The sequence below is a fragment of the Nomascus leucogenys genome, chromosome 3 (genome assembly GCF_006542625.1).
Source record: "Nomascus leucogenys isolate Asia chromosome 3, Asia_NLE_v1, whole genome shotgun sequence".
Classification (NCBI taxonomy): Eukaryota; Metazoa; Chordata; class Mammalia; order Primates; family Hylobatidae; genus Nomascus; species Nomascus leucogenys.
Window position 1 is genome coordinate 74233338 of NC_044383.1, and position 72089 is coordinate 74305426.

The following is a 72089-nucleotide window of genomic DNA, read 5'->3' on the forward strand; positions in this document are numbered from 1 at the left end:
TGATATATTACAGAGACTCTGGATTCTCTTATATTACTCTAAAGAGTATTGATTTTGTGTTTTAGCAGGCAATTAACCTAGTTGATTTCAATTTCTAAATTCTTTTCCTCTGTGGTGTGTGGCAACTGAAATCTGTTTAGTTCTTTTAGCTCGAGCTAGATTTATTGGTATCTATCCAACATATGTATATTTTAGAGGCTGGCCAGAGATTTGGGCAGAGTTTTTATGTAGAATTTGAGTCTCCCTTCTGTGGCTCTTTCCTTTCCACTATTTCTCCTTTCACTTTTCTGCTGTTATTGCTTTGAATTTTGTCTTCTGATTTCTTAGCTAGTAAGGTTTCTGTGCAAGTTTTAGCCACCTTTTTGTGGGACCAATTGGGAGTACTCTCAGACAAAGGAATAGAAAAAATTGGCATCTATCCAGTGGGTTTTTTTTTTTTTTTTTTTTGAGACAAGAGTCTCACTCTGTTGCCCAGGCTGGAAGCACAGTGGCATGATCATAGCTCTCTGTAATCTTCAACTCCTGGGCTCAAGTGATCCTCCTGCCTCAGCCTCCCAAGTAGCTAGGACAACAGGTACATGCCACCACACTTGGATAATATTTTTATTTTTATATATTTTTTGGAGAGATGGGGTGTTTCTACGTTTCCCAGGCTGGTCTCAAAATTCTGACCTCAAGCCATCCTCGTGACTTGGCCTTCCAACACACTGAGGTTATAAGCACATTGAGCCTGGCCATCCTCCTCTAAATATTGACCACCTGTAGTTTTGCCTGCTTTTAGACACTCTCAAATGGCTTCAGATTTGTGTGTGTTTGTGTGTTTTCCAGGGTTTATAATTGTTACTTTGGGAGGATTGGTGTAATATGAGCTACTCTGCCATTTCTAGAAATGGAAACTTATCATCTAATCTTGTCCAGTGATCTTATGGCTTGCTTTTTAAATTTGTTTTGTTAAAATAATATGGTAAAGCCACTGATAAGAAATACATCAGGAGTACTTCCAGTGTTCAAAAAATAGTTCATAGTAATAATAACATAATTATATTAAAATCATGATTGTAAGAAATGTGTTCTAGTTACAAGGATCTATGGATAATGTTTCTTTGAAAATTGGATAGTTTCTACAGACAAGAAGCTTAAAAATAACTAAAATATTTTAATAAACGTTTTCTAGTTATTTTTTCTATTTCCACAGAAAAATGACAACTCTTCTTATTTTGCCCATTTCTAAACTTCATCCTCCAGAATCCTCCTTATATTAATTTGTTCAAAGTGTGGGTGCTGAAGTAGATTATAAAGTTTGTAGAAACTGTGGCAAAAGAGTAGAGTTGAGTGGAAAAAATAGAGAATTTTCATTACTTTATGACATGATCTTGGAAGGATTCTCCTTGTCTTTATTTTTGGTGCAGACCAGAAATAAAATGTTTAAGAATTTTTTAAAAATCCCATTCTTGCTTTCTCCACATTATACAACACTATCCTGTAGAAACTGTAATGTTTCTTTTGGTTAATTTATCAGTCCATTTGATTGATTAGTATTTAGGTCCTCATGGAACACTAGGGTTAGTGCTATCGTTGGGAAGCAGGGAAAGAAGATGCTGAAATACTTCAAGGCTCTGCTCAGTAATGAATCCTGATGTGCTAAGGGTCCCCAACTTTTTCTGTATTTTAAAATATACAAAATGAGCAGAGTCCTGGTATTTTAACTGTGGCTAAACTTGCTTGGGTGACAAAGATTTGTGGCCAACTCTAGACCTATATCCTGCCAAATCACTGACCCAGGAGAAGCTACAAGTTGTGGACTTCCGATTATGAAAATCATATAACAAAAAATGTGAATCTTTTGCCTTTATGAAAAAGATAAAAATCATAAATAAACATTTTATTATTTGAGCTACACATGAACGTTTTAATTGGCTTATCAGTGTGTACTTTGTTAGGCTGCTGATTACAATTTTTTTCAAAATGTTGTTCTGATTTATATAATTTTGGATTGATGTTTTGTTGCATTCTCTCAGTAAAGTTAAGCAAAGGTACTGGATTTTAGTTGTTTATTTTAAATATTTTAGAGTCGTGAGGAATTTAAATATTTCCTATGAAGCTTATGGGAAAGAGCTTTAGAGTGAGAAATAACTGAAGAAAAAAATAGTCTTCAAATTGAGTGATCACAACTTGCCAAACACCTGGGTTATTTCCTGGCTCTTTATCATGGCTTGTTAGGACTCAGACCCTTGATCAAGCTTTGGCAGGATATAGAGGCAGTAGGATCTCTGTAAAACTTACTGTGGCCACATAAAATGATGTCTTCTCTTTCCGCCTTCTCACTTATGCAAACATATTGCCTCTCATAAAAGACTTGTTATATGTGGCCATCCAGCATGTGCTTTAAGGAAATGCTTTTTGGTTTCATTTTATAAGAAAATACTGGCATTGGATAAAGAAAATTAAATAGCTTATGTATTTTGTATTCTCAGCAAAATATATGAAATGAGGGTAAAGATAGTCATAGGTAAGCCAGAGAGCAGTGGTCAGGGTTCCATTTTCTCGAATACTTCTTATTTTATGTGAGAATTGAAGGGACCTCCAGGGCTACACAAGGAATTTTAATCCATGTCTTGATGATTTTCTCATTTTCTGTCAATTTGGAACAGACAAAGATGAAATTTAATAGCATAGAACTGGATTTATTAATAACCAGTTAGAAAGCTTTTTTTTTTTTTTTTTTTTTTTTTTTTAACCAAAAGGGAAATTTCACTTAAGGCTTCAAGAAACAAATTTTTATGTTAAGGAACAAAATAAAAGTTTGGGAATGGGCCGGGTGTGATGGCTCATGCCTGTAATCCCAGCACTTTGGGAGGCCAAGACGGGTGGATCACCTGAGGTCAGGAGTTCGAGGCCAGCCTGGCCAACATATAGTGAAACCCCATCTCTACTAAAAAATACAAAAACAGCTGGGCATGGTGGCTCACACCTGTAGTCCCAGCTACTTGGGAAACTGAGGCAGGAGAATCACCTGAACCTGGGAGGTGGAGGTTGCAGTGAGCTGAGATCGCGCCAGACTCTAGTCTGAGTGACAGAGCAAGACTCCGTCTCTCAAAAAAAAAAAAAAAGTTTGGGAATAGATCTAATATTATTATAATTAGGTCCGAATATATTTTAATTTTTCCAGCCAGACACATTTAAAGGCATTCTCCATAACCTCTCAGTGAGACCAATCACTTTCTAAACCACCACATGGACTGAGGGTAACCTGAGATTTCCTTCTCAAGCTGCACCCAGAACACTTGTGTGCCCAGTAACTGTCTTAGTGGGATAGTTACTTAGCACATTTTCCTGTGGGGTAGGGACACCTAGGATACAAAACATAAGTCATTACTTGTAGGACTAATTCTTCAAGCCTAAGAAAAGATTCATCTTTAGTGGCTGTGAGCACAGATACGCTAAGTAACAAAAAATAATAAAAACAGCTAACATTTTGAACACTCACTGTATCAGGCATTATGCTAAACATTTTATTATAGTGTTCCATGAAACCCTCATACCCCGTGAGTAAGTATCATTATTATGCCTATTTAAAAATGGGGACACTGACACTGATGCTTAAAGGACTTGCCTGAGGTCATGTAGCTAATTTGTGGAGGAGCCAAGTATTCATTTCAGATCTATCCTTCTGCAAAGCTTTTCAATAACTACAATATACTATTTATCAATCCAATTTATCAAATTCAATTGATTCATAGATTAATCAAAATAATATGATTAATGTAGCAAGCTAAACTGGTTGAGTTAGTTAATATGGAGGCAGAAAGAAGCTCCTCCTATAAAATCAAGATGCTTTGTTTAAGTATCTTCTTACATGCTGATGGTAGGTAATCTTTAATGTAACAGTTCTCAAAATGTGGTCTGGAGACCCTTGGAGGAAAACTCTTCTAGTTTCATTTGTAGGTTCATGTGTGGACAAACCTATTTTCTTCTTCTTCTTTTTTTTTTTTTATTTTTTGTATTTTTTATTAATTTTTTTTTGCACACAAAACAATAAACATTTTCTAAAAATACATACAAACAAAAAGATGCGTATCAAACATATTAGGAAGGTTGCACATGGGAAGACGGGGAATAGAAATGGGGAGTGGGAATTAAAGAGAATGAATGAGAGGGACTTTGTATAGATCAATCATAATAACTCAATCCTCTATTTGACAAAGAAGAAGGAGAAGGAAGAGGAAGAAAAAGAAAGTGGGATAAAGGATCAGAAAGGGAGGAAAATAGAAAAAATTAGAGTCTGACTCCAGGGTAGACCTGTTTCGTTGTCGCTGGGTTGGTTGGTTGGTTTGTCAGTTGTATTTTTCATATGTTTTGCCATGTTGGCCAGGCTGGTCTCGAACTCCTAGCCTGAAGTGATCAACCCGCCTCGGCCTCCCAGAGCGCCGGGACTACAGGCATGAGCCACCACGTCCAGTCCCCACATTGCTTCTGGCCTCTGTGGTAGACCTCCCAGACGGGGCGGTCGGGCAGGGGCGCTCCGCTCCCCACATCCCAGACGGGGCAGCCGGGCAGAGGCGCTCCTCACTTCCCAGAGGGGGCGGCCGGGCAGAGGCGCTCCTCACTTCTTCCCAGACAGGGTGGCTGGGCAGAGGCACTCCTCACTTCCCACACGGGGCGGCCGGGCAGAGGCGCTCCTCACTTCCCAGACGATGAGTGGCCGGGCAGAGGCGCTCCTCACTTCTTCCCAGACGGGGCGGCCGGGCAGAGGCGCTCCTCACTTCTTCCCAGACGGGGCGGCCGGGCAGAGGCGCTCCTCACTTCTTCCCAGACGGGGCGGCCGGGCAGAGGCGCTCCTCACTTCCCAGACGATGGGCGGCCGGGCAGAGGTGCTTCTCACTTCCCAGACGGGGAGGCCTGGCAGAGGCACTCCTCACTTCCCAGACGGGGCGGCCGGGCAGAGGCGCTCCTCACTTCCCAGACGGGGCGGCCGGGCAGAGGCGCTCCTCACTTCCCAGACGATGAGTGGCCGGGCAGAGGCGCTCCTCACTTCCCAGACGATGGGAAGACAGAGTCTCGCTCTGCTGCCCAGGCTGGAGTGCAGTGGTGCGATCTCAGCTCACTGCAATCTTCGCCTCCTGGGTTCAAGTGATTCTCCTGCCTCAGCCTCCCTGGGATCACAGGCATGCGCCACCACACCTGACTAATTTTTGTATTTTTAGTAGAGATGGGGTTTCACCATGTTGCTCAGGCTGGTCTCGAACTCCTGACCTCAGGTGATCTGCCTGCCTTGAACTCCCAAAGTGCTGGAATTACAGGTGTGAGCTACTGCTTGGCCTATAACTTCATTTTGAAAGATACATTTCTCAGGGGGAGGTAGCTGTGGAATCTCTGTACACATTTTCCTGGTATGGGAGACACATTTTGGATGACAGTGCTTCTCATAGTGACAGACCTTGGTGGACATGTTTGGCCCTGTCAGCGTTGGTTGGAGCAGAGTAAACCCAAAGTGAGCCAATTAGATTCTCACGCCCAGGAATTTGATGCTAGGATTCAGTGATGGCTAGTAGCTCTTTACAGCTGGAACTGAAATGGTGAAAACCCAAGCAGTGGGAGAGCATTCACAGAAAGACGGTGTGAAAAGAGAAGAAAGAAGCAGATGCACTGAGAGAAACAAGGAAGAACAGAGAGGGAACACTGTCTGGGTTCCCAGGGGCTTTCCAGGTCATTTTCTCAAGCTTGGCTGCCTTCATGGGTTTTGTGAATTACCACTGTGATCTTAGAATAAGTTCCTCCTTCCAAATAAGCTAGCTCAAGTTGATTTTTATTGTCAACCAAACAGATATTAACTGAGACACTCAGTTTCTGAAAAGCTGAAATTCTTGTGGAGGCTGGGCATGTTTCTCTTGTTCAAAGGTGCAATTGAAAATATCTTAGAAAAAAATTGAAAATAATTTGTTAAAAGAGAAGGAACAGGGACATTAATAAAGAGATAGATCAAGTCATCCCTATTTGAAATTTTAACATTGCTTAGAGATATCACTGGGTTCAGAAGGATAAGCAAAACCTGGTAGGTGGGCAATCTGCCAATGGAACATAGGAGAGTCTGTCTTTTATTGCCTTATCTAATTCGTAGAGTCACTGCTTTGTTGCATTGGAGTGTGGGTGTGTGAATGCACATCATGTGCAGATCTTCTGGCCTAACCACTTCATTTTAGTATCACAATTTTAGTTTTTACTGAACTCTACACGGCCGTCCACATCCATCATGTTCACAGCTGTATCCCCAAGGACTTCGAGCAATGCCTGGAACAGTGTGAACACTCAGTAAATATTTGCTGAACAAATAAATGATTGTTTTAAATAATCGTGGAAGAGGTTCACTAGATCAAATATTGTGTGAGTTAAAATCTTATTAAAGTTTTATTTTGATTTGTATTTATAAAGTTCAAATTTGAAATACAATTTTCACTGAGATAAAACAATTTTTTTCTCTCATCGGCAGCTCTTTCCTAGCAAGTTTGCCTCTCTCCTCCTCTCTCTTACCCACCATCTGAAGTCTTGTTGCTGGAAGCAGTATCACCTCCTTCCTTGTCTCAGACTAATTCTTACAGAGTTTTCTTCTTTTTTTAATTCCCGGGTTCCATGTAGTTTCCTAGTGATAAGATGCCATCATTGCTTACATGTGGAGTAGCAGAAAATTAAGACAGAAAGGACGATTGAAACCAGATCACGGAGAAATTTCAGGTCCTCGTTGAACAGTTTGGGCTTTATCTGGTGAACATTAGAATGCCCAGAAGAGTATTATAAGTTCTTCCTCTCTATGAGCTCTTCTTATCTGGAGAAATGCAGCTTTCGGGAAGATTAATAAGGTTTCAGTGTGCAGAATGGATTGGAAACCAAGAACCAGTGGCCAAGGAGGTGGAGCGATACAGACACTGAATAGTTTCTTCTGACTATGACTGTTGTAAAAGGTTGCTGGCGATTCTTCATGTATCTTTAGAGTACAGAAAAAGAGGAAGTATTATGCTTCTCTCAAGACCCCGTGGGCTGAGCATAGTGTAGGCAAGATACGTAAGTGGGACTTAGGAGCTGATGTAATCATAGAGTTTCTGTGTTGGTGAGGGCTTCATGCCTCCATGCTGTCATTGCTGTTATTCCATCAAGCTGGAATGCCTTCATCCTCATTCTCCCCCACCTGAAATCCTCCTTATTCTTCAGGTTCTTTTCCTCATAGTCACCTTCCCTAATATGCTAATTCAAATTAAGGTCCTCATCCTCTGGCCTGCCACAGAAATCGTTTCTCCAATAGGCCCTTACTCGGCTATGCCTTACATTATGTCTATCTCCCACTAGAAAGTGGGTTCCAAAAGAAAAGGAACCGTGGTGGACCCAACTTTGTGTGCCCCACAGTGCCCCACAGATCCATGGCTTTGCCCTTAGATGAGAATGAATTTTGTATAGCATGTGCTATGAGACATGTTTCTGAAATGAAGGCAGAGTTTTGCCTGTGTTCTTGGTAGCTGAGAAACCATTAGATGAGGTATTTCATTTATGCACAGTGGTCACAACATTGCAAAAATGTAAATTATTGCAGTTAAAGGTGTGAAAATCATATACTCTGTGTTCAACACCTACCAGTTTCCAACCTACTGGGCAGCCTTCAATGACTTGCATGGCTATTCTCTTTTCTGAATGTTAACTAAACACCAAGATTATAGGGTAAACGTTTAAGTGAGTGCTTCGGAGCCGTATCCCACCTATTCAAGCTCCCTGCTTCTTGGGAGATAAAATGACATGTAATTTCATTGTGTGGGACTAGCATGGTTTACAGTAAATGGTGTGCATGATTTGGAAAGGTTCGTTAGTCAGACCTAACGACTTGACTACACCCTTCAAAGCATGACTGATTAAGACTCATTCAGGGAAGTGAATTGGTACACAGGAGTGGGTTCATGACTCAGATGGTATAAATGCCTTTTACAGGTTTTTAGCAGAGGAAAGGGAGCAACAGAGGTAATGACTCTGGACTTGGGTTTACATAGTCTTTCATGTAAGTATTGTGCCTTAAAGCGCTTTGCTTCTCCAACACAATCACCTGCCACTTAAATACACCTGCCCCTTCTGGGTGGCGTGGAAATGAATGTAGACTCTAATATGAGGTTGGCTACACAGCAGAAGCCTGTTACTATACTCATTTTCCTCTTGGATTCAGAGATCCCAACTCTTTTTTTTTTTGATGGAGTTTCACTCTTGTTGCCTAGGCTGGAGTGCAATGGCATGATCTCGGCTCACCACAACCTCCGCTTCCCGGGTTCAAGCGATTCTCCTGCATCAGCCTTCTAAGTAGCTGAGATTACAGGTACACACCACCATGCCCGGCTGATTTTTGTATTTTGTATTTTTAGTAGAGACGGGTTTCACCATGTTGGCCAGGCTGGTCTGGAACTCCTGACCTCAGGTGATTCACCCTCCTCAGCCTCCAAAAGTGCTGGGATTGCAAGCGTGAGCTACCACACCCAGCCTGATCCTAACTCTTTTATATAAGGTGAGGAAAATGGCATTGTGCAACACTATACAACTGTTTTTGAACTTGTTTCCCGGGGCTTGACAAATCTAAAACAGAAAAGACTCTTGAATTGCAAGGCTAAGACTGTGGAACACCCTGATGATTGGAGGCAGAGACTAGAGTTCAAAATTTCCTCCTATCTCAAGGGAAGGGAGAGGAGGGGGCAGTCTACTTTCTGTTTCTCCTGCCTGTTGTGGGAGGACTGGGCCTCTTCCTTTGTTCTCAAATCTGGGTTGTTTGGGGAAGCAGGCTATATATGAGCCCAGAAAATCCCACTGTGGACTGTTTTTTGGAAGCAGTTAATGTCTGGTGCTCTCAACTATCTCACTATCATAAACACGATGGTTGTGGGCAGTTAGGTCATCTGTGGGAACAGAATAGGAGGTTGAGGGAACAGGTGTTGACCCTATGTCTGCAACTTGGCAAAGGTGGTGGTGCCTTACAGTGAGAAGACCCTCGACATTCACTTCGTTCATTTCAGCCTAAACACCATTTTGTCCTCAGTTTAACAGAACAAATGGAACAACTGCTACTGCTTTTAGAGAGCCATTACTGCCGGGATCCTGATTTAAAGTATATGCAAATGATTTTTCCCCTCCAGCTTTGTTAAGGTAAAATTTACAAATAAAAATTGTATGTTTAAGGTGTACAGTGTGATGATTTGATATACACATACATCGTGAAACGATCACCACAATCAAGCTAATTAACAACACCTCACACAATTGCTGTTTTGTTGTGTGTGAAGAGAATACTTAAGGTCTACTCTCAGAAAATTTTAAGTATACCATACAGTATTATTAACTCTAGTCATCATGTCTTACATTAAATCTACATAACTTATTCATCTTATAAATGAAAGTTTGTAGTCTTTGGTATGTTCAAATTATTTATTCCAGAGTGCTGTAAATAATTTATGGAAGATATGAACAAATATGGTTATTATCATATTCTAAGCATTATTAGTTCATCTATTCATGGATGTATTCATTCAAGAAGTATTTTTTAAGGACCTACTGTGTGCCCAACACTCTTCCAGGTGCTGGGGATACAGTAGAGAACACATAAGGACTTAGCCCATATGAACCTTGAAGTGTACAGATTAGAAATTAAAGGCAGATGAATGGTAGTCTAGTCTGACTTCTTATTTTACAAATGGGGAATCTGAGCTCTCTCTTCCTTTGGGAACTGTAATCATGGATAAGAAACAGTAAGGTGGGCAGCACGTAGGTGGCTTGGGGAACCCAGTCAGTAACAAAGTACAAGAAGGAGTCAAACTGAAGAATCTTTTCCTTTAGACTGAGTCAAGTTTAGAGTAAATAGGAAGCATCTCCTCTTACCTGTATTGCCACCAAGTCCTTTTTCACAGCAGAAAGTCCTTTTTCACAGCAGAAAGGAGAAAATTGTATGTTGATGTTAATACTAATGCTCAAATTATATATGTGTGTATATATATACACACACACATATATATATGGTTTGTTTGTTTTTGAGCCCAGGCTGTAGTGCAGTGGTGTGATCTTGGCTCACTGCAACCTCTGCCTCCCAGGTTCAAGCGATTGTCCTGCCTCAGCCTCCCAAGTAGCTGGGATTACAGGCACATGCCCCCATGCCCAGCTAATTTTTGTATTTTTAGTAGAGATGGGGTTTCACCATGTTGGCTAGGCTGGTCTAGAACTCCTGACCTCAGGTGATCTGCCCACCTTGGCCTTCAAAAGTGCTTGGATTACAGGCTTGGGCCACCATGCCTGGCCTCAAATGATATTTGAGTAGTGTCTATTAAGTTGTTATTAGAAATATAGCTAAGTGCTTTTATCTATACTATTTTATTTAATCTTCAACCATCCTTTGGAATTATAATCCTCATTTTACAGATGGGGCACTGAGTCTGAGACTTTAAATAATCTGGCAAATAAAATTATGAAGTCATGCCTTGGAGGCAGGGTTTCCAATGCCAAGCCCTGTGCTGTTGGCATCCTGTGGTACAGTACTCCTACCACCCAGGCATTGATCAATTCATTGTCTTGACAGTTTTTCAGGGCATGGCACTTTGATAGGTGCTATAACAACACAGATCTCAAAAAACAGAACTTGCCTTCCAATAACCTAAGAATTGCAATAGAGTGTGATAAATGCCATGGCGTAGGTATGCCCAGGGTGTACGGGGCTCAGAGGAGGCTCATTACCTTGATTCGGAGGTAGTCAGGGAAAACTTCCTGGAGGAAGTGATGCCTGAAGCAGTTGAGACAGAACAGGGACCCCTCTTAGGGGCCTGTGGGCCTGTAAGCATGGAAATAGGGGAAAATCTTGAGTTCCTTCAAGGAAAATTTCAGGCACCTAGCTAGTCCTAAGAAGTAAATGAACAACTTCATAACCAGGAAGGTAATGGTAGCTTAAAACAACAGACAAGAAAGTTAGAATAACAGTTGTTTCGTTCCTTACAGAAACTGAAGATAACATCTTAACATATGTCCCTGAGTTGTTTTTCAGAAACCCAGATCCCCACCCAAAGGATCCACTGGCATGGAGACCTCAGATAAGAGAGGACTGAGGACTCAACCCTGACTGCTGTTAGTTCTTTGTTCTAAATTTCTTCTTGAGGTACCTGGAGGAGATCATGCCTCCCAGCCAGAACTAATATTCCTTCCTACTGATCCCAGATTTTCTGACAAACCTTCATCTCCTGAACCAACTGCAAAAGTGAAAACCTTTGAATCCACATTATGACCTGTGCGCTGCCCCACTTCAAGGTAACCTGCCGTTTTAGGTCAAACCAAAGTATAGCCTCCATATATTGATTTATGACTTTGCTTGTCACTTCTACCTCTCTGCCTTTAAAAATCCTTACTTGTATGCCATCGGGGAATTGAGGTCTTAAAGCATTAGCTGCCTGATTCTCCTTGCTTGATGCCCTGCAGTAAATGCCTCATTTTCTCTCATTGCAACCCTGATGTCAGTATCTGGCTTTGCCGCACTGGGCAAGTGGACCCCAGTTTGGTTCCATAACACAGTTGCCAAGTAAGCAGTAGCCAGGTAAAGAAAGGGGGGTGCAGGATGACACAGGCAGAGAGACTAGTGTGGGCAAAGGCATAGGGTTTTCAGTAAGTACAGTGCAGTTAGGGAACTGTGAGTAGCACAGAGAGTGGGAAGCCCAGGGCATGAAGAAGATTGATGCAGAATCGATTTTCAGTGAGTGGACTGTTGGAAACCATGCTTTCAAATTAGTTTGATGACCAAAAAGATTTTCTTCTACAGAAAGATTTTTTTTCATGGCAACACAGCTGCCCTCAAGTCAGAGTTTAGGATTGCTCATTTTTTGGCTCCTCTGAAGAATGCATCTGAGAGTGTATGGTTATAAGATTCCCCAGTAGGATCAGATTCATCAACAATCAATGGTTGCCAGAGCCTCAATATCTTTTGGGGGCTTTTCTGATCTTCTTTTGGAAAGTTTTGCTTTGGAGTTGCAAGAAAGAAAACTGAACCCTCTGTGAAGTGGCAGCAAGCTGATTTCTAACAGAAAGTTTATGATCAATGACTTGTTGACACGTATGTCTTGAAAGCAACAATTGTTTGTTTGATGTTTTCTATTATTCATCATGGCCTATTCCTTTAGGACTCACGATGTCCAAAATGTATTCTAAAATATGCTTGATTGAGCTTTTCAAACCTTCTAAAGCAGTGGGGGATGCTGAATCTTTGCATCCACCCAGGTGAATAAACCAGACTGTAGAAGCTGACTTTGCTGCATCTGAAAAATGCATTCATACTTAACTCTAGCAGTGGAAGCTCACTGTAACCTCAAATTCCTGGGCTCGAGCAATCCTCCTGCCACCCGAGTAGCACTTCCAGAGCTTCTCAGGAAGGTGGAAGGAAGACTAAAATGACTTCAGGGTCATCCACTCATTTCCTTTTATGACCATAGAGCCACTTGCCTGATAAGTCTTCATAGAAAATAGCCTATTGAACAGGTGCCAGGAGGTAAATCATCTTAACTGGTCCTAGTCATATAGGAGGGGAGTAGCTGTTTTTGTTATGGCTTTCTTCTTATATTTTTGATACTTGCATTGGGTGACTATGGGGACTACATATATAGGCAAATGTACTCTGCATTTTGGTTATGTTTCTGCCACATAGTTGCATAATTCTAGAAGTATTCCTTTAAACACTTATTGCCTGGATTATCTCAACTGAAAGATGAGGATAATATAATGGAATCATTTTACAGGATTAATTTTAAAAGGTCAAACAAAAGTCATTCTTTAGGTGAGGACATTCTTGGGTTGGAGCAGCTTTGCTGTTAGTTCTGCACTCTTTTATTACTAAGATGCTGTTTCCTTTATCTTCTTGTCCTTAAAACATTTATTCAATATATCAGCGAGGATTAAGTGAGCCTGCATATGACATAAAACCTCCAAATGACAGAAGATTAAATAAGACAGGATTTAATTTATCTGTCATGTAAGTGAAGTGTCAAAGTAGGCATTGAGGCTCCACAGGCATCTGGAACACAGGCGTCTTCTATCTTTCTATCCCACTCTTCTAGTCCATGATTTTCATTCTCAAGATCACCTTAGAATCTAAAATGGCTGCTGGGGGACCGGGCATCACATCTGTGATGCAGGCCAGAAACAAGAGGAAAGACAGAAGGGCAAAAAAGGATTCTACCCTACTGAGACAATTCCCACAAAGCAGGATTCCCAGAAGTCCCAAACGATTCTTCCACTTTGTTTCATTGGGAAGAACTTAGACATGTGACCATGCTCAGCAGCTGGAGGTCCTGGGAATGTGGCTTTTAGCTGTCTATTTTGCCATCCCCAAAATAATACTAAGGAGGGAGGGGAAAAAATGTATGCAGGGATAGGGAACTAGCATTCTTTACTGTAGTCTATTCCTTTGATACCCAGACACTCATGTACACCATTTTTCCTACATACCCATTCTAGACAAACCTACAAGGAAATGGGAAATTTAGAATTGAATACCTACTGGATTAGATTCTGAGGGCAATAACAATTATTATTACTATTATTATTATTTTTTGAGACAGAATTTTGCTCTTTTTCCCCAGGCTGGAGTGCAGTGGCACGATCTTGGCTCACTGCAACCTCTGCCTCCCAGGTTCAAGTGATTTTCCTGCCTCAGCTTCCTGAGTAGCTGGGATTACAGGTGCCTGCCACCACACCTGGCTAATTTTTGCATTTTGAGTAGAGATGGGGTTTCACCATGTGGGTCAGGCTGGTCTTGAACTCCTGACCTCAGGTGATCTGCCTGCCTTGTCAGTTATTATTAAAATATGAGATATTGATAGTTCTTGTTATCTGTGGTAAAAGAGTTACTTAAATTATCACCTATGTAAATCTTTGTGAGTAAGTGGCTATTTATTTCAAGAAATAATTATGGAGGGAACATGATGAATGTAAGACCTGTGGGTTTGGCTTACTTCTTCAAAGTGCCCTGGAGAATGTAAGGAAAGAAAGTAACAGGCCAGGTGCAGTGGCTCACGCCTGTAATCCCAGCACTTTAGGTGGAGGCCGAGGCAGGTGGATCACGAGGTCAGGAGATCGAGACCATCCTGGCTAACATGGTGAAACCCCATCTCTACTAAAAATACAAAAGATTTGTCAGGTGTGGTGGCAAGCGCCTGTAGTCCCAGCTACTCGGGAGGCTGAGGCAGGAGAATGGCGTGAACCCGGGAGGCAGAGCTTGCAGTGAGCTGAGATCGTGCCGCTGCACTCCAGCCTGGGCAACAAAGCGAGACTCCATCTCAAAAAAAAGAAAAAAAAAAAAGAAAGTAACAGGCTCAAGCTTTAAATTCTCAGCTCAGTAGATGACAACAATACCAAGAAATTTCTAATATTATCCTAGAAGAATTTTAAAAATCTTTTACAGTAAAGGATTTATGTAGCTGAAAATCATATCCAGAGTCTAATCCTGTGAGTTGCTGAATTATGATATAGGTTGAATTCAGTCTTGCCAGGTCTCTCAAGTAAAGATAAGGGCACTGATAGGGAAGAGTAGGACCCTTAGGATTGGAATGTGGACAATTGGGATGAGCTGATGACTGAGAACCCCAAACTCATAAACTTTACTTTTAGTACCAATTACTGTATTGTTCAAAATTCTTAGTTGTAGGCAACAGAATACACACTGGCTAACAGAGCATGACCTGGAAGTTGCACTACTTATGCTCACATCCCATTTGCCATAACCTAGTCATATGATCACACCTAGTTGCTAGGGATTGTGGGAAACGTGGTCTTTAACTAGATAGCTGTGTACACAGATAAAACTTTTATTACTGTAGAAAGAGTGAATGAACACTGGGGAGACAATCAATGGTGTTTCTGTTAACTAAGACGAGGAATGCAAGAAGAGGAATGAGTTAAGTTGGGAGGCTGTGAGGAGGAAGAAAATAAGTTTGGCTTGGGAAGTGTTAAGTTAAAATGCTTATGGGACATCTAGTATGAGATGTTCAGTAAGATGGTTAGGGAAAAGGAATCTTGCCTAGAGAGAGTTTAGAATAAGCAAAGAAGGCCAATGTTTGAGACTGAAGTGGAGGAAGAGGAGTCTCTGGAAGAAACCAGGAAAGAGCAGGCAGAGAAGTTGGAGGAGACTTAGGAGAAGGCAGTGTCTCAGAAGTCTCTTGACTTTTTAGTGAAGCTTAACTAAGTAGACTGTTATTAATTACTTAATTAGTTTATTTTTTTGAGATGGAGTTTCACTCTTGTTGACCAGGCTGGAGTACAATGGTGCAATCTTGGCTCACTGCAACCCCTGCCTCCTGGGTTCAAGTGATTCTCCTGCCTCAGCCTCCTGAGTAGCTGGGGTTACAGGCATGTGCTACAATGCCTGGCTAATTTTGTATTTTTAATAGAGACGGGGTTTCACCACGTTGGTCAGGCTGGTCTCGAACTCCCGACCTCAGGTGATCTGCCCACTTTGGCCTCCCAAAGTGCTGGGATTATAAGCGTGAGCCACCACGCCAGCCCGATACTGTTATAAAGAATGACATGCTGCTAAGAGGACAAGTGGGAGACTGAGAAAAGGTCATTTGATTTGTCCATTTTTTATTCAGTGGAGTGGTGGGGAGCTAAAGACAAATTATACTGTGCTTAGTTGTGGATAGGAGGGGAAGTGGGGGTGTGAAGGGTAGAGAGCCAGCCAAAATAGGGCAGCAGGTCAGTTGAAAGAAAGCTTATTTTGGGTACAGAAACTCTTGATCATGTCTGCAGGCAGATGGCATAGATCTAAGGTAGGAGAGATTAAAATTCAGAGAAGAAGGGAAACTACTGGTGTGATATTTGTGGTGCGGATGGGGTGATATAAAGACACAGTGGGATGGGTCATTGAGAGGAGTAGGGCTGCCTCTTTGGGACAAGAAGGAAGATAACAATTGGTAAAGGAGATGAAGATATGTTAAAAACTTGCAAAGAAACTCGACAAGTCTTTTCAAGTAACTTCTACTATGATTTGAATTGTGGAGCTTGGTGCTATGCATTTTCAGTGTTTATTAGGCACTCAGATATACATGGAGACCTGAGTTTAAGCAGCTCAATTCCCCAGCACAAGCTCCAGCTTTGAGCTAAGGATGATCTTCTGTTTTGAAGCTCTGAAAGCAGGATATTTATAAAAGGAGAAGCGAGGGACATCTCAGAACAAATTCCAGTATGTACGAAAGGGCAGAAGTGGCAGCAATGAATGTTTTTCAGGAGGCATCTTGGTTTATCATACCATAGCAGCTGGCCCTCAAAGGGCTTTGAGTGCCAGGGACTCACTGACCCTGAGGCTCCTCGTGGAGACACAGTAAGGAAAAAATTGAGACCCTCCCAACAAATAATCTCAGCAATAGATTAAATTTGTAAAATGGAACTTAAAAATTTTCTGGTGTGGATGGTAAAATAATTATTGGAGGCCATCAGAGAGTTTCTATGACTCACTGTTTAATGATTTCCAGTAGGATTACAAAGGATTTAAAAGTAAGCTTGAAGCTATTGAGAACAAATAGTGTGCCAAAAATATCAGAGTGGTTTGGGTTTTGGACTCTATGAAAACTGTATTGTTAATTTAGAAAAAATAAACCCACACTGGATTCCTAAGGCTCTGGAAGTCTGTTATTTTCCTAATGTTATTTGTCTTGTCTCAGCAAGATATTTGACATTCAGAAAAATGCTAAGCAGAGAGAGAGAGCTGTCTAAAATCTTGTTGACCAGATCATTTCAGAAGAGTTTTGCAGAGTTGAGAAGCAAAAACTTGAGGAGATTTGGGTGAGTTGCTGAGTAGACAGGGGGGAGAAAAGCAGAGTAAGGTGTAAGGAAAGGAACAGGAATGGCGGCCCTTTCCCCAAACCCCTGATGCCTAGTTTTTTTGTTTTTTTTTTTTTTCAAAAAGTGCCATAATTATTTCCCTCTCTAAATCCATGACCCTTTCCAATGTAGCTGCAGCTACTCCCATGCAAAGATGATGTCTATTTCCTTGACCCCTGAATTTGGCTGAACTTGTGACATGCATTGGCCAATAGAATGCCAGGGAAGTGAACTAAGCCACTTTTGAGCTTAGTCTTCAAGAGGCCTTATGTACTTCTGCTCTTCCTCTTGGAACCATGCGAGGCATTCAGGAACAAGTCTAGGCTAGCCTGCAGGATGATGATGGGTCAGATAGCCCTGTAGCCTCTGTTGACCACCTTAGCCTCAGAAATAGAGCCACGTAGCTAGGAAGCAGCATGACTGTAACACAGTGGAGTCCAACCCAAATTGCTGACCAATCCACAGAACTATGAACTAAATAAATGGCTGTTGTTTTAAGCCACTAGGACCTGGAGTGGTGATTACATATTGAAAGCTAATTAATACACAACTTTGAGCTTGGTAATGTGATGAAGTAGGGGAAGAGTACGGAAGATGAGAGATGGAACTTGGGAAAACATGCCATCATGAATTGTGCTCTGATATAAACATGGAAGCAAAATTAAAATTGACTGAAGCACTGCAGAGCAATTCCTGTAACTGTGTGTCTCCAGGCTTTTCCCTCCTCCACCTTCTAGTATCAGTACCCTGTCTTCCTCCAGCACACGTAATGAACTGTATATTCAATCAATCTATCTTTTCAGATGTGCCCCTGTTTGGGTTTGTCTCAGAGATAGTAAAAAGGAAACAAAGAAAAGAAAGAAAGACAAAAGGCTTCTGTTTCAAGCATTCTTTTTTTCTGGATGGCTTTTTGAAGTTTGTGGTCAAATTATAACTCAGTAAGAAGCTGGTGGCTTAGCAGCCTAGGTGGTGGTAGGTACTTTTAATTATTCATCAGTATTTATTTGGGAAATTTTGTTTCTTTTTTTCCAGTCTTTTATCAGAGACTCAATTTATGCCACTCAATTTATGCCACTCAAATCATTCCAAGGCAATTCATGATTCTTTGAAAGAAACAGGCTTTCTCTTACCTGTTTTTCTGCTCAGCATGTTTTATAAAAGTTATTGAGACACTTTTGTTAGCTTAAGGTCCATCTCCCACCCTTTATTAACCAGGAGCTTTGCAGGAGACAGTGCTAATGTGAAGTGCTTTTCAACTACCCCATCAACCAAGGGTTCTGAAGGCTCCTCCCAAGAATGGGGCTCCCTGCTCCTCTTGATATCCTTATGAGAGGCCATTGTGGGAAACAGAAGCTCTGTGGAGACTTTAATCTCATGAGTTAAGATGGGAGGCTGTGAGGAGGAAGAAAATAGGTTTGGCTTGGGAAGTGTTAAGTTAAAATGCTTGTGGGACATCTAGTATGACATGTTCGGTAAGATGGATAGGGAAAAGGAATCTTACCTAGGGAGAGTTTAGAATAAGCAAAGAAGGACAACGTTTGAGGATGAAGTTGGGGAAGAGGAGGCCTCAAAGCCCCAACAAAGCTCAGGCAGTCAGAGTGCAGCATTGGCATTTTCAAAGCACTCCGCCATCATTAATTGGTAAAGTTATAACAGGGCTTTGGGAATTAGGTATGTCTTTGCTCCACTTTTCCTCATTTGAAGATGTTTGTTGAGACAGATGGAGGGGGAATATCTGCCTCTCAGAAGGAGCTTTTGTGGGAGAGATGGCAAGCTATGGGTTTCCCAGTCGGACAGCCTGAGGTGGAGTCCTGGCTGCTCCTCATTGGGGATTTAACACTGGGCAAGTTACTCAGCCTTTCTGAGATGCAGATTTCTGATGTGTAAGTGGGGACTTACGCACTTTAGAGAGTTGTGTGAGATTTAAAAAATGAGATTATATGTGTATGTAAAGATGCCTGGTACATGATATACTGTATACATAACTAATGGCAACTACTGTCATTGTGAAGAATAGTGCAAGGGGCTTGGATCTTCTGTTAAGATACATTATAGTTTTCTGTACTACTTAGGCAAAACCAATTTGAGACCTAGTCCTAGAGAGCTCACATTGCTGCCCCTCTTCCTGTCTCCCAATCCCATCCACAGTTCTGACGGGATGATTATTTTACCATCCACGCCAGAAAAACTTTAAGTTCCATTTAACAAATTTAATGATCCCCTCCCATTTCTGACTTCTTTGCTTCGGGTAGGGGGTTTCTTCTCTCTCACCCTTGCCAAGGAACCCTTTCTCCATTCCTGATTCAGGTAATCCATTTTCATGGCCTCCATTGGTTTTCTTGGTTTCCACTTCACTGTGGACAGGCCTAACTTGTAGAACTCGAGAAGTGAAGAAATCCTCTCTTCCTGGCCACTTTTTTTTCTTTTTCTTTTTCTTTGAGACAGGGTTTCACTGTCACCCAGGCTGGAGCAGTGGAGGGATCTTGGCTTACTGCCACCTCCGCCTCCCATGCCCAAGGGAACTTCCCACTTCAGCCTCCTGAGTAGTTGGGATTACAGGCAAATGCTTCCATGTACAGCTAATTTTTGTATTTTTTGTAGAGGTAGGGTTTCATCATATAACCCAGGCTGCTCGAACTCCTTAAGCTATCCACCAGCCTCGGCCTCCCAAAGTGCTGGGATTAGAGGCGTGAGCCACTGCTTGTGGCCCTGAAAATCACTCTTACCGCTATGAGCACATAACTTGTCTCACTGACATTGACAAGTTGTGCAAGCCTTCCCAATCTTTCCTACAGTGTGGCATGCCAAGAAAATGATAACATTTGCAGACAAACTTGGGTAACAGATGAGATTACTTACGGGTAGCACTCTGTCCAGCTGCCCTGAGGACTGAACATTGTCCGGGGCACGTTTCTAAGGTGGGCTGGGTGTTGTTGACCATGAGTAGCTTCATTCAATAGATGTTTATTCATCACTGTGCTAGCCCTAGTTATATAATGGTGGATAGAACTCATTTCCTGCCCCCCAGGAGCTGTATTCCCTTAGTACACATGTTAACAGAAATGTCGAGGTGGCAAAATATAGTAGAAAGAAATTGGTCTTTGTGGAATCTGTCAGTCTTGGGTTCAATTCTGGTTCACCCATTTGCTAGCTAATGTGAACTCGAGCAAATTACTGAACTTCTTTGATTCTTAGTTTCTTTTCTTTTCTTTCTTTCTTTCTTTTTTTTTTTTTTGAGACAGAGTCTTGCTCTGTCTCCCAGGCTGGAGTGCAGTGGCTCGATCTTAGTTCACTGCAACCTCTGCCTCCCGTATTCAAGCAATTCTCCTGCCTCAGCCTCCCAAGTAGCTGGGACTACAGACGCAAGCCACCATGCCCGGCTAATTTTTGTATTTTTAGTAGAGACGGGGTTTTGCCATATTAGCCAGGCTGGTCTTGAACTCCTGACCTTAAGTGATCTGCCCGCCTTGGCCTCCCAAAGTGCTGGGATTACAGGCGTGAGCTACCGTGCTCGGCCAAATTTCTTATTTAGTAAAATGGAGGCTATAAATCTTCCTGCAGGCTTGAAGGTAGGGAAGAGGAGGAGTTTAATGAGAAATGTTAATTTTCATCCCTATTTATAAATAGGAGCATTTATCTGCAAATGACCAGTTGAGTTCTCTCCAAAAATTCCTGAACACATTCTGAAGGCCTAGGACAATTTTCATCTTGACTGTATTAGAATATAAATGGTATAACACCCCTGACTCCAGAGAAATATTTCTGATTACCTACGAGAATTATAGATTTCCTCATTCACTTATTAATACAAATAATTACTGCATCCTCATTATATGTCAAGATGATGTGCTCAGCTTTGAGAATGTCATAGTTTGTCTTATAGTAGGGTTTCCACAGACCAGCTCATTAGCTGGACAACCAAGAACTGGAACTCAGCTGTTCAATTTTCTTACCTTGTGCTTTCTCCAAGTCATGCTGTGATGCTATTCATTACAGGAGATAAAAGGATAAATAAGGTACACCCCTGCGCTTCTGCAAACTGAGAATGTTAGGTAACATGGGGTACCTTAAAACGGCGCCGTACCTTAAGATGGGGCGGGTTCCGGGTTCTTCTCCCCTCCTTGACCGCGCACTGTCTGAACCCGCCAAAGGAGGGCCAATCAGAAAGAAGCATCTCCCGCCTTCCCTTGGGCCCGCCCCAGGCCAATCCACGTAGGCCCAAGGGATATAAAACCCAGCACACCAGCAGCCCTCTCTCTCTTCTCTTCTTTCTCCTTGCGTGGTGCCGCTCGATACCTCCAATAAAGATCTCTTGACCGCGACCGGTGTAGTTTGGTCTCCGCCCGGCCCCTTTCAGAGAACCTGACTAAATTAAGGTATTTAAGCAACTTTACTTTGATGAATTAAGGCAGCAGCACTAACTTCTCTAGTATTAGGGAGGTTTTTTTTTTTTTTTTTTTTTTTACATATCTCAAGTTAAAATTAATAATATTATGAATTTAGAATTACCCTAAATATTTCCCTGAATTTTAAAATAAATCATCTGACTTCCAGTTGCAAATGGCCAGATTATCTCTCCCAGGGCTTGGTATTCTTACTGTCCATCTGTTTCTCTATCTCTCTGCACACACAGACAGAAACACAGACACACACGAGCTAGTGCTAAAGGTCATATCCAAAACATTTGCAGTGAGAAGAGGAAAAATAGATGAAATACATGTATTTTGTTTTTTTAGCCTACTATCTTGAAGGCCAGTTCTTTAAGAGAAGTCCACTGACTTGCTTCGTCAGAGAATTCTTAAAGTTTTGTAGTTTGTCAAGATCTATGTTAAACAAATCCTCTTTCTGTTCTGTTCAAGGCAGAGATTTTATTTACGATAACAATTTGCCTGAAGTCTGATAGAACTAATAGAAGCATAAGCCTTTAACTTGCAAACTGTTCTTTTCTTTTACAGATAGTAATTGGCATTTGGCCTTTATATATGAAAATTTGGGACTTTTTCTATATTTTCATACTCAGACAAATAAACTGAATATGTAATATCTTCCCCAAGAGAAAATAAGCTGATTTTGGGTTTCCTATGGTTTCAGATGAAGTATAATAGCATGACACCAAAAGCTGTAGATCTTATCTTTTCTATGAATTGATGAAGACTCAAGTGAGATAATTCTTAATTTATATGAGGGCAACTAAAGTTTACATAGAAAATAATGTCTTGGTTTTCTCTTCTTTAAAATGTGGACAAGCTAATTAAAGGTTCTGTGTAAGACATTTAAAACGATGTTTGACAGATAATAAGTATTCAATAAATGTTAACTATTTATTATGAGAAAATATTTTCTTTTCTTTTCTTTTTTTTTTTTTTTGAGACGGAGTTTCTCTCTTGTTGCCCAGGCTGGAGTGCAATCGCGCAATCTTGGCTCACTGCAACCTCCACCTCCCAGATTCAAGCGATTCTCCTGCCTCAGCCTCCCAAGTAGCTGGGATTACAGGCATGCGTTACCACACCCGGCTAATTTTGTATTTTCAGTAGAGACGGGGTTTCTCCGTGTTGGTCAGGCTGGTCTCAAACTCCTGACCTCAGGTGATCCCCCCTACTGCCTTGACCTCCCAAAGTGCTGGGATTACAGGCGTGAGCCACCGCGCCAGGCCCAAAAGTACAAATCTTTATACAAATAAAATATACTGTTTTATGGATAACTGCTATTGAGGAAAGGTTTTATACATTTTATGATGTTTTATATGATACATCTTCCAGTGATTAATGAAGTGAAACTACAGTCATTCTGGCTGCATTTGCAACAGAGATACTAGTTTCTCAGTTGGCTTCTAAGAACCAACATTAAGTTTTTGAACATATGATAAGAAATACGTTTGGAACAAACAGCTGATGGTGTTACCAGTGGTACATCATCTCAAAAGCACAGGTGTGGCAGGGTGTGGTGGCTCACGCCTGTAATCCCAGCACTTTGGGAGGCTGAGGCGGGCAGATCACCTGAGGTCAGGAGTTCGAGACCAGCATGACCAACATAGTGAAACCCCTTCTCTACTAAAAATACAAAAATTAGCCGGCCGTGGTGGCGCATGCCTGTAATCCCAGCTACTCAGGAGGCTGAGGCAGGAGAATCACTTGAACCTGGGAGGTGGAGGTTGCAGTGAGCCAAGATCATGCCACTGCACTCCAGCCTGGGCAACAGAGTGAGACTCCATCTCAAAAAAACAAAACAAAACAAAAAAACAAAAGAAAGCACAGGTGTAGAAAAACAAAATAATTCAAAGTCAGCTTGGTTTCTAAGGCTTCTCTTTCTTTTGTCTTATCTTCTGGTGCGTCCCCCTGCTTTAGCCCAAGGCCAAGCGTGCTGATAAAGGGAAGCAGGTTTATTGCCCCAAATTCAGAGATGGGGCCATAAAGGAAAAACATCCAGTGTAGAGAAATTTTAATTATATTTTAAGTGCATGAGTGTTTTAGTATGTCATGCAACATAATTCTTGGATTTAAAAAAATTCCAGAAGGTTGAGGCAGAATTGTATTCTGTGGTGTTTGTGTGCATTTAATGGTGGAGTGGGTGGGTGACAGAGAGTACAGAGACTCATGGATTTCAGACAACATATGAACAGGACTGCTTTCCCAGGGCTGATGGACATTTGACAGATTGGTAAATATCACTGTACTAAAATACATTGAATCCAAGCATTTGTGAAAAGGAAAATGCAGTAATTCCAGCAAATAAAAAAGGAGTATATATTTAATGTTTGGGAGCTTCTAATTAACTTCAAGTAGTCTAAGGGATTTCTTAGGGAAAAAAAATAATTAGATAACTACAGTTTGTCATAGCTGTGTAAAATAACATTGAAGCCAGGTGTGGTGGCTCAAGCCTGTAATCCCAGCTGTTTGGGTGGCCAAGGCGGATGAATCACTTGAGGTCAGGAGTTCGAGACCAGCCTGACTAACATGGTGAAACCCTGTCTCTACTAAAAATACAAAAATTAGCTGGGCCTGGTGGTGGGTGCCTGTAATCCCAGCTACTTGGGAGGCTGAGGCAGGAGAATCGCTTGAACCTGGGAGGCAGAGGTGGCAGTGAGCTGAGATTGCATCACTGCACTCCAGCCTTGGAGACAAAACTAGACTCCGTCTCAAACAAAAACAAAAACAAACCAAAACTGAGTTTCAGCAATGGAAAGACAAATTGGTACAAAATTATTTTCACCACTACCATCACCATCATCATCATCATCATCATCATCAACATCAACAACTGTGTTATCACATCAAGGGTCAGGTTCTTCTCTAGGTTGTTTCTTGGCTGTTTCCAGTTCCTTCCCTTATTTTTTCTCTCCTTTAGAGGACATCTCTTTGGATGTCACAAAGTCACAATGAGAGGAAACTGGAGAGAGAAGAGGAAGAGAGAAAGAGTGAGCTAAACAGTTTCTACAGCCTTGAGAAACGCTTTGGGAGCATGTTTCTGCCAGCCTTAATGTACTCTTGAGAGTTGAACAAGTTTTGTGATTATGTCTGTTACAGTGAGTTCTGAACTACACTTAACCTCTGTTGTCTCCTCAGACACAGTGAGCTCTGCATAGATATTTTTTAGTGCATTAAGCAAGGAATCACAATTGTTTGAATTCATAGTGTGAATAAAAATGAAACTTTGGCAATTTAGGGCAAGGTGAACTTGAAAGACCTGAAGAAGTTATGTCACTCTAAGATTTGATGAGTCTTTAGATTCCAGCAATCAGACAGCACTCCCTGAATTCTGTTTCCTGTGTTAGGAGTCAGAAAATGACTTCAAGTCCCGGTTTAGCCGTGAAATGGCCTTGTTACCTTGGCAAGTCTCTGCTTTCTCCCTGTAAAACGAGGAGTGTAGATTAGGTTGGTGCTCTTCCAGCTCTCATATTCTGTGTGATTGTATGAAGAATGAGTTCCACCACCCTTGCCTGATGGAGAGAGAGCCATGGAAATAGACACCTCTTCACTGATATTCAAAGGCATTCATGAAAGTGTATCGCTCCCTAGCTTGGATTGGACTATAAATACTAAAAATAGAGAGTAGATTTTTCTTTCTGCTATATGTACTTTGGTCCCTGACCCTTGGGACAACCTCATTAATGTCTTCTTTATTATTTAAGAGCTTTGAATATCCCTCAGTGTATGTTACCAGTCTCTTGTTCTCATGTTTTAAACGTAGTACTGTGCACTTTGTGAGAATAACAAATAGGGGAAATATATGCAGTATATGGATAGGAAGTGGTTTCCTTAGCAACGGTTGCAATAAACAAAATATATCACAGAATGTGGATTTTTCCCTACTTTGATTACTCCCAAATTTAGTCCCTAGCCTATATACTTCATCTTTTCTTCTATACTGTAAGACAATACAGAATCATGCAGTCTCTCTTTTTTCTTTTTTTAAGACTAGTCACATGCAGTAGTGAGATGGGAGGAAAGAGTAGAACAAGGAGTTTGATCTGTAACTGACTGTGAACAGCCAGTTGAGATAACTCACTACCTTTGGACCAACCTCTCTTAAGAATCTATCGTAATTTGGAGGGTGAACTGGGATTCTACATATGTGGCTCACATAGTGGGGCCTTCACTGCTGTTTGGGTACTGTATTAAATCACATGTTTTTACCTGGCGTATTTCTTCCTTGAAACTGTTCAGAAATCTGAATGACCTATAAAAGTTGTTTCCCTTTACCTTTCCTGGACTTCCATACCCTTACGCCTATTCCTTCTTAATGTCATTTTGAAATACAAACATCCAAAACCATAGAAACCACAGTGTGTAATGTTGAGGGAAATCAGATGTTTACTTGGAGCCATAAGGACTGGGAGAGAATGTGAGTCTACTGTCTTTGTATAAAGTAATTGCTAACCCCTGGCTGCCCCCTTTGATCTCTTTTTCAAGCCAAGCTTCTGCAATATGAGATAACTATTTTAATTTTTTATTTTTTTCTGGGATGGAGAGGAGACTTAGCACAACTTGCTAGAATTAGTTTGCAATATAGGCTGGGTGCGGTGGCTCATGCCTGTAATCCCCACACTTTGGGAGGCCCAGGCGGGTCAATCACCTGAGGTCAGGAGTTTGAGGCCAGCCTGACCAAGATGGTGAAACCCTGTCTCTACTAAAAATACAAAAATTAGCTGGGCGTGGTGGTGTATGCCTGTAATTCCAGCTACTTGGGAGGCTGAGGAAGGAGAATTGCTTGAACCCGGGAGGTGGAGGTTGCAGTGAGCTCAGATCACGCCATTGCACTCCAGCCTGGGCGACAGTCTAAAAAAAAAAAAAAAATCCAATAACATAATGTTCTGGTATGACTTGGCATTGCCTAAGCTTGCCCTTCTTCAAATTAATTTAGTAAGAAACTAGAAGAGTTCCCAAGAACATTCTGGTTGAAGTTTGAACATTCTGATTGAAGATTCTAGGGATAGTCTCTCCTGCCTAATTGCTTCAGGAATGAGAGCACAGTAGACTGAGAAAAGCAATATTGCGGGTACATTCTGGGCAGTTATCCACCAAATAATATTAATCCTGATCGTTTTCTTTATTTTTCCCTTCTAAACTGCATAAGAGACAGAAGTCATGAAACAATTTTTTGTTTGTTTGTTTTTTTTTTAGTAGAGATGGGGTTTCACCACATTGGCCAGGCTGATCTCCAACTCCTGACCTCAGGTGATCTGCACGTCTCGGCCTCCCAAAGTGCTGGGATTATAGGCGTGAGCCACCACACCCGGCCTACGAAACAATTTTAATGGCATTTCCTTAACCATTATTTTCTCTTAAGACGTCATTACTAATGAACTGCACATCACCTCCTTCCTTCTGGAGGAGGAAGCTTCCTGTCACCATCCCATGCTTCTCTGCAGGAGAAGGAAAACACACTTGACCTCCATTGACTATGCATGTGCTTGTTTGGTCCAGGGAACTGAGATGTGCAACTTGCTTCCCCACTCCTATAGAGTGCTCTGAATTTTTGCTTGCTGTTTTGTTTTTTTGAGACAGTGTCTCTCTCTGTCATCTAGGCTGGAGTGCAGTGACATGAACACAGCCCACTGCAGCCTCCCAGGTTCAAGTGATTCTCCCACCTCAGCCTCTTGAGTAGCTGGGACTACAGGCATGCACCACCATGCCTGGCTAAGTTTTAAATTTTTTCTAGAGACAGGATTTCGGCATGTTGCTCAGGCTGGTCTCAAACTCCTGGGCTCAAGCAATCCTGCCACGGTCTTCCAAAGTGCTGGGATTATGGTGGCTGAAATTTTTAATAACAGTGAAACAGTTGGTGGCCATAAAGCAAAAAAAGAGAAACAAGTTGGAGCCTGAAGGGTGATGTCTTTGAGTTTCTGGAGTGATAGAGAAACGGTCAGGTGAAACAGTAGCTCAACACCAGATGGAAACCAAGTAAAGAGAGGCTTCCAGTTTTGGGTCTCAGGCGCACCCACAGCTGGGGCCCCTGGTGAGAGGAGACTGGGGTTGTGAAGGATGGCATTGCCTGGTGATAGAGGCCAGGGTAGAAATGACAAGTGTGATCATAAGACCAATTAGGAGGTTCTGGCATCACCCCCACTTGACCATCGTTTACTGGTGGTATCTTCGAGAGCCTCTAAGGTCCATGGAGTTAGCACAAACAAGCATTGTCAGTGAAGCCCAGTAGTCTTCAATATCATATAATTACTGGGCATTACATTGCATAAACTGCAATGTGAATTGAACAAAGACCCATTACAGGAGTGTGAAAAAGCAAGTAATCATGCCCTGTTTCCTCATTAACTGCCTGCCTCACCTTTAATGTGCTCCTCCCTTCCCTTGTTCCCCAGTCCTTGGCCTATGGTCTGAAGTAGAAACGTTTTCCATATTTATTCTGTCTGGTACTGTTTCCTCTGAGATTGACAGATAGTTCAAATTTCATTTTGAGGTATGCCTAAAGGATAAAAAGTCCACCTCTACTTCTTTCCTTTCATATTTATATCTTCTTTTTTCCTCTTTTTTCCCCTCTCCTTCTCTCTTCCTTGTGTCTTTCTACATTTGCTAGGTCGAATTTCCCCTTCCCTACTTATTTTATCCTGTATCTCAGTTTGCTTTTACTTCATTATCTATTCTGTGGGGAAGATGATTTACTTTGTGCAATGGTATATAACTCAATTTCTGACATCCAAGAATCCCTTTCCTTGCCCAATTTGACTTTAAAATGTTCAAAGAGGATGATTTTGGATAAAAAGCTGAGTCAATTTAACTATCAAAAGAAAAGCCTCCCAGATACTTTGCGTCAATTACTAGTTCTTTTCTGTCTTGCGTATTTGCATAGAGAAAGAATTCTGTTGGTCCATATGGTGGGTTAGTGCCAGAATAAGATGGGCTTCTGTCTCTGTCACTCCATTGAAGGGGCTATTGTCAAGGTTACCTGTGACCTCTGTATTGCCGGCTTTGATGTCTTCTGCGTCCTCCTCTCGCCGACCTCTCTCCAGGGTTGCCTCACTTGTCTGCTGCTCTCCTTTCTGTTGCTGGCCACTTCTGCTTCCCAGCTCACCCTTCCTCCCTTTTCTGTTTCAATTGCCTGTGCCCTAGGGTCAGACCCAGGCCTCTTCTTTATCCAGATTCTCTCCTTGAGGATCTCATCTTTAAATATCACTTATATCTTGAAGACTTTCTCCTCTTCCTCCTCCTCCTTCTTCTCCTTCTTGTTTTTCTTTTTCATCTTCTCCTTCCTCCTCCTCTTCTTTTTCTTCCTCCTCCTCCACCTTCTCCCTCTCCTGTTCCTCCTTCTCCTCCTCCTTCTCCTCCCCCTTCTCCTCCTCCTCCTCCTCCCCCTTCTCCTCCTCTTCCTTCCTCCTTCTCCTCCCCCTTCTCCTCCTCCTCCTTCCTCCTTCTCCTCTCCCTTCTCCTCCTCTCCCTTCTCCTCCTTTTCCTCCTCCTCCTCTTCCTCCTCCTCCTTCTTCCTCCTCCTCCTTCTTCCTCCTCCTCCTTCTTCCTCCTCCTCCTTCTTCCTCCTCCTCCTTCTTCCTCCTCCTTCCTCTTCCTTCTTCTTCCTCCTCCTCCTCCTCTTCCTCTTCTTTTGAGACAGGATCTCGCTCTGTCACCCAGGCTAGAGTGCAGTGATGTGATCACAGCTCACTGCAGCCTCAAACTCCAGGGCTCAGGTGATCTTCCCACTTTGGCCTCCCAAAGTGCTGAGATTACAGGCCTGATTCACTGTACCTGGCCTTGAAGACTTCTAAGTATAAATCAATAGCCCTAACCTCTCCCCGAATCTCCAGATTTCTAACAAGAAGAGATCTTGTTTGTGCAGACATCTCCTGACATCTTCTCCTGAATGGACATAGCAAACTGAGCCATGAGCAACGCAAACAGAAATTATTCTCACTGCCACCCCCTCCCAGCATGCCTTCCTCACAGCCGTTCTAATTCTGGTAAGTGGTATTGCCATCCACTTAGTAGCTCAGTCAAACGTCACACTCCACCCCCACCTCTAATCTGTTACTTCTAAATCTAATACTTCTAAAATAAATTGGAAATTCATTCCATTATTTATTTATTTTTGAGACAGAGTTTCACTCCCATCACCCAGGCTGGTGTGCAGTGGCGAGATCTTGGCTCCCTGCAACCTCCACCTCCTGGGCCCAAGCAATCCTCCTGCCTCAGCCTCCTGAGTATCTGGGACTACAGGGACCCACCACCATGCCTGGATAATTTTTTTGTGTTTTGTTGAGATGAGGTTTCTCTCTGTTGCCCAGGCTGGTCTTGAACTCCTGGGCTCAAGTGATCTGCCTGCTTCAGCCTCCCAAACTGCTGAGACTACAAGCTTGAGCTGCCGCACCTTGCCCCATTCCCTTTTTACAATACTACTGTTATCACCCTTGTCCATGCAACTATGTTTTATTGCCTGTAAGACTGCAGTCATTTCCAAAGAAGTTTCCCTGTTTCTGCTGTTGTGCTTGTTATGGTACTTTCTCCACACAGCAGCCAGAATAATTTTCAAAAATGTAAATCAGATTGCATCACTCCCTTTCTTAATAACCTTGTGCACTGCCCCATGTCTGCCTCCCCGAGCCCATAAAACCCTCTTCTTTGCATTCTTTAGTGCATTATTTCCACTGTAATATTGACCTCCTGAAAAGCTCAAGCCTCTTTTATGCTATCTGGTTTCTTTCCCACAGATAAAGTAAGAATGAAAATATTTATGGATCTGAAAATTCCTTAAAGTATTTATTACTGTGCAGGAGGTAGAAAACTTCCTAGGTAACCTCTTCTTTTTTTTGAAACAAAGACTGGAACTTCAGGGATCAGTGATGTTGTCAGTTTTCTACTATCTGATGAAGGATACTGAAGAGAGTGAAAAAATAGTATAGACTTGGGGAGAAAGGAATGGATTTGTGGGAGAATAAAATGGGAAAGTAAAACAGAGTGGGGAAGGGGGAGCTAAAAAGAGAAGCATCCAGGATAAATCTTTTCCTTGCTTTATAATTCATATCATAGTAAAATTTTATAAATTTAGTTGCTGTAGAAAAAGGAACAATAAAATGATATTAATTAGGATCATATTCATAATTATACTGTTTCTCTCTGAATTCATATAATCTTTCTGCAAAGAGCTAAAAATGGCTTAAAAAGCTGTAATGATATTATATTATTGAGCAATGTGTCTGTAATAGACATTAATGATACAGTATTAAACCAATCCATAGAGCTTTCTAAAGGTACAGTAGGCTAATATAACACCAGAAACCTAATTGCTACTCTCAGAATTTATAATTGAAATTAGCTTAATGATATAAAATTTTTTAATAGGAAAAGCTATCCACAAATAGTTGCTATCATGTAGTTTTTCAGTGTAAGGAAAATTAAAAAAATCAATAAAAACAAAATGATTACTCAGACCTTGTTACACAGATATCGCTGTTAGATGTCCTCCTTTTCTAAGATAACCTATTGTGTGGTTTTCAGAGCCTTTTATAAGTCAGCCACTAGAGAGCAAACTTCTTCTTTTTATCAGGCTGTAGTTTTATTTTTTTAAAAAATACACACCACATATATATTGGGAATCTCACAATGACACATTATCTTAGACTGTAAAATCTGATAACATAGCTTCTAGATGCCTGGGGCAGTGGGTGTAGGGGATGAAGTGGGAAATCTTAAGGCCGTTTATATTAAAAACACAAGAACAAGATAAGATGTTGTAATGTTGAACTTCCTTCCTGGAGTGAAAATGAAACCTTCTGCTAATGGAGCATAAAGTCTTACATTTCATGCCATGTAATAAAATATGATAGGCATTGTTTGGTCTGACAGGTATCTTGGGCCTTTTTCCAGACTAGGATCTCCAGGGAACTCAAAGATATTATACTGTTTCCAGGTGAAATGTAGATAAATTACATCGTCAGCTACCTCTGCTGCCTCCAGTTCCAGAGGCTCCAGTCACACAAAAGAAAGCTGCCAGTTCCAGAACACTCTCATCTATTGGACTAACCCCCAACTATTGACATCCTTTCCAAAGGTCAGGATGGCACCCAAAACATCAATATACAGGCAGATCAATCTGCTAAAGGGTGCCAGGGAACAGAAGGATTTACCGCACATAGAAATTCCAATTTTTCAGGCCCCAGAGTGTCTCAGCCTGCTTTTTGGCCAAGAATGGGAGATACTCAGCTAGGTAAACCACTTTCTCTTCTGGTGGCCTGTTGGCAATTGGCCCTGTTCTCATGACCCTAGGGTCTCATGGCTCACCAAAGTTGTCAGAATCAAGTTTCATCTCTGTTATTTGGGCTTTGGGATATTTGAGGGTTTATAGTTTAAAATTTGAACTTTTTGGGTATTTCAAAAAAAAGTATTGGGTTGGTGCAAAAGTAATTGCGGGTTGTGCCATTACTTTATACCAACCTAATATTAAGAGCTGTAGGAAGATTATAAAAGATATCCAAGAAGGAAGATTTCAAAACCTTCCAAGGGAACACTTTCCAGGGTTTTTTGTCTATTCCGGTTAGGTTATTTTTCTTTTCTTTTCTTTTCTTTTTGTTGAGACAGAATCTTGTTCTGTCACCTAGGCTGGAGTGCAGTGGCATGATCTCAGCTCACTGCACCCTCTGCCTCCCAGGTTCAAGTGATTCTCCTACCTCAGACTCCTGAGTAGCTGGAATTACAGGTCCCTACCACCACACCTGGCTACTTTTTGTATTTTTAGTAGAGACAGGGTTTCTCCATGTTGGTCAGGCTGGTCTCAAACTCCTGACCTCAGGTGATCCTCCCGCCTTGGCCTCCCAAAGTCCTGGGATTACAGACCTGAGCCACCATGCCCTGCCAGGTCATTTTTCTTATGTTGAATTGGCTCCTGTGAAATTGTCAATATTTGAACAATTTGGCTTATAAAAATGGCCATTTTACAGAGTTCAACCTAATACTTTATGCTACAGGGCCTTCTGTGAAGAGGTCTTTTACAGGCATTGTTCACCACTTCATAATCAATCAACAATCATTGCCTGCCCACTAAGCGCTCAGCACAATGTCAATGCAACTCAACAAAAATATATTATTGACTCTCTGCAAGGTGCTTCGGTGAGTACTGCAGCAAACATTAAGGTCAGCTAGATGAGGTCCTGTATTTACAGAGCTTATGTTCCAATGAGAGAAGGTGAAATGAATCACTTGGACAGTGTTATGTTTTCTACAGTTAAAATGCTGTGGGAGTATGAAAGAGGATGAGATTCAATCCTGACTGGGGGACTCCAGGAAGGTTCATTGCTGGGATGGCACTTGCATGGAAGGGCTGACACTTAACATGGAAGAGGTGCTAATTTAATTGGGACTTGAAGGAGGCATAAGATTATTCTTATAATTTCCCATCAAATATCTGTAGCTGTGGTTGTTGTTATCAGTAGACGGTAAAATTTCTGAGGGCAGTGGTCTCTCTGTAGTCACATGGTGCCTGGCACAGAGTTAGAGGCTCCACTCTATGCTGCCAAGTCAGTGCAGTATAGTAGATGAGAACACTTGTCCTGAATCCGGGCTGCTACTTCACTAGCTGTGTGACCTTGAGCAACTTATTCAACTTCTCTGTGCCACAGTGTCTTCATCTATAAAATGTGGGTACATAATAACACCTATCTATGTTCTCCTGTGGAAATCAGACATGACTGGGCATTTCCACAGTTCTGTAGGGCAGCCCAACCAAATTCGTTTCACAGACACACCAAGGAGCCCCCAAGGAAAGAAGTCGAGCGAAACTTAAGGAAGACAGAGTCAGGCTGGCACATCTGGCTCTACTCTGAAGCCCCAGGGAAGAAGCAGAGGCAAGACACAGCATCTGCCACTTTGGAACAGTTCTGTGTCCTGATTCCTGCAGTGGGGTTTGTGTATGTGTGTGTGTGTTACAGATATTTCACCTAAATATCTATAAAACCCCAAGGTCTTGGCAGAATTGCTTTTATAGCCCCTAGATTGTCGCCCAGGGTGGGTGTAGGGCCGAGATTTTGGAGGATTGACAGCTCCAGAGGCCACAGGTCAATACTGTCATCTCCAGGTCCCCAGAGCTTCTGCTGGGTGGCAGAGGTCCCTGGCAGACACTCCAGAGAGGATTGTTCACGAGGACGTTGGAGGCAGCCTCTAAGAACACCCAGAAATTTTGGGTGGGTGGGGCTTCTCTGCAGAAGAGGAGTCCTACTATAGCAGGCAGGGTGAAAATCAGCATAAGGAAGGTTACGACCTAATGCTACCCAATTTGTATCCTTCAGGTTGCTGTGATCTGGGGCACATCAGAATCCTGACTTCAATTTGGCAATTTCCATTGTAATTGAAGGTCTGAAAAGTTCTTAAAAAGTTCACTTCTTGCCTAAGAAAGTAATATATCTTATCGTGGGTAGTTAAAAAAATAGAAAAACATAAAAAATTAGATTAAAGTAGCCATTAGTTTATCATACAATGAGATTTACTTTTGATGTATTTTTAAAAGGTATTTTGATGTATTTCCATCTAATTTTGTTTGTTTGTTTTTTGAGAAAGAGTCTTGCTCTGTTGCCCAGGATGGAGTACAATGACGAGACCTCAGCTTGCTGCAACCTCTGCCTTCCTGGTTCAAGCGATTCTCCTGCCTAAGCCTCCCGAGTAGCTAGGACTACAGGCACATGCCACCGTGTCTGGCTAATTTTGGTATTTTTAGTAGAGATAGGGTTTTGCCGTGTTAGCCAGCCTGGTCTAGAACTCCCGGCCTCAAGTGATCTGCCTGTCTCAGCCTCCCAAAGTGTTGGGATTACAGGTGTTAAGACACCATGCCCGGTTAGATTTTTTTTTTTTTTGAGATGGAGTCTCGCTCTGTCACTCAGGCTGGAGTGCAGTGGCATAATCTCGGCTCACTGCAACCTTTGCCTCCTGGGTTCAAGCGATTCTCATGTCTCAGCCTCCCAAGTAGCTGGGATCACAGGCATGCACCACCACGCCCTGCTAATTTTTTTGTATTTTTAGTAGAGACAGGGTTTCACCATCTTGGCCAGGCTGGTCTTGAATTCCTGACCTCGGATAATCCTCCCACCTTGGTCTCCCAAATTGCTGGGATTACAGGCATGAGCCACCATGCCCTGCCACTGGTTAGATTTTAAACTAACAAGAGAGATGCATATTTGGAATGTGCTAAATTTATCTATATACCTATATTTGCTATAAAAATTTTACCCATTTTTATTCTCCCTGTTTCACTTAACACCCTATTTTGAATATTTTCCTATATTATTAACTATTATTGAAAATACTATTTAATATACATATTCCATATGGGTTACTCTAATTTTTAAAGTAATTTTTATTAAGGTGTACTATGCAAATATTGCATGCAAATATTCTACAAATGAAATAGTACTAAATAGCATAAAAACAGAATGAATGATGCTTTCTCTACTCACCCTCACCTGCTTTGTCCTTGTCAAGAGGAGCTAGTTTCAGTTTTCACTAGCAGCTTATTTTGAAATTTGCCTCCATATTTAAAAACATGATTAATATCCTATTTCTTCATTTCCCAAGTTTAGTACATATAGTGAGGACTTCTGCTCATTTTTACCCTCTTTTCTTTCTCGAATCTTCCTGATGTAATTATATTTTAATTTTTACCTAAGTACATATTCAGTATGCCTATGATTATTACTTTGTGAATATTGTTCACTGTCAACCTCTAAGTAATATACTGTGATTATATTTTCTTATGCATTTTTAATTTTTTTCTTGGAGTTAATAATTGTCATTTTTGCTTGCTTAAATTTCTTGACACAAAATGTCTCCCTACTTTCTAATAGCTCTGTAAAATGACTCTATATCATTTTCTACACAGTCAAATCTGTCATTTAATTTATCAGTTCTATTTTATTGTGTAAAATTCCTTCTGAAGCCCTCTGACCCCTTACAGACTTGTTCTCCCTAGGCCAGGTGTCTCTAGATTTATATTTTACTTTATTATTATTATTATTATTATTTTGAGACAGAGTCTTGCTCTGTCATCCAGGCTGCAGTGCAATGGCGTGATCTTGGCTCACTGCAAACCTCCGCCCCCTGGGTTGAAGCGATTTTTCTGCCTCAGCCTCCCGAGTAGCTAGGATTACAGGCATGCACCACCACGCCCGGCTAATTTTTTGTATTTTTGGTAGAGATAGGGTTTCGCCATGTTGGCCAGGCTGGTCTTGAACTGCTGACTTCAGGTGATTCACCCACCTCGGCCTCCCAAAGTGCTGAGATTACAGGCGTGAGCCACCGCACCTGGTTAGATTTTTAAATAATAGACTGTTATCAATTATTTTAAAAAGCACATGCCTCCAATATTTGTATTATTAATGTTTATAAAATATATCCTTTTTCTATAATAAAGTAGAATGCACATTGTGAAACATGAACAAAATTAGAAATTTTAAAAGGCTAACATAAAAATAAAATTTAAAAGGTATTATTTCCTTCTTGTGCCCTAGTGATTGTCTTTCACTCACTAGGGTGGGAGACCAATGCTCTAGGCTTACTCACAATGTTTGTCTTGGGATTTTCCTTTGCCATCAACCTAGAAATTACTTTAGCCTATTTTTTGTATTATTTCTTGGATTTAATGTTTCCTTCTTAGTTCTCACCCTCATTTTTTTGATGGAGCACACCTTCTAGTAGCTTCCTAAGAAAAAGTTTAAGGGAGACAAATTTCTGAGGTATTGCCTGTCTAAAACATCTTTATTTTTAGAATAATAAAAAATAAAAGTAATGGACTGGGAGAAAATATTTACAAAACACGTATCTGATGAAGGACTTGTATTCAGAATATACAAAAACTCTTAAAACTCAACAATAAAAAACCCAAACAACCCAATTTAAAAATGGGCAAAATATCTGAACAGACATCTCACCAAAGAAGATATTGTATCATATGAAGCTTGACATTGCATGTCCTCAGGGAATTGCAGATTAAAACAAGAATGAAGCTGGATGCAGTGACTCACACCTGTAATCCCAGCATTTTGAGAGGCTGAGGTGGGCAGATCACTTGAGCCCAGGAGTTTGAGGCCACCCTGGGCAACATGACAAAACCCTGTTACTACAAAACACAAAAAAATTTAGCCAGGCATGGTGGAGTGCCCCTGGGAGGCTGAGGTGGGAGGATCACTTGAGCCTGGGAGGCAGAGGCTGCAGTGAGCTTACATTGTGCCACTGCACTGCAGCCTGGGTGACAGAGCGAGATTCTGTCTCAAACAAAAACAAAAACAAGAAAAACAAAAAACAATAATGAGATATCACTACACACCTATTAGAACCTGAAAATTTGAAACACTGACACCACCAAATGCTGTTGATGAAATGGAGCAACAGGAACTCTGATTCATTGCTGGTTGGAATGCAAAACAGTACAGCCACTTTGGAGAACAGTTTGGTAATTTCTTACAAAAGGAAATATAGTATTACTACACAATTCAGCAATCATGCTCAGTATTTACTCAAATGAGTTGAAGATTTATATCCAACCAAAAAAACTGCATATGAATATTTATAGCAGCTTTATTCATAATTGCCAAAACTTGGAAGCAACCAAGATGTCCTTCAATAGCTGAATGAATAAACATACTATGGAACATCTATACAATCAAATATTATTTAGCAATAAAAAGAGGTAAGCTATCAAGCCAAGAAAAGCCATGGAGGAAATGTAGATGCATATTGCTCAGTGAAAAAAGCTAGTCTGAAAAGACAGTGTACGGTGTGCTTCCATCTACATGATATTCTGGAAAAGGCAAAACTATAGAGACAGTAAAAGGATCAGTGATTATCAGGGGTTCAAGAGGAAGGGAGAGAGGGCTGAAGACATGGAACATGGGATTTTTAGGCAGTGAAACTACTCTGTATGATACTATGATAGTGGATCCATTTGATTATACATTTGTCAAAACCCATGGGAGTATACAACACAGAGTGAACCCTAATATAAATTATGAACTTTAGTAAATAATAGTAATGTATCAATATTCATTCATCAATTGTAACTAATGTATCATACCCATGTGAGATGTCAATAACAGAAAAAAACTGTGGCAGAAGATGGGGGAAAAGGGTAGGGAAACGGATGTATGGGTGCTCCTTAATTTCTGTTCAATTTTTCTATAAACCTAACAGTGCTCTAAAAATAATACCTATTAATTTTATCTTCATGTTGCATGAATAATTTGATTGGGTAGGGAATTAGAGACTGAAATAAATTTTATGCAGAATTTTTGAGACATTGCTCCATTGCCTTCTAGATTTCTGTGTTGCTGATAGAAATCTTGTGCCATTTTAAGTTGTGATTCGTAGTATAACCTGTTCTCTCTTGCATCCATCCCCTAGACCTTTTCAAAATCTTTTCTATTTTTAGTGTTTTGAACTTTTGTAGTGACTCAACTCTTTCTTTCATTAATTGGCTTTTTAATTTGAAGACTCATGACTAGTAGTCCTAGAAAGTATATGATTTCTTTGATAATTTCCCTCTATTGTTTTCTACCTTCTCTCCTATTAATTTAGATCTTTGAATTTATTTTCTAATTATCTTTTTTAATGCCAATCTCTTTGTGTATTTGTTTGTTTTGTTTGCTTTTTTGTTGTTGTTGAATTCTTTTCCTTTCCTAGACCTTATTTCCCAGTCCCCCAACTGAGTCTGTCCTTTTTGCTATCATCATTTCTTCTCTGAAGCTATGAATAGTAGTATGTTTGAAATTTTCTTCTGCCCTCAGCATTGTTTCACTTTCCTATGCACCATTCCCCTCATCCCCCCATTGTTTATTTTTTTCTCTCATGTTGGAGGCTTTCCTCAAATTCCTGGTACAAGAGAGTCTATTTATTTATAGTTAGGAATGGAGCACTAAAAAGCCGATTGGAAGCTGTGTGTGCATGTGTGGGGCTGGTTGCTGTGGAACAAGTGATGAGCAGAGAGCTTTTGAATTGAACTCCTTATATGTTAGCATATATTGGTGTCTTCAGGTTCATTGTCTTCAGAGAAGGATACTAACCATCTCCTGCCTGGGATGTAAGATTGGCTGCTTGTGCTCTAGAATTGACAGTGGAAAATCCAGGATGCAGATTTTCATTTGATCCCTCTGTTCTCAGCATAGTACTGCATCTCTACCCTCCTTTTTGCCCAGTTTCTTCAGTCTGAAGACTTTCTGGTTTGATTTCTCCAGATACTATAGGGTAAAGAAGGGGTAGCTACCTGACCACACAGAATAAAAATGAGAACCTAATTTAGGAGTGGCTTAATTGCTCTTTATATATTTTTATCAACGAATCCTCATCTTCAGCTCATTGGTTCACACCTGTCCTCAAAGGTCTCTAGTTCTCCTATTTTCTGAGCTCTTCCAAGGTTCTGTGCACCAAATCACTATTCAGTTAATGTTAGTTATTATTACTATAGTATTGTTGTTGTAATTTATTGCCATACACTGTGTAGATATTTTGGTTTGACCTTCTTTTCTCCCTGCATGGTCATTTATCATGCTCCTGTTTTTAATCTTCATATATAAGGGGCTGAGATCTAGTTGTTGTGGTAGTGAGAAAAATGATCCCCCAAAAGATATCTAGGTCACAATCCTAGAATATGTGAATATTATATTTTTTGGGAAAGAAGTCTTTGCAGATGTGAGTAAATTAGTGATTTTGAGATTAGATTACCTTGGATTATCTAGGTGGGCCCTAAATGCCACCACAAGTGTCCTTATACAAGAGGCACACAGAGTAGAAGACAGATAGGAAGAGAAGGAGGCAATGCGTCTACAGAGGTAGGGATTGGAATGATGCAACCACAAATCAAGGCAGGGCTGAAGCCACTAGATACTAGAAGAGGCAAAGAGTGGTTATCTCCTAGAGTCTACAGATGGAGGGCAGTCCTGCCAACACCTTGTTTTGGACTTCTGGCTTCCAGAGTTGTGGCAGAATACTTTTTTTTTCTCTTCCTGAGACGGAGTCTTGCTCTGTCGCCAGGCTGGAGTGCTGTGACATGATCTCGGCTCACTGCAACCTGCACCTCCTGGGTTCAGGTGATTCTCCTGCCTCAGCCTCCCAAGTAGCTGGGACTACAGACACATGTCACCATGCCCCAGCTATTTTTTTTTTTCTGTATTTTTAGTAGAGACAGGGTTTCACCATATTGGCCAGGATGGTCTCAATCTCTTGACCTCATGATCTGCCCGCCTTGGCCTCCCAAAGTGCTGGGATTACAGGCGTGAGTGACCGCACCCGGCCACATTTTTTTTTTTTTTTTCCGAGATGGAGTCTCGCTCTGTCATCCAGGCTGGAGCGCAGTGGCGTGATCTCAGCTCACTGCAACATCTGCCCCCTGGGTTCAAGCAATTCTCCCACTTCAGCCTCCTGAGTAGCTGGGATTACAAGCATGAGCCACCATGCCTGGCTAATTTTTGTATTTTTAGTAGAGACAAGGTTTCCCCATATTGGCCAGGCTGGTCTTGAACTCCTGGCCTGAAGTGATCTGCGCACCTTGGCCTCCCAAAGTGCTGAGATTACTGGCGTGAGCCACTGCACTCAGCCCCATTTCTTTTTTAAGCCACTTAGTTTTGGTAATTTGTTACAGAACCCTAAGAAATGAATACAAATCACCATCTAGTTTTATCAAAGATGGGATTTATGTTTCAGTTTTGTGTTCTTTTGGTGGTGATGAAAGGGGAGCACTTAATGTCTATCTTGAAACTAGAAGTAATATATCATACTTTTTCTCCAATTTTTGAACATTTTGGTTGCTTCTAGTCTTCACTGTGATGACTCACAGAGAACAATCCGGTGATGGAGAACTTAGAAAAATACTAGTTATATGTATTTATTACTCAATAGGTCTTTTTTTTTTTTTTGAGATGGAGTCTCACTCTTGTTGCCCAGGCTGGAGTGCAATGGCACAATCTTGGCTCACTGCAACCTCCACCTCTGGGGTTGAAGCAATTCTCCTGTCTCAGCCTCCTGAGTAGCTGGGATTACCGGGTGCACCACTATGCCCAGCTAATTATTGTATTTTTAGTAGAGACAGGGTTTCACCATGTTGACCAGGCTGGTCTCAAACTCCTGACCTCAAGTGATCTGACTGCCTCAGCACTCCTTATATCCTTTATTTAAGTTTCTGATTATTTCCTTTAAATGATTCATAGAAGGTACACAATAAATTTACATATCAAAGGGTCCTAATCTTAGTTTTGATGTCTATTGATAAAAAGCTTGCCTGAAAGTTTTGTTGTTGTTGTTGCTTTAATGGGAGATTCTTATTATTACTCAAATCAGTCTCCAAAAATATGGAAGCCTAGGGTTTTTCAAGGACAGTTTAGCAGGTAGGAGGCCAAGGACTGGGGAGTGCTGATTGTTTGGGCTGGAGATGAAATCATAGGGAGTCGAAGCTGTCCACTTGTGCTGCGTTGGTTCCTGGGTAGGGGCCGCAGGACTGGTTGGTGGGCCTGGGTGGAGCCATTCAGTCATGAGAAATACAAAAACCTGAAAAGACTATGAAAGTGATGTTATTTGCAGGAATAATTGGGGACAAATGTATTTATATACCCACTAGAGGTATGTCAATGCCAGTTTAACCCAGATTCACCAACAATGAAAATTATTGAAATAACTGCTTATTAGCAGTTATAATACATAAGAAGAGCATCTTATTTTAATTTGTATTTTTTAATTTGCATTTTTTAATAGTTATGTTGAGTATTTGTACCTATGGTTATTGTTTGTATTTCTTTGTCTAAATATAGCTTGCTTGTGTCCTTTGTCCATTATTTGGCCAAGGTTTTAATATCTTCCTTGTTAATTTATAATCAAGGACATCAACATTTTGTCATATTAGTCTCAAGATATTTCATAGTTTATTTGCCTTGGAATTTTTTTGGTGACACTTTAGGACATGTAGAAATTTAATATTTTTACTTAGTCTAATCTATTAATATTTCCCTTTGTGATTCCTTCCGTTGTTTTATCCTTAGAAAGTTTTGCTTTAAACAGTATAGAATTTTGTTTTAATGATCTAAATTATTACATTTATCCCTGGAATTTATTTTGGTATATGATACAAGTTGTCAATCTAACTCTCTCCCCATTGTAGTAACCAATTGCCCTAAACCATTTATGGAGTAAATCTTTCTTATTCCCAACGATTTGTACTGTTATTATATATTGAATTATATAACATACACTGATGTCAACTTGTAAAGGAACAAAAGATAATGTAGCAAATATAATTTTACTTACTATCCAACACTAAAAGCTGTAACATTTTATACAACTTATATTTAAAGATCTGAAAAAAATTACTAGTAAGGTTTAGGACATATATTCTTTTCTGTCCCCCAGAAGTTATATATATATGAGTTATATATATTTTATTGGTAGCCAATCCATGTTTTACACTTTTGCTTATTGTGACTAGATGTATTTGTAAAGAACTGTGTTTTTCAAAATAACCTACATTACTGTTATTATAATTTTAGGAATATAACACAACTATTGACTAGCTAATCCTTTCCCCCATTAATTTTGACCACTTATACTAAGTTCCCACATATACATAGGTCTCTTTCTGTACTTTCTATTCCGTTTCCTTAACCCATTTATCCGTCTTTGTGCCAATATCCCACTGTCTTAGTTACTATAGCTTTATAATAAATCTTGTTACCTAGCAGGGAAGAGCTCTTTGCTCAGAATTATCTTGGCTTTTCTCAGACCTCTAATTTTCTATATGAATTAAAGATCTACCTTGTCACATGAAAAATCTTGCTGGGATTTTGACTGGACTTGAATTATGTTTGTAGATTAATTTGGAGGATAATTATCTTTTCAGTACTGATTCTTTTCATCATATATCTACCCATCTAGTTTTTTTACACATGTGGTTTTTAAATATTATTTTCTTTTTAAAAGTGAATTAAAGCTAATTAATTTTAAAGTAGCTATATTGTAGAACTAAAATAAAATTTACTAACACTATATCCTTGCAATTTTGTTAACAAATAAAAATAAAACTTGTTAATTAAGAACAAAACTGAAAACAGAAAAAAATTTTATAAAAAATATAGATATAGGCAATAACAGCTAAACAAAGAATTTTTTTGAATTTTTATCTTACTGAACTTGCTGAATACTTATGAAATTAATTAAAATTTGGAATCACTGGCTAGAAATATACACAATATACACAGGAGTCACTGGAGCCTTCATATCATCAATATCCATAAGTGTTCATATTTCTAATTGTCTTTTTCTTTTGGATTCGGATCCATATAAGTACACGTATTATCATCATTATTATTATTATTATTATTATTATTTTTTGAGATGGAGTCTCGCTCTGTCACCCAGGCTGGAGTGCAGTGGTGCGAACTTGGCTCACTGCAAGCTCAGCCTCCCTGGGTTCACGCCATTCTCCTGCCTCAGCCTCCCAAGTAGCTGGGACTACAGGCGCTCGCCACCACACCCGGCTAATGTGTATTTTTAGTAGAGACGGGGTTTCACCGTGTTAGCCAGGATGGTCTTGATTTCCTGACCTCATGGTCCGCCCACCTCGGCCTCCCAAAGTGCTGGGATTACAGATGTGAGCCACCGCGCCCGGCCTCATACACATATTATTGGCTGAAATATCTCTTACTTTTTTTTTTTTTAATCTATAGGTTTCCTGTCCAGCTTTTCTTTTTTTCTTTATAATTTATTTGTTAAAGAAACCAGGTTGTTGGCCGGGTGTGGTGGCTCACGCCTGTAATCCCAGCACTTTGGGAGGCCAAGGTGGGCGGATCACAAGGTCAGGAGATCGAGATCATCCTGACTAACATGGTGAAACCCCATCTCTACTGAAAATACAAAAACAAAATTAGCTGGGCGTGGTGGCGGGCGCCTGTAGTCCCAGCTACTTGAGAGGCTGAGGGGGCAGAATGGTGTGAACCCGGGAGGCGGAGGTTGCAGTGACCCAAGATTGCACCACCGCACTCCAGCCTGGGAGACAGAGTGAGACTCCGTCTCAAAAAAAAAAAAAAAAAGAAACCAGGTTGTTTGTCCCGTATAGTTTTCAGCCTGGATTTTGCTGATTGCATCCCAAACATGTTATTTACCATGTGCATCTGTCCCCTGTACATCCTGTTAGTTAGTAGTTAAATCAGGAGATTTGACACAATTCACCTTCAGGTATTTGGGCAAGGCGAGTTTGTAGGTGGCATTGTGTTAGGAGTCCTATAATATCTGCTGTGTCTCTTTGTGACATTATTATTTGTTGGTATAAAATGTCTAGCTCCATTAATTCATTAGGGATTGGAGAATGCTGATATTCTGATTCTGTCATTTTTGTTTATTAGCTAGAATATTTTGTTTGTTAGTTTGATTGTTAGCTAGAATACTGTCATAAAGAGAGATTCATTGTCATCTACTTTTGGTTACCCATCGATACAACTCATATAGGAAAGGGAATACATACTTGATTTTTTTCCCTTTATTGACCAATTCTCTAAATAAAATTTGGTTCCTTAGCATCCTCCAATAGTGGCAATTTGTTTTCTTCTCTTTTTTCTTCCCCACAATATGTTAGTAAACTCATGGATTTAAGAATTTTTAATGTTTCAATGTGTTGCCATTATTATCCTCACTGATACTCAAATTTTCCCTTCTTTGGCCAGTGGGAGCCTCTTCAGGTATATTCCTGGGTCCTTTTGACACTCCAATAGTCTTTGATAACATTATTGCTATCTGTGTTGACAAGATGTTTCAGGACCAATTTCTATCTTTCTTGTCCCAGACCTGGAATCAAACATTTATCCAAAGAGCCTTGGTTCACTTTAGTGTAAAATTATATTTGGAGATAAAAATACGGTGTTAGGATACTCATTGCTACTGAAGTCATCATTATTTTGGGCATTTTCAGTGGGCAGAGCTAGGAAATATAGAAAGCAAGCTGGGCATGGTGGCACATGCTTGTAGTCTCAGCTATTCAGGAGGCTGAGGCAGGCAGATCCCTTGAGCCCAGGAGTTCTGGGCGTAATGTGCTATGCCAGTTGGGGGTCCACACTAAATATGGCATTAATATGGTGACCTCCTGGTAGCAGGGGACCACCAGCTTGCTTAAGGAGGGACGAACTGGTCTGGGTTGGAAACAGAGCAGGTTAAAACTCTGGTGCTGTCAGTAGTGAGATTGCGCCTGTGAAGAGCCACTGCATTCCACCCTGGGCAACATAGCAAGAACCCATCTCTAGAAAAAAAAAAAAAGGAAGACAGAAAGAGATCAGATTTGAGAGAGAGAAAATTATGAGCTCATAATGATATTTCCAATTCAAAATCAGGAAACAGACCTGATCCAACATCTACACTGTAAATATACATCTATAGTGAAATATCTTTACTACATTTTTATATTAACCCCTCCTTTTCCATTCCATTGTCATCACAACAACCAGGCCTTTGACATCCTATGCTTGAATAATAAGACAGTTTTCTAACTGGTTTTCTTCTATCTTGACCTCCCTGCCTCCAAGCCATTCTACATTTCACAACTAGATAGACGATCTTAGAATACCTATGTGACCTTGTTGTTTCCCCTTTCATAAAAAACCTTTAGTATTTCTTACTGTCCAAATGATAAAATCCATATTTCTCATCCTGTTCAATGACCCCTACCTACCACTTTGGTCTTATCATTATCCTTCTGACTCTTGTATGCAAACTTGTGGCTTCAATTAACCTACCCTGTAAACACAATTTTCATATTTTTCCTTCATATCTTTGCATAAGCAATTTCATTCCCTAAAATGTCCTTTTCTTTTTGCATCTAAATTATATCAATTTTCAAGACTATTATAAAAACAGAACTGGCTGGATCCATTACCCAATATTTGGTTCCCATCCAAAATTTGGTTTGAATGTCAACATTGATGATGCCACATACTCACAAGAGGACAGAAAAGGTTCATTACTCACATAATGAGGCTTTGCATGGAAAGCAAGCAAGGCTCCCAAGCTAGTCCAAAAATGCATTGAGAGAGCAGGGAAAGTAGACTGGCTTGGATTTTATTGTGATTAGGGAGTGGGGTTCGGTTTAAAGTTCCCACATAGGCTGGGGCTTGTGTGGTTTGAATTTACTGCCAATAGCAAAGGAGGGGTTTCTTTTTTTTTTTTTTTTTTTTTTTTTTTTTTTTTTGGTGGAACAGATTTTATTTTATTTGGATATAATTGACAAATATTTTGACCAATACCCAAATATAATTGGGTAATGTTTAAGGGGTACAACTTTATGCTGTAATGTACATATATGTTGTGAAATGATCCTTATAGTCAAGCTATTTGACACGTTCATCGCCTCACATAATTGTCTTTTTTTGTGGTGAAACCTACCCTCTTAGCAAATTTCAAATATATAACATTATTAACTGTAATCATTATGCCATACATTAGATCTCCAGAACTCATCCATCTTGCTTAATTGAAACTTTGTACCCTTTGACCAACATCTCATTTCCCTGTCCCTCTGACCTCTGGCAACCAGTATTTTAGTCTATGTCTCTATGCTTTGACTCTTTCAGATTCCAAATATAGGTGAGATCATACAGTATTTATCTTTCTGTGTCAGACGAATTGGCAGCAGCCTCTGGCCAACAACCAGCCAGGCAGTGAGGGCTGCTTCCATCTTACAGCCAGCAAGAAACTGAGGCCCTCAGCAAAGGAGGGGTTTCTTATTGGCTTGCCCAGATGTGGGGCAGGAGGCATATAGCTATAATGGGGCTGAAAGCTCTCAGCAGTGAAACATTAACAATAGAGTCAGACTACTTATTATTGAGACCCAATCCAAATCCCACTGACTTTCTTGGTCCTTGGTCGTCATTCTTTCTTCTGAATTCCCAGCATTCGGCATTTGCTGCTTCATCCTATTATTTAGCCTTCTCTATATTCAACTATGGAAATAAATTTAATGACTTTAGAGTCATACCTCCAAGGGGTGAATCCAAGTTTTATAGGTCCTGAGGCTTAAACATTTTGGAGTGTGGCGTAAACACTCCACATTTTCATAAAGTCTGTCTTTATGACGAAGAATATAAAATAGGTACCAGGCTTTGAAAGGAGATGTGCTTGTGAGAGCCCTGAAGCTTTAGCTTCGTTAGCTTTATGGGAAATCTGCTTCTGCTTTCCTCTTACGCACTGAAAATTAATTTTTTTTATAGCAGTAAAGTTGACTTTTATTGGTTACAGTTCTATGAGTTTTTGCACGTGCATACATAGGTTCTTGAAACCACTATGACTGACAGGGTACAGAGCACGGTTCAACACACCAAAGAACCCCTTGTATTTCCACTCTGTATCCAGACTCTCCCAATACCCTCTTGTATATTTTGACTCCTCCACTAGATTGTATTAGGTTGGTGCAAAAGTAATTGTGGTTTTTGCCATTATTTTTAAATCGCAAAAACTGCAATTGCTTTTGCACCAACCTAAATAACATTGTGAAAGTAGCAGCTTTATGATACTGTATTTCTCTAGCACAGTGCCCTATAGGCAGTAGGCACCTTGTAAAAGTTGATTGTTATTGATGATAATGAGGACAAAGATGGCATTTTGTTTTACAGTAAGATAAATATCTTGTAATGAATAAAGATGTTACGTATATTCTCTGATAAAGATTAGATAAGAAGCCTTCAATTAAACTAAGTCAGAATTCACAAAATTAAAAATATTATCATTTTTTGTTTGAGACCCTCAGTGATGAAGTTTGTGAAATTCAGCTGATTTTAGATGCCTCCTTTTGCTTGACATTTGGCTTAATTGTCACAGCATAATGTCTTGAACATGTAAATGTTCAATAAATACTTGGTGATTTAAATTAGTCAACTACTATAATGGGCTCAATCAGAAGTTACTAAGGCTAAACTCCAAGTAGCATTAAAAAAAATACGTTTTCAAATGAAGCAAGTTGAGAAGGTAGAAGTAAAAGTCTTTTGCTGAAATATCAATTGAGATATTAAATAACTCCTGGATAGCCTCAATGTCCCAGTTCCAAAACGATTTTGTAGAGTTCAGATTGGATTAATTTTCACCAAGCTCATCTGCAGTAGATGCATACCTGACTTACTGTTTTGACTACTACTAGACCTTAAATCACCACTACTAGACCTTAAATTTTCACTTAATCTGAAATTGAAAATGATTTTCCAAACAAGGAAAGGAGGAATTGAAATGCTCTTCTCATTTCCTTAATGCCTAATGATGAATTGTTTTCAAATATCACTGTATACCTGACCTTCACAGGAAATAATTGTACTGTGGCTGGCTCATTGCAGAGCAAGGAAAGGGTCATACAACTGAGCATTCCAGATAAAAGTCCAATTAAGCTCAAAATAGTTCCTCACAGAGTAAAGAGAAAAGGTTAAGAAGGCATAGGCTTTAGCTCCCGATTGCATCTTCTTTCTCTGTGATTAATTGTATTAACCAAAAAGTGTTAATGTAGCCTGAGACCAAGGTCAGGAGTTCTGGTTCCTTCTGTCTTCCTGCCACTCACCTGGAAGTCTTACCATCAGAGTCTAGTCAATAACCAGGTGGTTTGCTTGTTTAACAGGAAGACAAACCAAAGTGCTGGTGAAACTTTCAAGAAAAACCAGTCTTAGCAGCAGCTGGCGGCCAGCCAACATAGAGTTCTCTGGAGGATCAAAGACATTTTTATCCCCATCTATAGGCCTAGGGATTTGAAACAGTGTGATCATTCCCGGAAGGGGAGAACAGGTTTACAAAATGCTGTCTTTAGTAATAGTGCCATATAATGTCTTTTAAAGCTGGTTAACGGTTGCTTTATTCACCTTTATGTGAAAGATTTATCTGCATAGACCAGACTTTCAGCTATGGATTATTTCCCATTGTGTCTAAAAATGATAAGACTACTTATTTCTTACGTTCAACCCTTTTGAGGAATGAGCTGGCCATTTGTTTGCGTCTTTGGTTTTACTCTCCTTAATTCCCAGGCATTTACAATCATCCAAATTGGGTTTGATTAGCATAAGCTAGATTTCCCACAAGAGTTTCCTAATACATTTCTTCTGCAATCAAGTCCCAGTAGGACACAGTAAGCTCCTCTTGTTCATCCAGTGTGTCATTCAAATAGATACCAAAGAGAGATGCATAAGATCATTGGCACTTGATGATGACAAAGGAGTGAGGTTGCAGCATGAGGCTCAGAAACCAATGCAGTAACAGTAAAGATAAAGATAAGTCAAGGCAACAGAGCTCTGCTACTGCTGCTGTTAAGATCCATGCTCTCAGCCACTGTTTAGAAACAAAAGTTGATAACAAGGGAGTTGTGACTTCTTTTTAAGAACAAAATTTCTGTAAAATTTATCAAATAAGGGAAGACTGTATTGCATCATTAAAATGAATCTCATGGCTGTCCAAGGACAGGGACTGCAGGGTGAAGAAGATTCTTTTTCAAGCGTTACATGGGTTTTTTTCTCTCATGGTGTCTCTTTGTGGGTTTTTCTTTTTTATGATTTTTGCCTGAGAGCTGCTTATTCTTTTGGAACTTTATCTGTGGAATCCTTTGAGACCTAGATTGAAGTTGAGACTACCAACCCAGGCACTCTAGGAATTATATTCTGTGCTTAAGGAATTTTAGACTACACAGATAGCATTTGGATTGCAAGCCATGTGAGGACTAGCTTGTGGTTCTGAATACACACAGGAGATGGTTTAATCCTTCGCTCAGCACTGAGATCAAGAGAGACGTAATTCCTTGCCGCTACCTTCTGTAGATCAGGATCTCTTTCTCATTCACTTAAACACTAGAGATGTAGACCTCTGGGTTCCAATATTATGCGGAAGGTCACCATTTAGATTACCCATCTTGGGCGGGCCCCTACATCTCTGTGCAACCCCTCAAAGCAGAAGCTCAGATCCTCCAGGGATTGGCAGAAACTTTCAGGATGAAAGCCAGCTTTGATGTTCACTTACCAGCCAGGGTTCCTGATCTGATCACATTTTGGCAACTATAGAGTCCTTTATTTTATGCCAGCTCATTGATGCATTTAAATCATTTTTTAAAGTATTAACTAATATTTTATTGCCGCATTTGGGGAGTTTGGAAGCTTCAGAATTAATCTTCCAGTGTCTCTACTTCAATATAAACATCTCTCTGTGCTTCTTCTCTACTAGGTCAGCTGATCCTGTTTAGTCAAAGTTCCCAGCCTTCCAGAATTCCAGCTTACTGTGGCTTTCCATGACTAAGGCCTCTTGGATTCTGACCCCACTTCAGTTTCTACTGTCACTCTCATTTTTCCCTGTCACTCCAACTCCAATTAATAGAGGAATCGAATTTTCAAGTCAAGCCGTTCAGGTTCGTAGGTCCTTGATTACTGCTGTTGTGTCAGCGTCTACACTAGGTTCAGTCAAGTGTGGTCAGTGGGTGTGTGTATGTTTTGGGGTGGGGGAATGGTAGGGCCATGTGCTAGAAACATGGCCACCATTCCTTAACAGGGCTGTGAGCAGGTTGTTTCTCATAGAAGAGGGTATGGGAAGGAACCAGAAAACATTTCTAGTACAAAAATCTGTAAGAACAATACTCCTTCTCCCCTCCCTTAAAAAACACACAAACACACCAAAAATAATTGGATGAGATCCAAGGTAGAGAGGGTTTCTATCAAATTCTTCCCCATGGTGAGATGAATGGTTATTGCGAGGTGATAACATGATAGCCAGAGGAGAATCCTGCATTAGGACTTAGTATCAGGGGCTATGGCCCTTAAGCTCATTTCTCTGCTTATGCAGTGTTAAAGACCATGACATTATTGCAGCTACTACATGAAAATCGCAATAGACTCACCAAAACCAGCTTAGGAACGACACTAGCAACTTTTATTAAAAACTCAATTTTAAATGTTACCAAAATGCCCAAGAGATCATCTAAAATACACATTTGTATTTCCCCAGTGCAATAATTGAGTAAAATTAGGTACGGCATTGACCATTCCTTTTCCTCCAGCTACGGTTGCTTTACAGCTAACCTTGAAAACACTGTCCATAAGCACTGCCTCCACTTTTCTACCTCCTATTTTCTCCTTAATTTACTCTAACTTGTACCACAACCATTAACACTACACAGAAACTTCATGGGAAGAGAGAGCTTGTCCGTTTTATTCACTATAGTAGCTCTAGCATCAAAGAGAGTGTCTAATACATAATAGGTTTTCAATAAATATTTGTTAAATAAATAAATGCAATGGAATGCTAACCACCTATTAAAATGGTAATATTGATGGAGTTTTTAATAATATGGAGAAATATTTAGGATAAAATGCTAAACAGGAAAAAGGATAGAAAAGTATATATATCATATGATCTCAATTATTAAAATGCATGGAAAAAAGACTAGAAGGAAATATGCTAAAATGTTAATAGTGGTTTTCTGGAGTGGGATTGGAAATGATGATCTTTTCTTTTTGTGTACTTTTTACCTTCCACCAAACTTTAATATGAGTAGCTTTTATAATTAAGCAAAAAGCATAACCAAGCACCAACATAAAGGACATGGCATTATATTTCAAAGTACCTTACTTTAAAGCTCAAAGGACAAATATTGTTGTACTTACTAAAGATAATGTACCATATGAGATCACATTTGATAAGTGTAGATTGTTCAGATGATAATAGATGTTGTTACCTATCATGTAATTGTTTCAGTCTCATCTCTCCAATCATATAACAACCACCTTGCCACAAAAGCCACAAGAGCAAACCATTTATTGGGTGGCTACTATGTGAGGCACATGCATTGTTTCATTAAACCATCACACTAATCCTCTGAGGGAAGTATGATTATTACAGTATTACCAATTTTTTATGAGACATACAGTGTGCATGGAATTTGCCTAGGATGACGCTGCTGGCAAATGGACCATATCAAGGGCACTTCTTAATTGGGGATCTGGGAACCTTTGACTTTTATTGATTAACACTTTTCAGAGTGGTTTGTCCTGTGCCAGAAGCAAGATGCTAGAAACACAGTCTACAGATGTTAGCTAGGAACCTGCCATTGCAGCAATTTTCAGCGACTGCTGCACACATTGGTGTAGATGTGTTATTTTCCCACTGTGGTTGGCAGAAGTAAAGCAAGAATTCATGGCTGGTTTGCATCAGGGTGGATACTGGGCTGAAAGGAAAAGCGCCTGGTGAAAATAACTTGGAGATGTGTTGCCATTGTTGAAAAATGTATAAAAGCAAAGTATGTTCCATCAAAAAAATATGCTGTAGAAAATCTGTACTTCACATAGTTAAATGGAAGCCATGTGGGCTGAACTGGGCCAGGATACCGCATACTGGCTGCTGAGAGGTCCAGGTGTGTGGGAGGACAGGTTGCATAGCAGCAGTAGCCATGGCTCTTGGCCTCAACAGTCTCTGGGTATGCCATTAGAAAATAAAAGAACTTTCCTTTTTTCTTTTTTTTTTTAATTGAGAAAGTTACATGCACATGGTAAAAAATGTACAAAAGAGAATACAGTGAAAAGTCATCTCCCACCCACAACCCTCATTTTCTCTCCCCAGAGACAACCACTGTTACCAGCTTCTTGAGTGTTCTTCCAGAAATATTTTAAAGATAAAAGTATATATTTAATATTTTTGTGTATGGTCTTTGAAACACACACGTGGTATCAAATTATACCCACCTCCCTTCTTCCCCTTTAATAGGTCTTAGCAGAGTTGTCATACGTAGTTGTGCAGAGGCACTTGGTTGAGGGGAGAATGGAAGCTGAAATTCAGTAAACTGTGTTCTCTGGCAGGGCCTGGGCCTACCTGGAAGAGGGCACCTTTTCTCAATTTGCACAAAGGTACCATCTTAGGCTCTGAAATATGTCCTTATCAGCATATAGAGACCTATTCCACTCTTTTTCATCATTGCAGAATATTTTGTTGTAATGGATAAGCAATATGTTAGCTAGTTTCCTATTGGTGCACATTTGGATTCTTTCTAATCTTTTCCTCTTAGGAAAAAAAAATGTCCTTGTCTAAACATTTTTGTGCACCTGTGTGAGCCCGTCTGAGGAATAAATTTGGGGGCACCATTTTTGAGATTCTGAAACAGGTGGTTTCAAATGAGAAACAAAATACATTGATTTTTAAAAGATTTGAACTGCAGAGTTATTTTTTTAATTTTTGTAAACACTGTTTTATTTGTTTGTTTGTTTATTTATCTGAGACGGAGTCTCGCACTCTGTTGCCCAGGCTGGAGTGCAGTGGTGAGATCTCAGCTCATTGCAACCTCTGCCTCCTCGATTCAAGCGATTCTCCTGCCTCAGCCTCCTGAGTAGCTGGGATTACAGGTGCTTGTCACCAAGTCTAGCGCATTTTTTTTTTTTTTTTTTGTATTTTTAGTAGAGACGGGGTTTCTCCTTGCTGTCCAGGCTGGTCTAGAACTCCCGATCTCAGGTGATCCACCCACCTCAGCCTCCCAAAGTGTTGGGATTACAAGTGTGAGCCACTGTGCCCGGCCTAAACACTATTTTATTTATTTATTTATTTATTTATTTATTTATTTGAGACGGAGTTTTTGCCCTGTTGCCTAGGCTGGAGTGCAATGGCACAATCTCGGCTCACTGCAACCTCTGCCTCTTGGGTTTGAGCAGTTCTTCTGCCTCAGCCTCCAGAGTAGCTGGGATTACAGGCGCCCGCCACCATGCCTGGCTAATTTTTGCATTTTTAGTAGAGACAGGGTTTCACCATGTTGGCCAGGCTGGTCTCGAACCTTTGACCTCAGGTGATCCACTGCCTCGGCCACCCAAAGTCCTAGGATTACAGGCATGAGCCACCGCGCTGGCAATGACTAGGGCCCAGGAGAAGAAAGCAAACACTTCCCGTAGCAGCTGGAGGTCAACTGTCAAGGCTACCAATCCATTTCTTCTCCTGGGCCCTAGTCATTCACGATGATGCCATTCCTCTTTGAGCTGTCCTCCCTACTCCCAGAATTGTCTCCATCAGCAGGGCCTAGATTTGAGCAATGCTCTCCCTTGTTCTTGGGGAGGTTCTTGTTCAATGAAATTCAGAAGACTAAGAATTTCCCACTTGATTTCCAGGAGAGTGTGGTTCGTTGTCACACCTCTGAAGGCCTTGGCTTTGCTGCTATTAAATGTCAATAAATCTCTGACTCTCCAAAATACAGAGAGTATAATGCTAAAGCGAAGGGATTTACATGAGAGAATTTTTATTCTTAGAGGCAATAGAGTATCATAAACAGGGCAGGGCCTATAGAATCAACAAAATAGGGACTAGAATGCTCGATCAGCCATGCTTGATTGTGTGTGAAAAGCGATTTGCACATAGCAGGCAATCAATAACTGAAATTGATAAAGATGATGATGATGATGATCATGATAGTGAGGCACTCAATGTGAATGAATAAGGAAATACATACATTGTGGAAATCATGCTGGGTGTTCCATAGATGTTAACTGATGTTTGCCCCAAATGGATAAGTATCATATCTCCATTTTAAAGACAATGCCATAGAAGTGAAAAAACCTGTTCAAGGATTTGCAGCTACTAGAAGAGGGGCTGGTATATAATCCACGCTCCTCCACGTGCCAGTTGATGTTCCTTTCCTAGATATACATACTAAATTTTTAAAAGGGAAGTAAGCAATGTTTTAATGGGTTCTAAAGAGTGAGTTATATAGGCTCATTCTTTCTGCTTTCTGAAGACCATTTTTTTCCAGCAATTTTTTTTCTTTTTTTTTTTGAGACAGAGTTTCACTCTGTCACCCAGGCTGAAGTGCAGTGGTGCCATCTTGGTTCACTGCAACCTCAGCCTCCTGGGCTCAAGTTATCCTCCCGCCTCAGCCTCTTGAGTAGTTGGGACTACAGGCATGCACCACCGAGCCCAACCAATTTTTGTATTTTTTATAGAGTTGGGACTTCATCATCTTACCCAGGCTAGTCTTGAACTCCTTGGCTTAAGCGATCTGTCTTCCTCAACCTCCCAAAGTGCTGGGAATACAGGTGTGAGCCACTATGCCCAGCTAACTTATATAAAACATTTGGATTTTAAGAGTAGCTTTTGCTCAGTAACAATACAAAAGATGGATTGTTAGAACAACAGATTTACTAACAAGAAGGCTCAGGTATCTGAAAAATTAGTAAAGTCCTCATGAAGAAACCTTCGATCCACAATTCTATAAAAACGTATTTTCACAATGAAGAGGTATTTGCTGATCTCTATAGCCTTGAATATTTTGCTTTGTATTATGTATTTTTAGTGTGTAGTTCAGCTTTAAAGAAACTTTTCTACATTCTTTGTCCTCCGTATTCATCTTTCCACTTATGAAATATATCAGGTTCTTAATTCCTTTCTCCACTGCTAAACCAGAATCTAGACAGCTTATTTCTCTTATCTTGTTCCAACTCTATGGTGGTAGATTTTCCTGTTTCTTATCTTCCTTTTTTTTTTCTTTTGAGAAGTATGACTTGTATCAACAAACGACATTTTGGGATAGGAGGAAGGAAGATAAGATAGCCCTGCGGGAAATGAGGCCATGAAGCTTTGTCTGTTTGGAAAGCTACAAGTGTAGGTTGCATGCCTGACAGTGGTTGCCCTGTGACCTGGACCGTTGGTTCTACATATCCTTACAATGTGAGTTGAAGGAATCAGTTGATGAATGCTGCTGTTCAAAATGGGCAAATGTTCTCATTCACTCTTTTTTTTTTTTTTTTTTTTTTTTGAGACAGAGTCTCTGTTGCCAGGCTAGAGTGCAGTGGTGTGATCTTGGCTCACTGCAGCCTCTGCCTCCTGGGTTCAAGTGATTCTCCTGCTTCAGCCTCCCAAGTAGCTGAGATTACAGGAGCGTGCCACTGCACCTGGCTAATTTTTGTATTTTTTATAGAGACAGGGTTTCACCATGTTGCCCAGGATGGTCTAGAACTCCTGACATCAAGTGACCCACCCATGTTGGCCTCCCAAAGTGCTGGGATTACAGGCATGAGCCACCATGCCTGGCCCCTCATTTACTCTTTGTAAATAACATCATCCTTCTTTTTAGCTGGATCTACTCATGCTGAAAGTCAGGCTAAACGAACATTTAATATTTTTGTGCTTTCTATTGTGAAAATTTAACTTTCAGTGCAACTTGATGGCATTTAAACTCTGAATGAAAGTTATTTATAGGCTGGGTGTGGTGGCTCACGCCTGTAATCCCAGCACTTTGGGAGGCTGAGGCAGGTGGATCACCTGAGGTCAGGAGTTCGAGACCAGTCTGGCCAACATGGTGAAACCCCATTTCTACTAAAAATACAATAATTAGCTGGGCGTGGTGGTATGTGTCTGTAATCCCAGCTACTTGAGAGGCTGAGGCAGGAGAATCATTTGAACCCAGGAAGGCAGAGGTTGCATTGAGCCAATATCACACCATTGCACTCTAGCCTGGGTGATAAGAGTGAAACTCAGTCTCAGAAAAAAAAAGAAAGTTATTTACATACATCCAAGATAATCATTTCTGAGGTGCTCACAAGACATGGCATAAGGTGGGTGTGGCAGGTAAAGGAATGATCCCGGTCTATTATGGATAGGGTTGCCAGCTAAAATATAGGACAACTGATAAAATACAGGATAAAATTTGAATTTCAGATAAACAATGAATATTTTTAAAAAGTGTAAGTATGTCCCATGCAATATTCAGGTTATACTTGTACTAATAAGTTATTCATTATTGATCTGAAATATAAATTAAACTGATAGCTTGTATTTTAATTTGCTAATTCTGGCAACTCTAATCATGGGAGACTGACATATGAATAAATCATCATATGACAGTGGGTAAATGCTGTGATAGGGGCACATGAAAACATTCCTGCAGTTATTTCTGTGGTGTTCACAGACAGGAAACTCTGGTCGGGTTGGTATGCAACAAGATTAAAAAAACAAAACAACAACAACAACCAAACTCTGGTAGGGGATGAAGGGGCAGCCTGACCAAAGGACACATCTCCGGGCTGACAGTTCAGAGAACTAGGATCCTCACGGTTCCCCCCTCTTTGATCCATGGGGAAAATCAAGCAGGGATTTATGAAAATGCTATGTAATTCCATATGTAGATTAATTAAAATCCTTCCCATTCCAGCTCCCACTTCCAAAGATAGTCACCCTCAAGAAAACCATTGATGTTGACATTTTAGGTGCCTACTGGATCAAGTATTTATTTGGGCAGTTTAGTTTCCATGTCCTTTTATCTCTAGCTATCAAAAAAGTGGCAAACATTTATTTGCCAATTTATTTAACTGTAAATAGATGGCAAATTAACTGTAAATAAATTTGCCATTTATTTACAGTTATTTGTTCAATAACTATAGTGCAAAAAAAACAGTATTCTTGCTCACCTAGGAAGGATAGAGGAAAATGCAAGGAACAAATGCTGCAAAATAATCAAAGAGACTGCTGCCCTGGATCAACCTGTTGTGTGTATGTGTGTGTTTGAATGTGTGTGGGGCGTCGGGGTCGGGGGTAGGTAGCAGTGGAAATACAGGCTGGGGCTAGGAGAACCAAGAACCAAATGCTCACATAAAAGTTGCTTTATTTCAAGCAATGTTAAAAAGAACCAAAGTCTAGCACAGCCAAATACCTGGAATTTACTTTCACAGGATTTGACCTTGATTTTTATGTGTTAAGAGAGTGGAGTGAAGGCTGAGCACAGTGGCTCACACCTGTAATCCCAGCACTTTGGGAAGCCAAAGAGGGCAGATTACTTGAGCCTAGGAGTTTAAGACCAGCCTGGTAATCATGGTGAAATGCCATCTCTACAAAAAATACAAAAATTAGCCAGGCTTGGTGGTGTGTGACTGTCGTCCCAGCTACTCGGGAGGCTGAGGTGGGAGGATCACTTGAGCCCGGGGAGGTCAGGGCCACAGTGAGTCATGATTGTGCCACTGCACTCCAGCCTGGGCAACAGAGTGACACTCTGTCTCAAAGAGAGAAAGAGAAAGACACACACACACGCGCGCGCGCGTGCACACACACACACACACACACACACAGAGAGGAGTAGGTTTCATCTAGCAAAGTTACCTGGAGAAGGTGTGTTTGAGTTCTGTCTTGAAGGCCTAGAATTTGAGTGGGCACAGAGGAGGAAACAGGGCATTGCCCACAGGGAAAGGCACCTATTCAAAGGCATATTTTAGTGTGTCATGTGTGCATATGTGTGCAGCAGGATTGATGGGGCTGGTCAGCATGAAGGCAAGAGGGTGAGGAGATCCAAGAGGACTTAGACTCGGCAGTGGAAAGGTTGTTAAGTGATTAAATTTCAGACTCAATGATAAAACCAAAGGAATTTATCTCACTGAATAGAAAAATGGATACATAGAAATTTCTGGGGCATGTCTGTAAAAGTAGGGCAGAGCAGTGGTTTGAGATAACATCTTGGATAACTCAAGCGCTGTCCCACTTTTGACTGAATTACTCAGGAATTCAGAAAATTGCTTCACAGTTGTGTTCTTGCAATCATATTCTGCCACAGGCTTCCAGCAGGTGGTACATTAGGAAAAATATTTACATAAAAGAAGATAAAGAGTCATTTTATTTTCATCCTAATCCATGTTCTACCTTAATTGCCTTATGGAAAAATCCTGTTTACTTGGCCCTCTTTCTTGTACAGAAATATAGATCATGACCATTGGAAAATGGAACTGCAGTCTTCTGCCACAGCAGGAAAATACATTATTGTTGGGTTGGGTGTTTCATTAAAGGTTTCTGCAGAGGCTAAATATCTTTATCTAAAATTCACAAAAATGCCTCAGGCCAAGATCCTAAAAAAATGAGAATTATTTACCTGGAATCTCCTTGGTTCTCTCTCTGTTGCTCGTTTTCTTTCTCTTTTCTTATCTTGCTGATTATTTTACTGTGGCTCTGTACAGCCATAAGATTCTCTACTAATTTACTACTTTTAACCACTCTCGATTCAGTATCAGAGTGATAAATTGTTTGATTTTTTTTTCTCTTGTGGAGACCAGGAAGGGTAGGAGATTTATACCTAAATATTCTTTTTCCTGATTTAAGAAGGAACAATAGTCTCGAATTCCTAGGAAAAGATAATTTGGAGAATCCAGACCAGAACAAGTGTTCCAATGGAGATGTTTTCTTTAAATGCTGACTTCTTTCTTGTAGGTTTTCTCTTTATTGCAGAACCACAGAAGTTGGAGGGGTCTCCAGAGGATGTCTAAGATGAATCACTGCCTCAGTCAGACACAGACCAAAGAGTGGTGTGAAGTTAGATTTTGGGCCCAAACAACCATTCCAGAAATAGCTCTATAAACTTTCATTATTAATAAATAAAAATATTCTGAGATGCCCTGCTAAGATTTATGGTCAATATTTATAGCTAGTTACCAAATTACCACTAAAAGCTTATTACAGGTCCATTTCTAAAGATGCATATTATCTAACAGGGTGGTCGTTCTTAATCACATTCCATTTTCACACTAACAGGGTGGTTGTTCTTAATCACATTCCATTTTCACACTAACAGGGTGGTTGTTCTTAATCACATTCCATTTTCACACTTAAAATAGATAAAAACACATATCCATGTTCCCAAAGGTTTGCATCTCTAATAGAGTTAAAATTGCACTTATGCATTTTTCTATAACTTTGTTAGTCTTAGCGTTGAATACCAAACTTGTCTTTACACAGGCAAAACACAGCTACAGTTGTAAGCACTGTCTGGCCATTAAAACTGTAAGCACTTCACTTAAGAGACCCAAATAATCAAGGAGAAATGACTTGGGGGAACTTATATTGCCTCTTTCAATTCTCTTTTTGTAAGGAAATAGTTTCCTGTGTCCAATTTCATTATAGGAAGAAAATGATGAAGTTGGCCTCACACATGCCTAGCTTCCTCCTTTTGCCAGGCTCTTACAAAATACCCTAGACTATGTGGCTTAAACAACAGACATTTATTTCTCATAGCTCTGGAGGCTGGGAAGTCCAAAATCAAGGTGCTGGCATATTTGGTTCCAGTGAGCACCTGCTTCCTAGACTGCAGACAGTCACCTTTTTGCTGTGTCCTCACATGGCAGAAAGACAGAGACCAAGCTCCCTGGTGTCTCTTATTATAAGGACACTAATCATATCATGAGAGCCCCGTTCTTATGACCTCATCTAAACCCATTTATCTCCCCAAAGTCCTGGCTCCAAATACCATCATATTGGGGATTAGGGCTTCAACATATAATTTTGTGGGGACAAAATTCAGCCATATCATATAGAATACAATACTAGTATAAGTATACAAATTATAAGTAGACAGCTCAATAAATTTTTGCAAAGTGGGCCAGGCGTGGTGGCTCACACCTGTAATCCTAGCACTTTGGGAGGCCAAGGTGGGCAGATCGTGAGGTCAGGATATCGAGACCATCCTGGCTAACACGGTGAAACCCTGTCTCTACTAAAAATACAAAAAAAAATTAGTTGGGCGTGGTGGTGGGTGCCTGTAGTTCCAGCTACACGGGAGGCTGAGGTGGAAGAATGGCATGAACCCAGGAGGTGGAGCTTTCAGTGAGCCAAGATTGCGCCGCTGCACTCCAGCCTGGGCAACAGAGCAAGACTCTGTCTCAAAAAAAAAAGAAAATTTTTTTCTGCGAAGTGAACAGACCTGTGTAACCAATGTCTAGATCAAAAAACAGAATATTACCAGCAGCCTTCCCTCCCTGCCCCAATAGTATCACTATTCTGACTTCTTGACACCATCGATTCGTTTTGCCTGTTTTTGAACTTTTGAATATTCTGTGAAGAATATTTGTAGCAGCACTCTTTACAATAGCCTAAAGGTGGAAGTGATTTGGTGAACATGCGTACCCATTTCTGTTGGGTATAGACCTAGAGATGGGGTCGTGGAGTCATCAGTTATGTGTATGCTCAGCTTTACTAGATATTGCCAAACAGTTTTCCAAACTGGTTGGGCCAATTTAAACCCCCATGAGTTTGAGAGTGCTTATTGCTCCACACCTTCACCAACATTTTGTATCGTCAGTCTTTTTCATTTTAGCCATTCTAGTGGTATGTAATTGTATCACATGTGCTTTAATTTGTGCTTCCTTGATGACTAATGAAGTTGAGCATCTTTTCCTGTTTTTAAAATTACAGGTGCTTTTAATTAGGATACCATGACTTCTAAACAGCTCCACCCTACTTTGTGTCATCTGAAGGACTAAGCTGTGCATTGTAATTCAAACCTTCATTTTAATGATACTCCAGGTGCTTGGACTGACACCGAGCCACTGATAATTATGCTTCAGTCTGGCCTTTGACTATTTAGGTGTTAAGCCATATTTTGATAAGTAATTAATGAGAATATCATGTAGACTAGACTTGAATCTCTTGAGCAAATTAGCTCTAATTCTGCCTCCCTTATCTACATAACATGTAGATCAACCCTGTAGTAGAAGAACTACCTCCCAGGCTGGTTCTTTGTGGATCCATGCAAGGTTATTTGAACCTAGTGCTTCTCTGAGTCGTGTGAAATAGATAGTTTGATGATTTGTCCTTGTGTATCCACAGGAATTAATGTTAAAGGATGAGTTATAATTGTTAGTCTCATGTGTCTTCCTCCTTTCCCTGAAACTGTCAAGGCAGTGGGACTCTATACTGGCAGGAGGTTGGAATGGTAGTTGCTTTAACATCACCATTTCCAAGGTTCTCTATCTCAGACAATCCTTTCTCCTTTTAGTTGTGTCTGTTTAAAAATACCAAGCTTTTCAGATGGCCAACATCCTCTTGATGCTAGTTTTCATGTGCATCCGTGTGAAGAGACCACCAAACAGGCTTTGTGTGAGCAATAAAGCCTTTAATCACCTGGGTGCAGGCGGGCTGAGTCCGAAAAGAGAGTCAGCGAAGGGAGATGGGGTGGGGCCGTTTTATAAGATTTGGGTAGGTAAAGGAAAATTTCAGTCAAAGGGGGTTTGTTCTGTGGCGGGCAGGAGTGGGTGTAGAAAGGTGCTCAGTGGGGGAGGTTTTTGAGCCAGGATGAGCCAGGAAAAGGACTTTCACAAGGTAATGTCATCACTTAAGGCAAGGACCAGCCATTTTCACTTCTTTTGTGGTGGAATGTCATCAGTTAAGGCAGAGCAGGGCGTTTTCACTTCTTTTGTGATTCTTCAGTTACTTCAGGCCATCTGGGCATATATATGCAAGTCGCAGGGGATGCGATGGCTTGGTTTGGGCTCAGAGGCCTCACACTAGTCAGTTCACTGTGGTCCACCAATGGAGTTGATTATGAAATTCAAGGTAAGGATGCTGACTTTTGGAAGGTGTCCCCAGGTATCTGCTTGGTAATCTTATGGAATGATATATTATAATTTCTCCCAAAAGGGAGCCACTCTAATAATACATTGTTCAGGGAACTTTGAGTTTATTTAAAAATGATGCATTAGAACCACTGTGAACTTTAGAAACTACATGTTCTGGAAACTATCTGTAGAGTTTCCTTAAGAAGTATGTTATTTGCTATGCTTTTTAGTTGGTATATCTTTTCTTAAGAATATTGGTCCTAATATATTTTTAAAACTTGCAGATTTAGACTTATCTTTGACTTTTGTACTTAGATTTGCTATCACACTGTCCTTGGTTTTAACATTCAGGAGAAAAGCACATTGAACAACCCAATCTCCTTCTACCAGGTAATTTTTTGGACATCTGGGATTTGAAAAGGTGCTTCACTTTGATTAGAAGTGTGTTCTGTTATTCTCTATTAACCAAGCACCATATAATTATTAGGAATCTTCTAGGGGTGGGTGAGCCTTTCACGGGTGGCTAATTCATTTTGGGATCCCTGCCCAGACGGTCATTAAGAAGTGTCAGCCAGTGAAGAGCTGGGCGCCTGCTCTGCTTGACATGAATCAAGACAACTTTATTTCTCTTGAGCCAAACAAACAAATGAACACTCCCCCAAACCTTCAACAAAACAAAAACAATGAAGAGAGGAGTTTGCCTGCCAAGCAATCTAGGCTTGAACCAACTGCTGCTCAATAAACATCATTCCCTGGAGGCCGTCTCTGCCCACCCTCTGATTCTCTTGACCCATCTTGTTCCATAGTGGACAACAGGTTTACTATTGGAGCTCTGTTTGATCTTCTGTCACTAACTTATACCTGTGGTTAATTTTGATTGTCCTGCTGGTTGAGGTACTTGTGTTCAGCTGTGGCTGTCACATGCTTGTTAGAGGTATGGAAAAACACAGCATTCAGTGATGTTTATCAGTATCTATCCAGAGATCTGAGACTTTTTAGGTAAAAAACTGAAGCAACAGTCAACTTTTGTGAGATGAATAAATGTGGTAATTTAGACATTTATGAGCTACTGTAAATCTTTCCTGCATGATGCTTTGAAAAATTGTTTTCAGATTTTCTTCCTTTCCGTAACTCCTAAATACTTGGACATAATTGATTTTCAGTGATTACACATAGCTTCTCTAACTTATATAGAGTGTCATCTCAATCACATTTTCCAATTTTAAAGAAATAAAATGAAATTCACATTTTGAAGTAATTTGTCATTGGCTAAGACAAATCTGGTTGGTTTTCTTTTTTGTTTTGTTTTGTTTTGTTTTTTCCTTTATAGATCATATTGGAAGTTTTCACTTGGACATTCATATGTTATTTTCTCTCAGAGGACTTTGTCAGTAGGCAGAAGATAAGAAGGCAAGTTAGTTTACCTTGAGAGTATCTCTCAGTTACTACAATGCAGGAAGGGAACGTGTTGGCTAACCCATGGCCCCTTGCTAGTCATTCTCAAACTTTAGTGTGCATCAGAGATAACTGGGGATCTTGTCATAGAATATAATTCTTGGGTCCACTTCCGGAGATCCTGATTTAGTAGGACTGAAATCTATTTTTGTTATTGGTGATCTATAGATTTTTTTTAACAAGCATTCCAATACCTGCGATGTGCATACCACAGAAGCACGTTGTATGAAATACAGACCCAGGGCTTCTTATTATACCACGAGGAACGGTTGCTGAAGCAGGTAAGAAGACTGGTCATGGCGAACTCTGTTTATACCATAACTAAGAGAAAAGATGTCTCTTTAGATCTAAAGTTCTAACTATATGTCCTAGGCTGGGTTCCCTAGGAGCAGAGCCTAAGACAGGCAACAAATTGTATGTGATTTATTGGAGGGGTCTTAGGAGAAAGGGAGTAATGGAAGTGGGCGAGGGCAAGATAAGGAGCTAAGCAAGGCTGTGGTCTCAGTTGGAGGCTGGCTTTAGCCTGATTCCATGGGGAGCACTGGGGCATGAATTCCACCATATAGAACTTGAGGAAAGTCAGACTTTTGTATCCCATGTCAGTCACTGTTTACAGGCTGCCCTGGGCTGGATGGGTGATGTAACCTCATGGAGGAGGCCATCCCTATTCTACACAGGGTAGCTCCCCTGGGAGGAAGCCTCTGGAGCCACTAGCAACCCACACTCATGGCAGCCGGGGGATAGGTGCACCAGCCAGGTAGAGGGGATCTACGAGGGGCACCATCAGTATTCATTACACTATGACAACATGGAGTCATGTGGGAGGCTTTTCACAATGTGGCTCCTGTTCTTGGTCTCTCTGATTGCTCTTGCTGTAGTAATTTACTTAGTAAGCTTGCTGCTGTTATGATTCTTTTTGTAATTGCAAGGGAAAATATGGACAGCACATACACTTGGCTTTTTTCTTTGTCATATTTTTCTTCCTGTGCTTTTTAGTAAGGATTGTCATCCTGCAGCAAAGTGTAGAAAACATGGCAGCCTCCTTTGTCAATTTTGTTTCCTAGTCTCAATGAGAGGAACCATGACTTCAAATATTGAATTGTGGATCCTCAGGCTGTAGTGAAATCTTAATGTGTTTTACTCAAAACTTCATTTGCAGATGATTCTGTTTCATGCTTCTTGTAATGATATTGCTTGCGGAGGAGTTCCCTTGTTTAGGACCTTCAATGAGAAATATGATGTTCTGGAAACGATTGAACTGGTTGTCATTGGTTACTTGGCTTTATTAAATAAAGCCGACTGTTTTAAATTGTGTTCTGTGGAACATTAGTGTCTTTTGCACTGTATTCTACAAAAAAAGTTCTATGCTCGAATATTTTTGGTGGCATTCTGTGTATGATATTCCCCTACTGGAGATTCACAAAGCACTTTGGCCCATGAAAGACTAAATATTCTTCAGGAAAGAAAACTTCTTACCTTTGTTTAACTGATTGTTTTTCAAATCTATTTGCTTGGGGAAGAGCCTCCTGTCATGGCTGCCTCCTTTGTTGTTTTTTTTTTTTCTCAGAATATATGTTACTATCTCACAGAACAGTTTGGAGAATACAGTTATAAAACATCATTCCTCATCATGTGTTATCAGAGCACTGGTAAGCAACAAAGAACTAGTTCCACCATTTTACCTCGTAAACCCAGCCCTTGACATCTTATTTACATGCGAGACAAGTGCAAAGCAGGTTTGGGGACAGGGCAGTCTCTGGAGGACAAGGACAAGTTATTTGTTTTCTATGCTGAAGGGGCCATAAAAACAGTAACATATTTAATGAGGCCTCACTGTAGCTATTTTAGCCTCCATAAAACATCTTACTCAGCCTAACCTACAATTACTTAATGGACAGACTTTTACAAACAGCTAGTCGTCAGCCTCAAATGTTTATTAAGTGCCTGTTCCTTTTGGAGCGACTTTACTAAGGAGAGTCATGCAAGATTAAAAAGATAGAATATTAAAAATTCAGCCAAGACACCAGGGCTATCCTGATGATAACAACTGTGGTGTAATGTTTTCGAATTCATGTGGATTCCCATGTTCTCAGTAAAAGATAGCCTGCCATTTCCCAACATTCTTTCATTAAAAAAGTTATTTGGACCATCGTGAGCATTTGGCATTTCTTTTTTGCATAAGACAGATCCTCTGTGAGTTGTATTTTTCTAAGAAATGTTGAGTTGTAAAAGATAAAGGTGAATGAACATTTATTTATTTTATACAGCACTTTGAAGTTTGCAGAAAACTCCCCCTCCGACTATCATTTTTGTTAAATGATAGTCTTGACTCCGACTATCATTTTGTTAAAAAATCCCATGAGAATGGCAGTATTACAAGCACCAAAAAAGTGACACGTGTCCTTCATCCGGCAATGTAAAACCAGATACCTACACCAAGGTTTGCAGCAATAAAAAGAAAGGCTTTTATTGCAGGGTGCCAAGCAAGGAGATCTAGGCAGCTGAATGCTCAAATCCTGACCTCCCTGATGGCTTGCAGGCAAGAGCTCTGAGGCCTTTGAACTTAGGCCTAGTAATCTGGTTTCCAGTGATAAGGGTGGATAGCACCACTGACAGTTGGGTGAAAGATCCGGTTTGGACATTTGCTTGTTTTCTCCCTTCATTTGTACCCTAATGCCGACATTGTGGTCATATTATTTTGGAAATTTTTTAATTCATGGATGCAATTCAGAAATAAATCAATTTAGACTGGGCACGGTGATTCAGGCCTATAATCCTAGTACTTTGGGAGGCTGAGGTGGGCGGATCACTTGAGGTCAGGAGTTCAAGACCAGCCTGGCCAACATGACAAAACTCTGTCTCTATTAAAAATACAAAGAATTAGCTGGGTGTGGTGGCACCCACCTGTAATCCCAATTACTCGGGAGGCTGACGCATGAGGATCACTTGAACCTGGGAAGTGGAGGTTGCAGTGAGTGGAGATCGTGCCACTGCACTCCAGCCTGGGTGACAGAGGGAGACCCTGTCTCAAAAACAAAAACAATTTATCAAAGATCTGCACACTGCACAAGGCACTATGAGAAATATTGGTGTACAAAGAGAAGTGATACAGATGCAAGGCCTTATTTTTAAAAAAAAAAACTCCTGGTTAGGAAGTTAAGAAAGTTAGTAAATAGCTATAATTCATAGAAAAATAAAAGCGCAAGTGTTGACAAAAATAAAGGAATGGGAGAGGGAGCGTTTCTACTTGATTAAAACTATAGATTATTTAGAATTTTCCATTTATTTATTTATTTATTTATTTTATTTATTATTATTTTTTTTTTTTGAGATGGAGTCTTTCTCTGTCCCCCAGGCTGGAGTGCGGTGGCGCGATCTCGGCTCACCGCAACCTCCACCTCCTGGATTCACGCCATTCTCCTGCCTCAGCCTCCCGAGTAGCTGGGACCACAGGCGCCCACCAACACGCCTGGCTAATTTTTTTGTAATTTTTAGTAGAGACGGGGTTTCACCGTGTTAGCCAGGATGGTCTCGATCTCCTGACCTTGTGATCCACCCGCCTCGGCCTCCCAAAGTGCTGGGATTACAGGCTTGAGCCACCGCGCCTGGCCCTGAATTTCCCATTTATTAGTTATCCCAATTAAAAGTTGTTTCACTGAATCTTGGCAAGCAGAAAGGCACTTAATTTATATATTATATTTATCTATTGAAAAAAATCTTGAAAGAACAAAATAAGAAAATCTTGGGTGGGGTCTAGGTTATGGCAATGACTTATTTCCCAACAAAAAAGGTTTAAGAAGGAGAGAGAAGATTTTTGAAAAAGAGCCAGATTCACTGTTTCCATTTATGGAGAAGTATATGATTTTTGCCAAGGAATTACACATGGCAGACTGAATCCTTTTTTAGCTTCTAAATCAAAGTTGGAGAGATACACAGTTTGGAATTATTTCAGCTGTGTTTGAAATTGCTCAGGGATCCTTAGGTGAAAGGTGGTGTGTAAGTCTGAATAAATATTCTTGTTATTTCATTATTCTTGTGATGAGTTATGCTGTCAGGAACGCAGACTGCTGGAATCAGACTGGGAGAATGAAGTGGAATGCGTGTCACCTAAAGATTGTATTTCACAGCTGTAAACATCCAAAAGGACTTCTGGCAGAGAATCATCAGCTGTAAATTTACAACCTGCACAGGCATCCAAGCTTTGTTGGGAAGAAAACAATCTCCTGAAAATACGTTATTCTAAATGTTTGGCTTCTAAGAGAATCTTACTTACGTATTTTTAGTAAGCATGGGGGTAGAAAGGGGTTGAAAAGGAAGGAGGGGTTCTCCAAAGCACTTTGAAGAACCTGTCGATTTTTCTTTGTTTTCCTCCTCCCCTCCAACATGACATTTTCAGCTTCCTTATAAAGCCAGCTCTTCGGATTGAAATAGCTAGTGAAGTGAAGTCATATTTATTGAGTACTAGATGGGTACTTGGGCTAGGGCTGGTTCTTTGGGGACTTTAGATGTTTAAGGTTTGGTCCTTGCCATTTTGGAATGTTGAGCTAAGAGGGAAAGACCAACCTATGGAAAAGCATAAGGGACCTTCCTTAGAAGAGGATCTGTAGATCTGTCATTAAATGATGGGCATGTGGTTTGGAGTATCTGGGCTGGAGAGGTCAGGGCAGTGGCACAAATGAGGGCTGCCTGGTGTCTTAGAGACTGAAATGACCTTTAAGGGGAAAATTCCCCTTGTCCATTGTGACAACAGAACAGCCAGAGGAGAGGAAGAGGCACAGAAATGCTGCTCTGCCCTCCAGGAAGTGATAGGAGCTTCTTCTTTGGTACCCAGGCACCAAGAGCACACCTTGGCTGCTCAAGGTGAGGATGTGCCTAGTGGCCCAAGGTGGATGACATGGCCATAGGGAAAAGCAGGCACCAAAGCCCGGAACTAATTTCCCCAGGATTTTTTGTTCGTCCTAAGCTGTGAAGCTCAGACCACGTTCCTGGAGCTGACAGCCATGACCTAGCCTGCTGCTCACAGCCCCTTTCTCAGACTTGATGGAACAATGTGACGTGGGAATTTCTGGGGCGCCTGGGCAGTTGCTCAGCGTTCTGTTTTTCCTGATTGGATCTGGGAAGGCTGCCTGTGGCAAGAGAATTCCTAGGTGAGCCTCTCTTCCCAAGCCAGGTGCGTGATCCGGCACATTTGAACCCCATTCGGGGAGGTTTGCTCCTCTAGATCCCTAGCCCAAGATAGCAATGGGGTCACACACACAGAAAGACACTGAGCTTGCCTGTGTCACCCCATCTGCTCACACAGGTTATCCATGGCTGCAGAGTGCCTTGCAGCGATTTGGGAGTTGCAGGGTATGCCTGGCCTGTGCTTATGAGCAAGCTCAGTCGGCAATAAGCGCGTCCGTTTAGACGCATGCCCTGCTCTGTGCAGTCTCTGAAGGCATGTCCACTCGCAGCACTTAGTCTCCCTCTGGACAGTGCCCTAATGTGCTGGAGACCTCGACGTGCCCAGCTGGGAAAGGGTCTATACACAAGGAAGCAGTTCCCCACTTGAGGGCATACAATGTTAGAGGGATTCCAAGGTAGGGCTGTCTTTGGTCTGAGCACCCTACAGAGTTCTTAGTGAATTCGCTCTTGTGATTTTTGCTTGTACTTTCCCTTCCATAGACTGTAAGGAGGAGTTCAGTGGGGAGGCTGGGATGAGAACAGTTCTAAGGGATGCCTGTGTGTGATGAAAGCGGTGGCTCTCCTTACCCATATTTATTTTGCCTAAATATAGGCATTAGGGCTTTAAATGAAAAACTACATTATTCTGTCCCATCCCACCCAACCCCAAATCTGAACCCCAGAGGTAACCACCACGAATCTAGCTGTTTCTTTTGGCCTTTATAGTTACATTTCTTTTTTTTAAATTTTTTTTTTAATTTTTTTAAGACACAAGGTCTCACTCTGTTGCCTAGGCTGGTGTGCAACGTCACAATCATAGCTTGAACTCCTGGGCCCAAGCAATCCTTCTGCCTCAGCCTCCTGAGTAGCTGGGACTATGGATATGTGCCAACCTGCCCTGCTAATATAGTTGTATTTCTAACTAATATGTTTATACCACAAAGTTTTGGTTTGTTGGTTTGGACATCACCTGTTAATTTATTATCATAGTAAATGAAGACCTACTCTTGCATAAACATCCCCATTTCATAGTCCTCAGACTCCTCAAATAGTAACACCACAAATTTTGATTAAATTAATAATCAGTGCTAGAATATTATGACTGCGGAAGTATTGCCAACTGCTGAGTCCGGTAATACACTACAGCCATGGCTCTTACCTTGTACATTTTTGGAGCTGATACTTTTCCCTTGTTTTCATTTGTTTCATTTTTGTGTAACTATTGCCATTTTCCCACAAATGCCTCCAATGTTTCTGTCAGACGTACATATTAATATTTGCCATATATGCAAACAAATCAACGCTGCCGTTTCCCCTTAAAAATGTTTCTCCTAGAGCTCTTTGCTGTTTCCCCCAATCCATGTGCATTGCTCCATTTTTGAACCCCACATGCAGCTCTTTGGGGATAGATCCCTTGTTTTGTGTGTGTGTGTGTGCGTATGTGTGTGTGTTTGTGGTTCCAATGTCTTCTTTTCATGGTTTGCTAGAATAGTTTACTCTTCAGCAGTCTCCTAAAAAGTTATATAAAGAAGGTAAAGTTTCTGAGATCTTAACATCTGAAAATGTCTTTATTGTATACTCAAACTTTACTGATAGGTTGAGTATAGAATTTCATTTGGAAAATCATTTTTCCTCGGAATTATGAAGTCATTTTCTTCTAATTTGCATAATTGCTGTTGAGAAGTCTGATGCTATTCTGATTCATAATTTCTTGTGTGTGTCCTATTTTTCCCCTCTTGAAGTTTAAAATATTTTTCTCTTTATTCTTGATATTTTCAAATTTCACAACAATGCACCGCAGGGGCAGAAAGGTGTGATACCTGTTCGTCACCCATCCTAGGAGTTATGACCAACATTCCTATAATAAAAGATGGGTTAACAAGCAAAAAGCCTAACAAATTTATTTAATCAAAGTTTTATGTGACAGAGGAACTTTCAGAAATGAAGACCGAAAGACCCAGGGAAAACTGTTTTTATGCTTAGGTTCAATCAAGAATAGACAGCTGTGTAGAAATGGGATTGGACAAAAGTGTAAGATCTAATGGTAACAGACTGAGCGGGGAAGCCCAGCAAAGCCTGTCTGCTCAGATGCTTCTTGGTTCTCTGGGTAACATTCCTTCCTCCTGGGTATGGCATGGGAACCCCTCTGGAATGAGGGTCTTCAAGGGAGAGGAGGGAGGGAGAATGAGCTTTCTAGGTTTTATGGCTTGCTTTGGGGGAGGGAAGGTCTAGTTTCTACGAACTGCCTTGGGGAAGAGGAATTGTGGTTTATTTCAGGAGGGAAATATTTCTGTGATTTATTTCAGGAGAGAAGGTGGGAGGAAGGCAGAAGGGCAGGAGGAGGGCAGAGCAACCTTGTTTCTGAGCCCTTCCCACCTCCTTCAGTTCAAAGTACTCAGCAGGCTGAGGTGCCATACTTTGGGGTATGGAATGAGTTCCAATGGTGCCTTGGTATTGGTCTTTTAATTTTTATTATGATCAACTATTTTTAATTTAGAGACTCGTGTTCTCTAGTTCTGGAAATTTTGTTATGAGAAAATTATGTCATTCATAATTTCCTCCCTACTGCTTTTTTCTGTTCTGTTCTTCTAGAGCTCCTATTAGTCACATTTAGGTCCCTTGGATTGATTTTTTAAATTTTCTTAACTTTCTCTCCATTCGTCCATCTCTTTATCAGTTTGCTCTTTTTCCCCTCTGATTTCTTCACTTCATTTCCCAACTCATTCGTTCTTGCTATTATGTTTTCAGTTTCTAAGAATTCTTTATATTGTTCTGATTCCCCTCCCCAGCCCCACCCCAACATACACCCTTTAACTCTTTGCAACATACTGGTCTTGTTTCAAGGATTGCATAACTTTGCCTGTCTCTGAGGATATTTATTATTTGTGGTTTCTGTATGGATTATCATGCTTTCCTATATTCTGTTTGCCTATTTTGGTCCCTCTCCTATTGGAGACCTTCCTCAAACGTCTGGTCACCCTAGGCCGGGCACAGTGGCTCAATCCTGTAATCCCAGCACTTTGGGAGGTCAAGGTGGGCGGATCACGAGGTCAGGAGATCGAGATCATCCTGGCCAACATGGTGAAATCCCGTCTCTACTAAAATACAAAAAAATCAGCTGGGCATGGTGGTGCGTGCCTGTGGTCCCAGCTATTCGGGAGGCTGATGCAGGGGAATCACTTCAATCTCCCGGGAGGCGGAGATTGCAGTGAGCTGAGATCACGCCACTGCACTCCAGCCTGGCGACAGAACAAGACCCTGTCTCAAAAAAAAAAAAAAGTCTGGTTACCCTAGGCTGTCCATTCAGATTTAGAGTGACACTTTCAAATGTGGATGAGGGCTCGGTGTGTACTGGGTTGTGTGTGTGGAGGAGGACAGAGGTTGTGGACTCTTGGGCCTTCCTGTGTAGATTCTGGTGGCTAGAAAGTCAGGCTTGATGCTGAAGACCTAATTATTCCCCCCACCAGTATCTGAGGAGTTTTTTGTTCTTATTTGCTTTTGCTGTTGCCGTTTTTTGGGTTTGTTATGTGTTTCCAGCTATTCCGTTTCTCTAGAGAAGGATCATTGCATTTTTTGCCTGAGCAGTTAAGCCTGGAGGGTGGTTTATTGGAATCAGAATTGGGAAAAGAGACTGGGGAGTCCCACCCTTCACAAGTTAATCTCCCCATTTTTACTTATGTCTACCTTCCTCCTCTGACATAGAATGTGGTGACCACTGAGACTTGGGATCAATGTCCTCAGAAAAGAGTCCTCTGGTTTGTGTGCAGAGGGTAGGTAGGGAGTAGTGTAGGGAAGATATAGTTGGCTGGTTGCAAGGAGTGGGAGAATGGTGGAAGTTTCTAATCAGGTTGTATGTGGGCTTGGCACCATGCATGGTTGTCTGCTCTGAGATGCC